The sequence below is a fragment of the Uranotaenia lowii genome, chromosome 1 (genome assembly GCF_029784155.1).
Source record: "Uranotaenia lowii strain MFRU-FL chromosome 1, ASM2978415v1, whole genome shotgun sequence".
In the NCBI taxonomy this organism is placed as follows: Eukaryota; Metazoa; Arthropoda; class Insecta; order Diptera; family Culicidae; genus Uranotaenia; species Uranotaenia lowii.
This window is the reverse complement of record NC_073691.1, coordinates 108,824,806-108,896,894: the sequence shown is the minus strand read 5'-3', so window position 1 is coordinate 108,896,894 and position 72,089 is coordinate 108,824,806. Positions and strand designations below refer to the sequence as shown.

Sequence of the window (72,089 nt, the reverse complement as noted above, 5' to 3'; positions counted from 1 at the left end):
CCTCTGAGGGAGCACAGAGTGACTGGCGCTCTCCGTGATTCTGGCTGTAGGAGTGGCGAGAAAGAGTTATTTTCAACTGCCAGGAGTTTGGGAGTTCCTCCTCTTTGAGTGGTACTGCTCTGCCTCTTTTGAGTCGCACCTCGGGATCCGTCCGAAGCCTGTTTATATTTGCGTATTTTTCAATTTCTGGAAGAGCATTCTCTAAAGCATGACTTCCATTTCTAACATCTTGATGCACTTGTGCAACTAGTGTTTTGTTATTATTCTTCATCATCATGAATTTGAACTTGTTGTCTACTACGGCTGTCGACAGTTTTATCATTTTTCTTGTTTCCGTAGGACTCTCTGTTTCGTATACTGAGAGGTGATCAATCCCTCTTTTTTCAATTTTATTTACTTTTTTCTTTTCTGTTGCTTGCTTTATTTTTCTAGTTATAGACCTAGTATTTACAAATAATATACTACATTTTTTTCAATTCTTCAGATGTAGTAACGATACGCGATAATGCGTCTGCAGCCACATTATCCTTACCTTTAATATAGACAATATCGAAATCAAAACCTTCAAGATCGACACGCATTCTTGTCAGTTTTGATGTTGGAATTTTTATATTAAACAGATAGACTAATGGTCTGTGATCTGTTCTTATAGTAAAACGTCTACCATACAAATACGATTCAAAATAATTGATCGCCCAATGTATGGCTGTTAGTTCTTTTAGTATAGTTGGTTTATTTTTTTCAGCTGGAGTAAAAGTTTTATTCGCAAATGCTACCGGTTGGTCTCCACTATTTGTAACCTGCGACAAAACTGCTCCACATCCAATATCGGAAGCGTCTGTCGTCAGTATAAACTGCTTTGTAAAGTCTGGGTATTGAAGTAATATTGGTGACATCAACTGATGTCTTAAAAAATCAAATGCGTACTGGCATTCTTCTGTCCATTTAAAAATTACGTTTTTCTTCATTAATTGGTTTAATGGATAAGCTATCTTAGCAAAATTTTCGACAAACCTACGATAATAATTGCAGAAAGCTACAAATCTTCGTACGTCGTCTGAGTTTTTCGGTATAGGATAGTTTTTGATAGCTTGAAATTTAGACTCATCTGGTAATATTCCTTTGTCAGTTATTTTATGACCGAGATAAGTTACCTCAGTCCTAAGAAATTTACATTTTGTTAAATTTAGTTTAAGATTATAATGTCTTAAACGTTCGAAAACAGTTTCCAAGTTTTCCAAGTGATGCTTCAAAGAACATCCGATGACTACAATATCATCTATATAAATAAATGCACGTTCTGGTGTTAAACCAGCCATCGAAATCGCCATCATCCTCTGAAAACTATTTGGACTGATATTTAATCCAAACGGTAATCTTTTGAATTGATAGTGACCCGTGTTGGTTGAAAAAGCTGTGTATTTTCTAGAATTTTCATCTAATGGTATTTGATGAAAACCTGACATCAAATCTAATGTGCTGAAGTATTTCGCTCTACCAAGTTGGTCTGATATACTTTCAATTCTTGGTGAAGGAAATTTATCAGGCATAATCTTCTTATTAAGTTGGCGAAAATCTACAACTAGTCGCCACTTTTCATCTTGATTCTCCGATTTTTTTGGAACTAGAAGAATCGGTGAATTATAAGATGAAATTGAAGGTTCAATTATCTCTTCACTTAACATCTTCTGAATTTGTCTTTCAATTTCTTCGCTCTGGGCGTGAATTGTTTTGTAATTTGGAATATACACAGGAACATTGTCAGTTAAACTAATGTTCTGTGTGTAAAAATTATTAATTGTTAAAATATCATCATCCATGCTAAAAATATCTTCGTATTTAGTAATTAATTTTTCCAAGCCCCTCTTAGCAGAGGGAGTCATTTGTTGAATATTAATCTGATTTAGTACACAGTATTAAATAATCATGTACACTTACATGTTTTAAGCTGCAAATAATTGGAACAAGTTATTCCTACTAAATTTACATGACTTATGACGTAATGTAAATTCCCGAAAAGAATAAAATGCCATTGTGAATTTACATGACAATAACAATGAAACCGTTCCGGCTTATCATTCCTTTCTAGTTATTGAATCATAATTTATCAACTGCTAGCCATCAGCCTTATAACAAAGCATTGATTAAATAGATATTCATAATGTTCATGTTTACTCGAAATCCGCAAGCTCCAGATTTGAAACAGCATTTTCTTTGCGCATCAAATCGAACTTGCTGCTTACCGGTCGGCCGTTCGGTGTTTGTTTGTGAAACGATCCTGCTACAGGGTGTATCTGAATTTTCGTTTTAGTTTCGTCAATACTTTTTGGATGGATGATGTTGAAAAAAAAATTGTCATTCCTTTTCAAAAATGGTCGCACTAAGTTTTTTTTTGTTATTTCAGACTTGTTATTTGTTCGTTGTATATTGAAATGTTTTTGCAAAATGATGGAATGTTAGAAAGGAAAGGGCTAATGAAACTTGCAGAGGTCGGCATTAAAACGCCATTGGCTAGTTAGTTTGCTACTTTTTTTTGGTATATTTATTTTTTAACTTTATTTTTGGATAACTTACGACTAAAAAACCTCCATAACCTTATGGAAAATAACATTTATCAGCATTACTGCTTGAATAATTTCACTTGGTGGAGTTTGTTTCTTCGTTATTTCACCAGAAATCCCGTAAGATTTCATTTCAACCTTATCGGTTAGAGTTTTTCTTATATTAAAAAATATTTAAAATTAGGGGCAAGAGGTGAACTGTATACCTTATAACAAAATATCTTTTCTATCCAATAATGTATAAACTTTAATCGAGTAATAAACTATTCTTAAGTTTTTTTTACAAAAACAACAAAAAATGTTTTTTATGAACAATTTTAAAAGGATGTTACTTTTTTACATTTATGAATATTTGCAAACAATAAGACACACCCTGTGCGCGACTGCAACGTGTTCGATTCCAAACATTGTTTCATGCAAAATTCATGTAAAATTACAACAAATTGATCCAAATGAGGAAACGCATGGTTTTTTTCAGGGCTGCGTTATAGTATACAACACATCTGACCGAATTTTACATGAAATAAAATTTTACATGAAATGTAAAGCTCAGTATTTTTTTCTGTGTATCTCTTTATTTCTTTTTGCTTTACTTTCAGAATAACCATTAGATGAGACCATATCAAAAAATTTTAATGGTTCCATTTTGGGCCTAAAGTTTGAATATGTTAATAACACTGACTGTTTAGTGGTGTTAATAAATTTAAATATTGGTTGTTTAGAAGATATTATGGTATTTCCACAAAAAACTCCAGATTGAATTTCCTGAGAACAAACAACCATATCTTCTTTCAAATCTTGCATTGGTATGTATCGAACTACTTCATGTCTTGGAGGTAGGAATATTGAGTTTCTGAAATTATCCTCTATGGGTATTGATATTTCGTTTTGATTTATTGTAAACGAAAGTATCCATGGTTCATAATTTATGTTGCATTTATATTTTGTTAAGAAGTCCCTACCTATGATTCCATCTGTCGGTATTGGGAACTCATTATTGACTATGTCAAATTTATGTTCGATTTGAGTGGTTTCAAATTTTATTTGTGTGAATGTACTACCTAAGGAATTAATGCCATCTTGACCAATTCCAGATATAATACATTTTTCGCCTGGATAATAAATTTGCGTCGCTTTAACTTTATTTGCCTTTACAATAGAAATATCAGATCCAGTATCTACTATAAAAGTACATTTTGAAGCCGATAAGTCTATATCTAAACATACATAGTTAGAGATGGACGCGTTTATTGTGTACGCGGTCCAAATTGGGATTCTAAAAAATTAGGGTTAATTGGCTGTTGTGAATTCATATTTTGTTGTTGTACATTAGCATTTTGACATTGTTGTACTGGTTGTATGTGCTGTTGCATCCCCGGTTGAGGTTGTGATTGTGCGAAATATGTCGCTTGTTGTTGTTGAGGATTATACATAGAAGGTCCATACCTTCCCCTTCCTCGATTTCCTTGGCCTCTTTGATGATAAAATCTGTATTGTTGTTGGTGTTGATAATTTGAGTTTTGTGATTGTTGATTATTTCGCCAATCATTGTACCGTCTGTAGTGAGAATTATTGTATGCTCTCCCACTGTTGAATCTACCACGTCCACGACCACGGCTACGCTGTGGGTGGTTGCCTCTAGCTACTAAAACTTGAGCTTGTGTGGTTTTAGTTTGATCACATTCCTGAACCTTTTGTGTTGCGTCGTTTATATTTTCGAACTTTCCGGCTCTAAGTATAATTTTTGTATCATTATTATTTAGACCGTTAATAAGTGTTTCAACACCTTGCCTCGTAGCCATTTGTTTTGCTTTATTGGCTGGGATGTCTTCGTTGATATATGCAGCTGCGAGGCGCAGAGTTAAATTCTCTACTTGATCGCAAAAATCGTCCAAAGACCCTTTTTGCTTAAAAGTTCCAAGCTTAGCTTTAATGTTATCTGAATTTATTTTGGAGGTACATTGCTCCTTGAGTTTATCCAAAATTTCATTCAGGGTTTGTGCTCCCGATATAGATTGGCGAGCATTTCCCGTTAGCCTAGTTTTAATAAATTTTAATGTTATTTCTGTTGCTGTTGCTTTTTCAGCTGGGGTTGCTGCATCAAATTCTTCCAAGACGGTGTCGTTAAAAAGAGCAACCGCGTCAAGAAATGAATTTAAGTTATCAGGGGTCCCATCGTACATCTGTACGAGGGTTGTCCCCAGTTTTATGTCCGCTTTCGGCATTGTGTTTTGTAAAGTTTTATGATTTTTGTGTTTACTAGATTTGTGCACTATGCATGAACTACTTGAAGTTGTTCTGATTATAACTTTTGGACTTTTTATCCCTGTTTTTCTATGTTTATTTTGATTATGTTTTAATTTTATAATTTCATTTATCTCAAAGTGCCAGAGTCTGGCTTGTTTACAAATTTTATTAAATTCTGGTGCTGCTAGCTGTTCACTATTTTCAGCTAGGAAATCTTCTAAGGATTTATGTAGTTGGTCATTAAGTTCTTGTTTTTTCAATAAAGTTTCCTCACTTATATTATTAAAATTATATAGCTTCTCGTTTTGGTTACACAACATGGGTTATTACTTGTTTGCAGACAACATAGTTTCTTAATATTCTTGAAAATACATATATATATATATATATATATATATATATATATATATATATATATATATATATATATATATATATATATATATATATATATATATATATATATATATATATATATATATATATATATATATATATATATATATATATATATATATATATATATATATATATATATATATATATATATATATATATATATATATATATATATATATATATATATATATATATATATATATATATATATATATATATATATATATATATATATATATATATATATATATATATATATATATATATATATATATATATATATATATATATATATATATATATATATATATATATATATATATATGTGTATATATTTTTTTAATTACCTTATATGGATATTTCTGGTTAGTATGCTATTCCGATTAATCGTCCTCCGATTCCTTGTTGCATGGCCTCGTGGTGGGTCATCAATCTCTTTTTCGTAGTAAGTATCACATGACCAGTGATGGAAGGTAACAACTTAGCTGCTACCGTTGTTAACTGCTTCTTACTGACGTTCGACAAGCCAATAATTGGGCTGAATCCTACTGCTTCCTTTGCTGGTTCCACTGTAATCTTTTTAGCATCGGTTTTTAACACCATCACCAGGTTTTCCTTTTTCAACAACTGAATTAATTTACACGTAGTTTTACTATAGGCAATTTTTATTTCACTGTTTTTTCTCTTTGGATTGCCTAATTTAAGTAGTGTATTTTTGAGACTTTCCATTTTCTCCGATATTTTTCAAGTTTGTACACTATCTGATAGTGTTTTTTTTCAAATTTCCATGCTTCTTCTCAAATTGTTTGTTTGTTCTCTTATCCAATACACTAATGTAATCAATTGCACACACACAAAAAAAAAAAGGAATAAGTCTTGCTATGAACAACATTGTCTCATTTTTATTCACATTTTGGGAAATTTAACTATTTCTTCCGGCATGTTGAAAACCTCACGCTTCGCGCACTTTTTTTTTCTTTTAGCCGATGCTTTTGATTTATTTTTCAGTTAGGACTGACGTCATTGACATTGATTGTTTAATAGCTTCTGTTGTTTTTAGCCGTTCGTATTTGATGATGGCACGTATAACAGCGTATGCTGTAACTACTATAATTGTCGCGATAACAACGTATGCCAATACCGTTGTTGCATTAGCAGTTTTGTCTAAATGTGCCGTTTGTTGCACATTAGAATTTATTATTTTAATAATGTCTTCATGACTTTGAGGTGGTTTGGGCGTAGTGTTCTGATTACCCATTTTGAACACTTTTACACTTAATTAGCAGACTAATTAGCTTTGGATTTGACTAAACACTTTGCTTTACTCTCTTCTGATAGAATACGATCCCATCTCTTTCGCTCTTCTTCACGAAAACGACGTTTTTGTGTTTTTGTTAATTTCGGTGGCACTTTTCTAATAATCTTCATGTTTTCCACTTGCGGAATATATGGTGGGTGATTGTAATCATCCCAACACTCTTCTTCCATTTTCATTCGAACATACAGATGTGTTCAGTATTTTCACTAATTTTCAGCAGTCCATTAATTTATCGCACAATAACACTTTTTCGAACATACAAATGTGTTCAGTATTTTCACTAATTTTCCAGCAGTCCATTAATTTATCGCACAATAACACTTTCTTCGAACATACAAATGTGTTCAGTATTTTCACTAATTTTCCAGCAGTCCATTAATTTATCGCACAATAACACTTTCTTCGAACATACAAATGTGTTCAGTATTTTCACTAATTTTCCAGCAGTCCATTAATTTATCGCACAATAACACTTTCTTCGAACATACAAATGTGTTCAGTATTTTCACTAATTTTCCAGCAGTCCATTAATTTATCGCACAATAACACTTTCTTCGAACATACAAATGTGTTCAGTATTTTCACTAATTTTCCAGCAGTCCATAAATTTATCGCACTTTTTTTTATTTTCCGTGCACTTTTTTCGAACATACAAATGTGTTCAGTATTTTCACTAATTTTCCAGCAGTCCATTAATTTATCGCACAATATCACTTTTTTCGAACATACAAATGTGTTCAGTATTTTCACTAATTTCCAGCAGTCCATTAATTTATCGCACAATAACACTTTCGCGATTCTCAATCTCGAAGATTGCAAATATAGTCACGGTCGCCATATAAATTGTCTGTTAATCTTCGCGCACTAGATTTTATATTAGACTGATAACGGTCCCATCAATGGGAATCGCACGGCGCGCAGAACATAAGGATGTGATATGGTAGCCAACTGGAAGCGAACCAGTTGGGCCAAGGAAAAGATATTCTTGTATCGTTAGAGTAGTCGGTGGTTCTGACTGAAGAGTTCCAGCAGAGTCGAGCTCTAAAACCAGAACTAATTGTTTTATTGATTCCTTCAGTTTATATAGTCTTCTTCAGTTTTACAAATTGTATGGTCATCAAAAATGAGTTTATAGTAAATCCCTTTGGAGGAGTGAAACGACTGGAGTGACAAAAGAGTTCATTCAGCAGCATCGATAATTTGTTTTGATCGATGCCGTTCGATTCTGCTCAACTGCGTGCGCGGGGAGATAAGGAAGATGAAAATAATGCGCTGTCGATCTAGTCACGAGTGGCTACTGTATGTGCCGTTACGATCATTGGCTATAAGATGCTTATGTTTATATTTTGATTAATTGGTAACACTAGTTTACAAAATTTAGAAAAAATCGTGAACTTGATTCACTGACCAACATTTTTAATGTAAAATCGGGCGCTGAATCCGAAAATGAAATTCAAAAAAATCTCAGTAGAAACGTTTTTGAGTTACGCTCCAAATATGAAATTTTGGAAAAATTAAAAAAGTTCTTGTACTTAGATTAAAATATCTCGGACGGTCCAACAGTAATTTGAAATCCCTCTTTTGCAAATTGAAGGTGAATAAATTTTCTATCGATCATCTCAACACTGTTTTTGAGTTTGACCAACAGTATTGTTGATATTAGTGACTTTATGAGAGAAAAACTTATAAAAACGCATTTTTTTAGAGAAAATTTTGTTTCAACAAAAGTTTTAGAGTCAATGGTAGCATTTAAAAAATCTAATTTTCCTTTGCCCTTAAATGTCAATTTAAAACAAATATTTCAAGTGGTTGTTTATCAAAATCGGTTGAAAATTATAGAAGTTATGGCTACTTTACCATAACTGTAATTTTTGTAGTTTTTCATAGTTTAACGAACCGCAGTACACTTATCATAGTATAGGAAGAATGAAACATGATAAATCTCACTCGCTCCAAGTCAAAACTATTTATTAGCTTACCAGAAGGTCACATGCCAAGTTTCAGGAAGATCTGACCATAGGAAGGGGTTGCTTGAGTCTCAAACGTGAATAAAATTTAAAGGTTTTCTGCCGGGGAGAAACACAAAATACTGGTTTTTCATCAATAACTTTTTTCATCACTAGCCGATTGTTTTTTATGGTTAATTTTTTTAAAGCCTAAGTTGAGACAAATATTTCACCTGAAGACTGCAACACGATTGGACTTGAAGTAAAAAAGTTATTGCAGTTTAAAGGCCGCAAATTATGTCCAACACGCAATGAGTACTTTTTACGCATTGCGTTTTATATATAGAATTTTCGACCAAAATACAATCTTTGAACCGCCATAACTTTTCTGTTTCAAATCCAATCGAGTTACAGTCTTCGGGTGAAATACTTGTCTTAACTTAGGCTTTAAGAAAACCTACCATGAAAAACAATCAACAAGTGATGAAAGATGTTATTGATGAAAAACCAGTATTTTTCGTTCCTCCCAGGCAAAATACCTAAAAATTTTATTCACGCTTGAGACTCAAGCAACCCCTCCCTATGGTCAGATCGTCCTGAAACTTGGCATGTGGCCTTCTGGTAAGCTAATAAATAATTTTGACTTGGAGCAAGTGAGATTTATCATGTTTCATTCTTCCTATACTATGATAAGTGTACTGCGGTTCGTTAAACTATGAAAAACTACAAAAATTACAGTTATGTTAAAGTAGCCATAACTTCTTCAATTTTCAACCGATTTTTATAAACAACCACTTGAAATATTTGTTTTAAATTGACATTCAAGGGCAACGGAAAATGAGATTTTTTAAATGCTACCATTGAGTCTAAAACTTTCGTTGAAACAAAATTTTCTCTAAAAAAATGCGTTTTTTATAACTTTTTCTCTCATAAAGTCACTAATATCAACAATACTGTTGGTCAAACTCAAAAACAGTGTTAAGATGATCGATAGAAAGTTTATTCACCTTCAATATGCAAAAAAGGGATTTCAAATTACTGTTGGACCGTCCGAGATATTTTAATCTAAGTACAAGAACTTTTTTAATTTTTCCAAAATTTCATATTTGGAGCATAACTCAAAAACGGTTCTACTGAGATTTTTTTGAATTTCATTTTCGGATTCAGCGCCCGATTTTACATTAGAAATGACCTTCAGTTTACTGAGTTCAAAAATGCTGTAAACTAGTGTAATTAGGGATGCTACAGAAGCACTACCGCAAACGTCAAACATGGAAACCGAACTTTGAAACTGAAATAAATCTTCAGAACACTTTCATGCGTTTTCACTAAGATAAACATCATGTTTCAGAATCAATCATGATTTTTCAGCAACATTTCAAACCATTTAAAATGATTACTGCACATGGTAACGTTCTGATTGAAACATTGAAACAAGTTGAGCACCACTGACTTTCAGTGTGTGCTGCACGGCTAACTACAACCCAAAACACAAACACTCAAAACCCAAAACTTGTAGCAATTATAATTATTTACTAATACACAACATTTTCAAAACTTATGCTAGCTTACATTATTACTACTCACGGGCCCGTTTTCCTACTCTAACATCAAACGCACAACAATCATATCACAGCTGCTTGGACGGCACAGGTATATCACAGCTTTAATTTTCCGTATCACAGTCGTATCCGGTTTACTGGCAACCCTGCCTGGCTGCACTGCTTCGACGGGCGTACCGCAGCTGCCCGGAACATCTCCAACGACTTCCGGCTCGATCCGGCTGGCTCTCACAACGTCCGCAGCTTGATTTCGCAAAAACGGGACTCGCAAAACCAAGATGGTGAGAATCGAGTCCCGAAAAGCGATTGGCTCAGCTCCCAAAAACGACCTGCCGATTGTTAATTTTGGCTTCACATAAACTCCTTTTCATCACAGTAATTTGGCTACTCACCCGCTAGGGGTCGCTTTCTTCCGGCACCTTAAATTCACAACGTTGGATGGATGAATCCCAGGGCAGCCGTTCCGTGTGTGCTCTGTAAAGTCGAAAGTGTCTCAACACCATTTGTGGGAGGGGGTTTTCAATTTGCTTCACTCACCCTACTACCTGGTTTGCGCTGCTTCAATATTCTTTCGCGCTCTACTTCCTTCTCTCCGCACAACGCTAACATCAACCTACGACAAGAGGCGAGTTTGTATACAAAAAACAAAATGAATCCATACTGGCCCTTATTCTGCGCCTCGAGTGACGTGACGATGGTAGAGTCACCCAAGTCACTCTATTCCAGCAGTCGGTTTAGGTGAGGAACGTCACTTCGGATGAACTTTGTGAGTTTTAACCCTATTCTCGTAGTCACCGTGGGTGAGAATCGTCGCATTCGGGTGACGATTTTAGGTGACAATTGTCGGTACCTTTTCAGGTGGTGACGAGATTAAAATGGAATGAAAAATTACAGAAAGCGGAGTTGTTAGTTGTTAAAATTCAATCAAAATATTTTACCTAGCATGATTTTAGCTTAAATTATTAATAACTTTGTAAACACAACGATGATTTCTTTTTACGAGAAGGGTTGGAGTTCAAAGGAGTTGGTTTTATTTAAGAAATTTTTGCTACCAAATCTTCCTTGGCATGCAATCTTAACTGTTGCCACTGAGGGCAGGAAGAGATGTACACGGTGCGAGTTTTCAGGTCCATCCGGGCCCGGATTAATTACAAAAAAGTAGGTACATTGAGATTAAAATTTTGAAAAATCTTTAGGGAAAAATAAATTTATTAGTTTTCATGATTTTGTATACAATTGATAAACTTTGAATAATTGAGATCGAAGTAGTCAGCGGTTGAGATATGACGTGTTTGCAGGAGCTCTGAAAAATAAAATTTTATTGCTCGAAAATTCAAAGTAATTGTAAAATTGTGAAGTTGAACCTTGTGAAATTGTGAAAATTATGAGACCTAATAGTGAAGTGACCTGTGCGCTGATATCGATGTGGAAAATTTCATGAAGACAGTAGTGCATTTAGTAGAATTTGTGTAGAATAAGTTGGGACAATCATCATCAGCATGCGTTTTTTTTTCGAGCTCCGTAAAATGTTTCATTAAATATGTTTTAAAAGTTACTTTTGAGTTTGTTTTCGGGCGAATTACTTTTGGTTGATAGGGAAGATAACCACGTTGGCGACCAATACATTTTATGATAGTGATATTGTTATAAGTGAAACGAGTTATTCCCCCAGCGTGGGTGATCTTGTGAATGAGCCATTTTCACTAGTGATTTACCCCCAAATCTGTCGCTGTTTTCTATGAAAAGTCCGCCAATACTTTGGCCAAAAAGAAAATTACTGCTATTTGATTTCGGGTGTGTACTTCCCTGGATTTCATCGAAAATGGTGCTTAAAATTAAAATTGTAACTTTTTTTTTAATTGACCCGCTGAGAAAAAGGAGCCTAGAGAAGGTACTTTAACGCGATTCATGAGAGCATTTCTTTTGAAACAGAAAAACGTTTGTGTCGGAGCTGGTGCAATGGTCTCCTGAAGAAGGATCTCTTTGAAAATGGAATCTTGTATGTACGATGATTAAATGGCAGTAATACACTCACCGCTAAAAAGGGAAGTATAAAAAGGTATAGAAACAATACCTATGTGTGGACATTTGTTTGTTCAAATATTAACCCCAGTAATCCAAAATTTGTGATGGCTTGGAAACAGTTGTTTTCCTTTTCTGTGCATGCGGCTTTCTAAATGTCGTCTAAATCACGGCTTACTGTGACCTGCACAGTAAACGAAAATTACCGAGTTCGGTAATTTTTTTTACAGAAACACTTCTGTAATTCGAATATTTTCGGTAATTGATCAACTTGACGTCTTGTTTTTAACGAGCCTCGTTAATCAGCTATCACCCTACCGAACTTCGTTCATTTATATGTAAACAAATCTCTTCGCAATTAGTTTTCGGTAAAAAAACACCGAAAACTGTAAAGTAAAACTGAAAACTGCCGCTGTCAAGACAAACGTCAAAATGCGTTTGTCCTTTTCTGGCATTTTTTTACATTTTCCTTCGCTCTCTTGCAGTCGTAATAAATGGCCTCAACTTTGATCGTGTGCTCGAGCGAGAAGCTGAAAAACTCGTAGCCATTTTTTAAAGTTTGGGTTTCGCGTGTGTGGTGTTGTAAAAAATTCAAACAAAACACATATTGCACCCCGTTTCCATTCGGAGCCTTATCTTGAGGTGGGGGATATTTGGCCAGTTTAGCGGCTCATTCCGGTCCACATTTTGTCAGCTGCGAAGGGGCAGCAGGTCCCAACAAGAAGACCTACGCCGATAGCTCGCCGAGCGACAGCAGCAGCAGCTCCGAGGAGTACGGCAATAAAGTCAAAGTCTTTAATATTTGTGGTTCCATTGGAGCAGCAGGAAAATACTGTTCCGCCGGTGGGGAAGTGGATTGCCAAGGAAGCTTCCGGAACACCGTTCCAAGGAATCAAATTCCTTTCTGAAGAAGGTAAAAGTTTAGTTACATTTGTTCCGTGTCGAAATTTTATTGTAACGATTTTCTCTTATTTCTACAGAGGCAATCCGAGCTCGATGACGATCAAAATGAAAATCCGAAGAGTTTTAAAAGGCAATAAAAAAAATGTTTTAAACTAACTCGGTTTTTCGCTCAAGGCGCCTTCTGGAAATTCCGGTAATATTTACCGAAAACTGTCAAATTTTTGGTAATTTCTTCCGAAAACCATAAAGCGTATGGTAATTTTAGGTAATGATGCGCTGTGTGCACACATAGCGGGATGATTCGATTCGAGCACAGTGTTTGCATCATAAGCTAATATTATCAAACGTTTTTTGGTTGCATGTATCATACACAGTAAACGAAAATTACCGAGTTCGGTAATTTTTTTACCGAAATCCAAACATGTGTTAATCGTTAAACTGTTCGGTAAAAAATAAACGAACATCGGTAAATGAAGAGTCTATTTACCGATGTTCGTTTATTTTTTACCGAAAAAATTACCGAACAGTTTAACGATTTACACATGTTAGGATTTCGGTAAAAAAATTACCAAACTCGGTAATTTTCGTTTACTGTGTAAGCTGAAAGTGCCGAACATTTTACGGGTATCGGTAAAAATTACCGAAAATTTTACAGTTTTCGTTAAATATTACCGGTATGTCGGTTAAAATTACTGAAATTTCGGTAAAAATTACGGGTTTTTCGGTAAAACTTACCGATTTTTCTGTAACTTTTACCGAAATTACCGAAATATTTACCGGCATTTCGGTAATAGTTACAGGTATTTCGGTAACTTATACCGGTCGTTCGGTAAATAATACCAAACATTTGCAGCTTTTCGGTAAAAAAATTACGGTATTTCGGTAATAGTTCTAGATAATTGGGTAAAAATTACAGGTATTTCGGTAATAATTTCAGGTTTTCGGTAATTTATTAAGGTATTACAGTAAATTCTACCAGTTGTTCGGTATATACAACCGAGCTTTTATTGTTTTCCTTTTAAACATTACCGACCTTTCGGTTATAATTACAGGCATTTTGGTTCAACAATACCGGTTGTTCGGTAATATAGCAAACTGTCACGTTGACAACTGTCATAATTTGACAGATGATCTTAGATATGATCAGCCGAGGTTCGGTAAAGTTTTACCGAAAAAGGTCTGTAATATTTGACAGCTGTCACTTCTCTGCCATGAGAAAAATTACCGAACGGTTTAACGAACTCCACATGTTAGGATTTCGGTAAAAAAATTACCGAACTCGGTAATTTTCGTTTACTGTGTGGAAATTAAAAGTTTGCAACAGAAAGATAAGTATCCGTGATAATTTCTTTTGTATTGATGGTGTGGTAAGTTTAAATTATGATCAACGATATAAATAACTACATGTTAAATAGCTTAACTCTATTATGGGGTTTTGTGGGGGGAATGGACAGGACATCAAACGATCGGAAAACTGATATACAATGGATTGTGGGTTCAAGCCAGCCGGAGTATCTCGGCAAATTTAAAATCATGATTAGGTTACTCAGGTACCTTTTCAAGATTCTTTATTTGTTTCGAACAGTTTGAAGGAAGTAAGATGAGTCAAACCTGTCCCAAGCCAGTGGTAACGGACCCCTTGGTTGTGCTGCAATTATTGTTGATGAGTTAAGCATGAACAATATTTGAATGTGCGATCGAGACTTCCCGGACCGCCTCGGGTCGAAAGACCTATCAGCCACTGGTGGGTTCTCATACATACATACATACATACAATTGATAAACTTTGAATAATTCGAAATTGTGAACACTTTCGAAAAGTCGATACCCCGCTTTTTAATCTTTTGATTTAGTAGCCGTAACTTTTTAACACGTATCTTAAAACTTTTTTGAATTTGGTGTAAAATAAAACAAAAATTTAGAAGAAACTGTAAATAGCTTCTCGAACACAAACGCCGATAGCAGATTTTGAATCGGCTCGAGGAACCGGACCGGCTTCAGCGACAGAAACGGATCCAGCAGGAATGTGTTCGGATCGGCGAGGGCCATCACGATACACTTCATGGCATCCTCCCGGGCGTAGCTGGTATTTTCGTCCGTGTACGTTCAGAGCAGCTCACTGTTTGTATCCTGGAGGACGTCGTGCAACAGACGGTACAGCTTGTAAATTAGGTAGGAAGCGGATAACGTCTAATAATTCACCTTTCTTTTCCAGGTTCAGTCGCAGGTAAGTGTAAAATTCTTCCCACACTGAACGAAATCGGGCTATGAACAATATCGGAAATTCTAGTGTTATTGCACTAATAGAAAATCTAATACTTTTTACGAGTTTGCTCATCGAATACAATTGCATGGTTTTAGTTTTTAATGAAATTTATCAGAAAATCCAATGAACGTTATAGAACGTCAAGTTTATAATAATTACAGTTCAAAATGATGGAATATAAATTGATGGGGTGTTGTGTTATGGTTTTACTTTTTATGATTTCTTTTCGTATTTTCTTTCCGAAAAAAGTGGGATACAGCTAACTTTTGTTTTTTTTTGAAAATTTTATTGTTTCTTTCATAGCCGCTATCAAATTTAGAATAATTAAACACTTCACTATGGCACAGGCAAGGTGTTTAGCACTGGTGTTAGAATGGTGATGATCCGAAGCCCGAACTTCCGGCTTGACGGGGTCCTCGGTTTAGAAAAGTTGGTAATAACAAAAATAAACCTGAAATCAAGAGGAATGATTTAATTTCAGATATTGAAAACAAAGTTTCACATCATCTCACCATTCTTCTCGTTAGCACAGACCCTTCTAAAGGGAATGCTGGATGCTTGGGCAGAGACTCGAAATTCCACGGCCAATATATGCCATTGATGGGTGAGTTGATGCCGTGAATTCCAATTTCCGGAAACGAAAAAACCATTTGGGGATCTAAGGCGTCCATTTTCATATTGGTACTGCTCGCTTTTAATTGTATATTCTGAAAAAAAGAAATTAGAAAATGTTACTTGAATAGAAACTGTTCTGATCATTAGAAAAATTCGCAGACATCTTTTAAAAATACACAAAATACATACCGTTCTATTTGTTGATCTTCACTTTTTTGTACGGATGGGCTGAAATTAATAAACTTCAATTTCAGTTGAACAGCGACACAAAAAACGATCAAAACCTCTGAGCAAACTTAAAATGTATTATTAATCGAAACTGTATAATTTATTAGATTTTCTTTTACATTCTACCGATCGAGTGTGGCTCGCAAGATTCATTGGATTTTCCTATAAATTTTAATAGGTCAATCTCTTTTAGGACCTAACTGTAAAATTTATTGTATTTCCCGGTCATTTTTAGTGAATAAATCGTTAGCTTGTATGCGGACCATAAATTATAACAAGTATTGTAATGACCCTATAAAATTAATCGCCCGATTTCGTTCAGTGCAGGTTCAATCACAAAGCTTCTTCTTTTCTTTTCAGGTTCAGTCACCACAGGTAAGTATTTCTTTTAGGTTTCACAGGTACAAGTCCAGGTAAGTATGCATTTATAACAACTTTATTCGCCGTTTCAAACTTATCAAATATTCACTTTATTTGTTTTAATCTTAATAATTCACTTTATTACTTAAAATTATAAACTTTTCTTCTCCATGCAAAATAACACGACGTAAACAAATCTGATGCGCTGTGTCTCGCTGGCCAATCAGAATAGAGAACACGCGCCTGTCAGAGTCTTCCTTTTATGTTCTCTTTGGCGGAAGTGCAGCAAGCTTTACAGAAATGGTTGAAATTTGCGTTTTCCCTTTTCGCTCGAAGCTCGATTGTTGACGGACGAGGGGTATGATAAATTGGCGATTTGCAGTTCAAAATGACTCGCAGAGGGCACTGCGATTGAAATGATGATGTTATCGACTCAAATGTCATAACGCATAGTATTTTTTTCAAAACACAAGAGAAATTTGAAGAATTTCGTTGTTTAAAGAAATATTAGCTGATAATGGATTAGTGAACAAGGTAAGAAAAAGTGATTTACGTAATCGTTCAATATTTTTAAGGCCAGTTTATTCTTCTTTCTTTGATAATTTTAAGATTTCTGGAAATTAACTGCGTTGTGCCAATTTAAACAACCCGAAGTTCCCGTGCAATCAAGTTTCCAGTACCACCTTCGGAATCGAGAATTGTTATGAATAGAGAAAGTTTTTTGAAGGTCTAGAAACCGTAATAACGAACTATTTCTTAGTATTTGAAAGATGACAATTTTATTGCAAGTAAGTTTTTCCATCCTTTTCAACATTGATCGGCTCTCTGAAAATTTATCAATATCTAAAACATACATAATATTTCAGATACTCGAAAGAAGAAGAAATCAATTCGGTCAAGAAAAAAAAACTGCCATCGCTAAAATTTCAGAACAGATTGCATAGTGAATGCTTGTTTGGAGAAAATCATTCTTCTGACTAAAAATCAAACATACATAAGAGAATTGAAATCAAGCGCGCAAAGGTGACCTCGTCGATCTACCTTATTATCTTAAACTTATTTGGCGTACATTATTTCAATAAACTTGAAATTTTCTCATTATTCTGTGTTTTGCATCATGCTTGATCAGCAACTGTCCCAGTCAAAATCTCTTTTCTTTGAAACCTTAAAAACAACTTTGTTTAGAAAACCATAGGCTCTAAAATCATCAAATCAAAACAAAATATTCAAAAATTGTGCTTAATGTTCCGAATTATTGAGATCCAAAGTTTGATTAATAGCTGACTACCTCCATTTTTATCATTTTTCTACGGTAACCGGTACAGCAACATATTTTGCTTCCGAGACTGAACCATTCTCGAATCATCCGGATAGAATCACCAACGAAGCCTTGCACATTCATCAAACTTTATTCTAACGGAATGGCCTGTTCTTGGTCGCAAAAAAAAAACAAAAATGAATTTGTTCAGAAAAATGTTCAAAAATCAAATTTACTCATACAAAAAGCATGTAAGCTACTGAATAGAAGATTTTCTAACTTGATTTAGCCGTTTTTATTGCTTGTTGTTAGAAAGGTTCTCTAAAAAACTTAATTTTCAAAACAATTTGTATACTCTCCCATGTTAGAAAACAGCTATCATCACCCTTTTGTTAGTACCATAAGTGAAAATCAGTTGGCGCTGCATGCCAAAAAGTTTTGCTGCAAACCGCCAATACTGCGATGAAGATATTCACACCCAGGTGGCGCGCTTTGTCGAGGTTTTCGTCGTAGCGAACATGCTGGCCCCTTCAGAAATTCCAATTTCTGACGAAATATCGATGAATCAGAAGAAACTAGCGGGCATTCCCTCGGCATTGTCGATGAAGTTGCGCTGTCAGTTGTCGGCCCTTGTCCATTAAGAAAAGATGCCTTGAAATGTATTTATTTCAGGGTGTTGCTGCTGGAACAATCGTCGGTGTTGCGGATCTCATCGCTGAAAGTGGAATTGGCTGGATTTTGGATGCAAAGTGTTGGTGTTTCGGCTGGAGTGTTTTTATCAGGCAGCAAACAGATTTTTGCCACCGGACGAGTGAAAGTCCCCGATGATGTGCGAAGTGTAACCACTCTAGTTACTCCATCGGTTCCAGGATGAAGATCAGAGATGTTAAAATCGCGAGTCTACATACTCGCACTTTGCCCTTCTTTGCAGAACGATTTTATTTCGTTAAACTCAATCTGCAATGATGCTATCTAAAGCGGGCCATAGACTACACAAATTGGCCTGTACAAATTCGATGATTCCGCGTCGATTGTTTGATCTATGCTCGCCCACACACTATACAAACATATTTCACGCGAACACAAATGATTGCTGGCGAAAACAGCAACAGCAATAAAAAAAACCATCTCCACCCCGGCTGGGAGAATGTTTTGTACAAAATATTTCGATCCCGACCGATTTTACTCCAACCGTTTGGGCGCTCATTCAAGCAGTGCCATACACTATGCAAATTGTGCTCACAGCGACAAAATTTCATCGAATTTCATCGCATTTGTACAAATGTTGTGTAGTCTATGGCCCGCTTAAAGTTCAACTCGGAAAGCATCAAGAAGTAAGCTTCGGGTAAACTCGGCAGGAGTAAACAGCAATCGGGGGGGAAACATCAGCGAAGCAAACGAACAGTTCTGCGAATTAAAAAAAAATCGTTTTCGTTCGGCAGCCGAACACATCAATCGGACAACGCATGGGGGCGTGGCTTAAATTGATAGATACAAGGGAACGGGAAACGAGCGAGAGAAGGGTGCGAGGAATGTTAACTCGGTCCGTCGGGCAACGATCGCTCGTGAGCATTCGTGTACGGTAAGCTTCGTTCTGTTGTTTCGTTGGTATGATTTTATTCCTACGAGGCATGGAAAACATCAATTCGGAAATGTTCTCTTCGTTTTGTGTGCAATCGCGTCATGATGGGAACGAAGATTAAATCAATCTGCACACAACAAGTTAAACTCGAAAAAAATCAGCGGAATGATTCTTTCTGAAGCGAGTCTACACACCGCTGATGAAGATCCGTAATTCTGGCTAGTTTCCAAGTCATCGGTGGAGCAGCGTCGTCCTTGAGGATTGCTAAGCGGCCCTTTTCGATGATGACGGGAGATTTTAACCACTTCGAACGGTGCTGTAGGGTGGAAACATACTCCAGATGCCAACGTTTCCAGATGTTTTGTAGCAGCTTTTGTGTTTGCTGCCAGAGCTTGAGCCGATTGGATGGAACCGTAGAAACATCAGTCTGTGGAACAGCTTTCAGGGCAGTCCCAGCGAGAAAGTGGCCGGGTGTTAAGGGGTCGTAGTCCGAAGGATCATCGCTCAACGGTGAGATTGGTCGTGAATTCAGGCAGCATTCGATTTGAACGAGTAGGGTTTCCATCTCATCGTATGGCAAAGTGTGGCTTCCGAGAACACGGGTGAAATGTTTTTGGGCGGAATAGATTGCGGCCTCCCAGAGACCGCCGAAGTGTGAAGCTTTCGGTGGATTGAAGTGCCACCTGATGCCGTTCGTTGTGCACTCTTCAGCCAATGCTTGTTTGTGGGCCTCGCTCCGAACTAGTTGTCGCAATTCATTTGCCGCCCCCACAAAATTTCTGCCATTGTCGCTGTAAATTTCGAAGCAAAGTCCACGGCGAGAAACGAAACGACGCAGGGCCTGGATAAACTTTGCTGTGGTGAGGTCGCAGACTAGTTCAAGGTGGACAGCTTTGGTGCAGAAGCACACAAAAACTGCCACGTAAGCCTTCTTCGGAGCGGCTCGACGGTGTGGTGGTTGAATCAGGACGGGTCCCCAGTAGTCGATGCCGGTTATTGAGAACGGACGGGCCATGTTGACGCGTGCTGCCGGCAATTCACCCATGAATTGCTCGAGATGTTTTGGCCGTGCTCTGAAGCAGATGACGCAGGAGTGTACGACCCTTTTTGCCAGATCCCTGGCCCCTAATACCCAATACCGGGTTCGAAGAATGCTGATTAGGAGTTGTGGAGCTGCGTGGAGATGTTTTCGGTGGTAATAGTCGACCAGTAGTTTGGTAAACCGATGCGTGCCAGGGAGGAGAACTTGATGTTTGGTGTTGTACGGCAGTTGCGCTTGATCGAGCCTGCCGCCGATGCGTATGATCTGGTCGTCGGATAAGAACGGATGGAACCATCTGATGCGAGACCTTGTCGGGACAGATTTCTTCTTTTGTAGGTTGATCCATTCGCTGCTGAAGGCTTGTTGTTGAACGAGCGAGATGAGTACGTGTTCCGCTTCTTCGATTTCCTCGCAAGTGAGAACTTTGCTGCTGGATGTTGTTGCTGTCTTGACCCTGCGGTTTCGAGTGACCCGTCTACAATAGGCAATGGTGTGAATCATCCGACGAAAGGAGGAGAATCGAGCGGTGAGTTCGTCGATGAATGATTCTGTAGATGCTGCGGTGATTACGATGACTGGTGTTTTTCTGATTTCTCGGAGAATGTCGGCGTTTTGAATCGGAGTAATTTGTTGCGATGGCCATTGATGAGCGTCGTGTTTCAGCCAGTCTGGCCCCTTCCACCACAGGTTGTCTTGAAGAAGAGCGTCGGCAGACATGCTCCGTGATATCAAATCAGCTGGGTTTTCTGATCCCGGGACGTGGTTCCATGAACAGGTTTCGGTTGCCAGTTGTATTTTCGACACTCGATTAGCGACGAATGTTACCCAAGTGGACGGTGGTGATTTGAGCCAGTGGATGACGGTAGTTGAGTCGACCCAGAAGAAGGTCTCAAGAGGACGTTGAAGCGATGTGATGATCTTTTGATACAACTCCGAAGCAATTTGGGCTCCACAGAGTTCGAGGCGAGGAATGCTTTGGCGGTTTAGAGGTGCTACCTTGGATCTTGCTGTTAGAAGTGCGACGTTGACACCAGATGAATTTGTTGAACGGATGTAGGCACATGCGCCGTAGGCACGCTCAGACGCGTCGGAAAAGATGTGCAGTTGCACTGTTGGGGGATTCGAGCATAGAATGCAGCGGTCTATACGAAGGTCGTTGAGCAGAACGAGCTGTGAATGGTATGTTTGCCAAAAGTCTATGGCCGTAGGTGGAAGTTGTTGGTCCCAGTCCCAGGATGTACCGTCGTCATTTTTTAATCCCCATAGAGCTTGCATAAAGAGCTTAGCGGAAGTAACAACCGGACCTAACAATCCTAGAGGGTCAAAGAGGCGAGCTATCTGCGAAAGAGCGATTCTTTTAGTTAACGGTTGGTCGGATGCAGATTCGGGGAGGTTGATTCGGTAGCGCAGGTGATCTGTTGCGGGCTCCCAGTGTAGTCCGAGAGTTTTCAGACATTGGTCTCTGTCAAGGTGTACTGTAATTTTCTTATTAATGGCTACATTTGGCTAGAGTGAAAGGGCTTCGAAGTCAACTCTGCACAATGAAAAAGGCTGGCCACAACTATATAATATAAACTTTTCAATTCGCATGTATTTAGTGTATGATAGCAAAGAGAAAACTCACATGTTCGGTCATCATTTGACGCACGCCGCACCAGATGTTCTGCTTCTTCTTGACGGTATCACTTCTTCCACGCCATTATCCTTCCACCGTCGGGTTGTTGGTTGTGATTGTATGTTGATGGTTACCAGCAGGCTCGGGCACCGAACATCCAAAACCTGCTGGTGTTGCACTGACTAGCGCAGGATGATTAGCGCCGCCTGACGCTGCGGTGCCTGCACGGCATCGTCATCATGACTGGCAAATCGACGATGGATGGTTGTCGCCTCGAAGCACACCACGCGAGTGTCCGAATACCGGACTTCCTTCTCCTTTGCGTTACTGAACGACTCGAAAATTCGCCCACGTGCCACGAATTGAGATCCTGAGTACACGAATTCCTTTTTATCTCCACCGTTTTGAACCGGTCTAATGTTATCGACGGCGTGCCTGCCGCGCCTGTACCACCAGTGGGAGGTGCTGGGAAAAGAAACCAAACCAGAAAAGCCCTGAGGAAGTAACCTCATTAGTAGCGAGTTCTCAATTAGCTTCTTGGACACTTTTGGCTTACCCGTTGCAGGGGCTTTTGTGCGCACGAAATCCTGCCTCTTCCAAGGCGTGACGCAGCAGATATTGGGAACCGCTTTTTGTTGCCGTTGCTCGCGCCCCGTAGGCGATGTTCGCTTGCTGCCGTTTTCCTCGCAAGTTGGATAGCGACGCGATAGGCTCTTGCCTCGATTCCGCGTACGATGAAAATCCAACCACGAAAAAACGCCAGTCACTTCACTTTTTTTTTTATCTTTTCTCTTCCACTGAACGAAGTGTCGTTCTCCTTTTTTGTGTTTCCCTTTTGACGTACGTCAGCCGAGGGGTTTCACGGAATGGAGTGAAAACGTTACACTGAGAGTAATCGTGGTGTATGTGGTTTTGTTGGTCGAAATTGCTAACTAAATACACGCATCATAATGAATAACTGTTACACAATCCTATCATGGGATCAGAGTTTTTTGTGAGGCTTAGAAGAACCTCACAAAAAACTCTCTGCTCATGCTCAGTCCTTCGAAGTGCAGAGACTATATTTTAGAGATCAGAGAATGTGGGTAGACCCCACGCGTAGCTTGACTACGATAGGCGGCTGAACCGCAAAATGATGACTTATATGCAACAATACTAAGTGGCAGCTGAACTGCAGAATGCGGCAACTATGTGTGCCTAGACGATGATCTCAACGCCAACTCATGGTGGCCAAATGTCTCTTGAAGTTGCATCTCTGATCGATCCCATGAAACATTTAATTAAAATCTTAATAGTTTACTTATCAGAAACTAGACGATTTAACAATTAACGACTAAGGTGTTTGGCAATTAAACTAATTCACAAAATGACTTAAGCAAGGTAATAGGAAAGGGAGTATTTAGTTCCCAAGTCGTCAGGAGTCCAGAATAGAGGTTATAAACCGCGCCCCTAGATCGCGTTGCTTTTGATGCTTTGTCCTGACGACCCCCAAACCGTACTTAATATTAGACTTGACCCAATGGATAATGTTTAAGACTGAGTTGGATTAAATTGCGTTGTTAAGGCTTAAATTCTTCATCATTAATTCTTAGCAAGTGGGTTTTGTATCCAAATTGAACAGCTGTACCATAGATGAGGTTTATTTAGTAGTTCGTTGCCTCCAATCTTGGTTAGAGCTTGTTTTAGCGGCATGTTGCTCGTTGTCGTCAGTGTTTGTGCTGCGTACATAGCTGGATACACGAATGGATGAGTGCCTTGGAAGTTTCACAGCCTACACTGAAGTCGATATGGTGGTAGCGGCCGTCATGATGTCTACCCCTCACAACTTGCAGTGCAGTGCTGTATTCGATGGAATGTCGTTTCCGGGATGTGCCTGCGTCGCTTCGCTTTTGTGGTGGTGACTTTGCTTCGCCGGTTCCTTTCTGGGATAGCGAAGTGACGGGTTCCTATCTTGACGTATTCGGGTATTGTCGAATTCGGTGTGTCGTTACCTTCGGTGTTGCGTCATATTCGAGGGTTTGTAGGGTGCGTATGCTGGCTGCACTTGTTGTTCGATGACGAGTTTCCTCCGTGGTTTCTCTTCGGTTGTTCGATGACTTCGGAGGCTCCTCATGATGCTACCTGGAATTTACAACAATGACTGTTTCTCCGAAAAGTATGAGCGGCGAGGTTTCCAGAGTAGATGTTGTTCCGTCAGCCATCATCATTTCGTATTTAGGTGGCGTCTAAAGCTCGTAGTCTACAACATGAAGTCTGCTTACATAGCTTGAATGTGTTACTGCTGGTCGTTTTGTGGTTTTTGGTGTCCTGACAATCGTTTCAATTGCAGCGACGTGGTATGTAGCGCCTAGCTACGGTGACTCACCAGTGCTACTATCCCCAGCGCGATAACGCTGCTGTGAATGACAGGATTGCTTTCAGGACACTGAGCGGCGGCAATCCCACGCAAGGTTGCCGGCCCTCCCCAAATTCTGACGAACTGCATGGCCGAGTTCTCAGAGTCCGTACAGCTGACGCTGGTCCCACGCAAGGCCGTTGTCTCCTTCATGAACGCCTACTTCTTCGTGTTCGTCGGTGTACTAGCGACGAAATGGCATCAGCTGTGTTCTGTTCAAATGGTAGAATTCTGCATAATTTGCTCCGAATTGTTGGGGGCGAGGTTTCAAAGATGATGTTGGTCCTTCAGTCTTCTTTATTTCGTGTTTTCTGCTCCAAGTGAGCTCGTGGTCAGCGTTAATGCTTACATAGCTATAAAAACTTCGACTAGTCCGCCTTGATGTCTTTCGTGTGGTATCGACCTCGTTTTCCGCTTGCGACGTCTTCTAGGGTGTAGAGATTGGTCCCAAGGACTTCTTTCACCACTGCTGGCACGAATTTTGGATCCAGTTTGCGTGTAATGTGGTCTACCTTCGATGATAGTGTAAACGATCTGCGCCATACCAAGTCTCCTACCTTGAACTCTACTGCTCTCTTGCGTAAGTCGTACCGGATTTTTGACTTAGCATGGTTGCTACGGATGCGCTTTACAACAAATTCTTGGATGCGCTTCATTGATGATAGACGGAGGTCTAAGGCGACTTTCGGATCTTCGTTTGTGTTCAAATCTTCTTGGACGTAGAGATCGGTGTGTAGGATCAATTCTTTTCCGAAGTTCGCAACGTGTGGACTGACTCCTGTTATTTCATGCTGAGCACTATTTATTGCGGCACAGATTGATGGTAGATGCTCATCCCAGCTTCTATGATCTTCGTCAATCAATGCCCTTATGCATGTGATGAGTACCCGATTCACTCGTTCAGCGTTGTTGACCATCGGACAGTAAAAAGCCGTCAGCATGTGCTCTATCCGGTACTTGTTCAGCAGAGTTTTGAACACCGACGAAGTAAACTGCTTGCCATTGTCCGAGAGTATTATTCTGGGCCGGGAAAATTTCAGGAATACGTGATTCTCCAGGAATTCCACCATTTTCGTAGAGTCTGCGGATTTCATGGGGTGAACGACGATGTATTTTGTGATCCAATCTACTACAACCAACATCACTGTATTGCCGGAACGCGAACGCGTCAGAGGACCTACGAAGTCTACCGATATAAGCTCCCAAGGAATGCGAGCTGGTTTCAGTTTTCCCATGGTCGGCATCATTTTTGAGTTCGGTGCTTTGCTGGCTTTACATGTGCTGCAACGTCTGACGTACTTCGCTATGTCTTCCCTCATTTTGGGCCAGTAAAAGTGCGCTTGAACCCTTTGGAATGTTTTTTGGAATCCCAGATGAGCGGCTGAAGGAGCGTCATGGTTTTTCTGCATTATTTCCTCGCGGCTTGCCTTAGGTACAGCTTTTTTCCACCGATGTGAGGTTAATCCCGATTCATCCTTGTAGGAGCAATTCTTGTACAGTTCTCCTTGGATGATCTGGTAGTCCGCGAAACGGTCTGGATTTTCTCTGACGCCTTTCATCACCGCTTCGTACCACTCATCTACGCTGTCTGCCCCTAATAAGGTCACCGTGTCCACAATCCTTGACAGCGCATCAGGAACGACGTTTACCGAACCCTTTCTGTAGCGTATCTCGAAGTCAAAAGCGTTTAACCGGATAAGCCATCTGCACATCAGCGCTGTTGGATTTTTCATCGTCTTGAGGTAGCTAAGCGCGGAATGGTCACAGTACACGATGAAATGAACGCCTTCTACGTATCCTCAGAATTTCTCGATAGCTCTGATCACTGCCAGACACTCCCGCTGCGTCACCGAATATTTCCGCTCTGCTGTCGATAATTTTTGTGAGAAGTAGCATATTGGATGCTCTTGACCATCAGTTTCTTGCGTGAGTACTGCTCCAATCGCTACATCACTCGCATCGCAAGCGATCGCGAACTGCTTCGTGTAATCCGGTGGCGCGAGAATCGGTGTAGATACTAAGGCTGATTTGAGTCGTAGAAAGGCTTCTTCTGCTTCAACCGTCCAACGAAACTTGTGCTTTACCTTGGTAAGCTCCGTGAGAGGCGCCGCTATCTCCGAGAAGTCTGCTACAAACCGACGATACCAGTTGCACATGCCGATGAAGCGCTGCACCTCTTTCCTGGTTGTTGGAATCGGAAAATTAACTACACAGCTTGTTTTCTCTGGATCTACCATCCAACCATCTTGGTTTAACACATATCCCAGGTATTTTATCTCCTTCCTACAGAAACAGGATTTTTCAGCAGAAATTGTCAGATTAGCTGCACGAAGTCTCTTGGCCACTTCTTCAAGTAACTTTATATGCTCTTCAAAGGTCTCCGAACACACAATAATGTCGTCAAGGTAGTGGAAGACCTTTGGTTCCATATCCGCGAAGATGGTCACCATCACTCTCTCCAGTCCTTGGCTAGCGGTGCACAACCCGAAAGGAACCACCTTAAATTGAAAGTGGCCACGCTGAGGTACCGTAAATGCCGTGAGTTGCCTTGAAGCTGTTTCAAGAGGTATTTGCCAGAATGCGTCCTTCAAGTCTATCGATGAAATGAACTTCACCCAAAATAATCCGCACGTAGGGGGTACGTGAAAAACTACATAATTTTTATCCAATTGATTTTCACGTAGATGCTACGAAGTCGATATGCGAAAGCGTCCCTATAAGAATTTGTGCTTCATGAGCCGCACGTACATTCTACGTGAATTTTTTGTCAGTTCAACGCGGTTTGTTGATGGAAGCCATGAGGAATGTTTTTAATATCCGAATGAATGTAAGGGTGTTTTTTTCTTCCTGTTTTTGTTATTTATAATAATGATTTTAAAAAAACTAATTTTTGTTGTGAATAAACTTTATTTTCACTATCTTTGCACATCTTAACACTACACTTTTTAAGTATAAAAACACTTATCTTTGGACATCCTGCAAAGCAGCTTTCTTTTTGAAATCCTGTAAAAATTGTAAAGTATACATTAATAAAAAAAAATATTTTTGAAGGAAAAATATTTTACCTTGTCTGTTGTTCCGTTGAACATCTTATTCGGACAGTCCCACTAAAGGACAAGAGGTTATCAACAGTTCCAACGGAATAGCACTTGTATTCAGAGCCATTGCTATCAGAAAATGAAAAAACAAAAATTAGCTGATTACAATCAAAAATTTTTATCACTTACCAAAACAACAAATCCCAAACAGATGAATATCCAATCATGATGACAACGGCTGACGGATGACATAACGGCTTCGAAAAATTTCACAACATGGAACAAATTAAGCTAAAGAATCACAATTCCATATTCTAATTTGAATTTGCCACCACACGCTGGAGAAAAATGCACAAAACAGATTTGAAATCATCCACTTAGACTTTACGTGAAATTCACGGGTCAGTTATGTGGAAGTAAAGTAGTTGCTACCGGGACGTCCTTGCTACACTGGGGTCACTACAAAATTCACGTAGAATCGATACGATGCATCAAAATCTTAGTTTACGTGAAAAATACCGTAGAAATAATTTCTAAATTATTTTGGGTGTTGCAGCCGCTGAGGTTGTTCATAATTGCTGCAATCTGTGGGATGGGATAACCTTCATTGATCATGATGGAGTTTAGGTGGCGAGCATCCAGACACACTCTATATTGGCCCGTCTTCTTCTTCACGGCTACCAGCGGGTTGTTCCACGGCGAAAAGCGAGCTTCTTCAATAACGTCTAGCTTTATCATTCGGTCCACTTCCTTGTTTACCCGTCCAAAACGTATTTTGACATGACATAGTAACGCTGCTTCTTCGGCTGAGTATCCCCGATTTCAATGCGATGGGTGTATAGATGTGTAGGACCCAGACGACCGTCTGTTGCTGTTGGGAAGTTCGCTACTGTTGCTTCTAGCACGACTGATTGTTCCGGTGACAACTGCTTCTGTTGATGCCTCTTAATCGTCACATCGTTGTCGACGATACTGCTGACCTCCTCTTCATCGTCGCCCTGAACTTCGTCTTGTAACTTCATGCTACAGCATATTGCCTTGACCCCGAATTCATTCCAAAAGTTCATCCCCAGAATCACGCAATCCGGCAGTGTCGGCAACAGCAACACTGGGATGACTCGAGTCTTTCCATTGTAAGCGATGGGTAAACGGACAAACGTTTGGAAGTGATGTTCCGTTCCATCTGCAGTCCTTATTCCTCCAGCCAACGATCCTTTCCGCAATTTTAGCTGCTCTACTAGCCGTACAAAGCTTCCTCCGAGTAGCGAGCAGTTCGCCCCGCTGTCTAATAGACCGGTGATGCTTTTTCCCAGGACTTCGATTACTGCATGCGGCCGATTGTCGTTGTTGAGATTGATAACTAAAGAGTTGATGTTGTTGAAATCCGATATCTGGGAAGGATCATCAAAAGATGGCGAGGAATTCGGTCCCTCCGTTACTAGTTCCCCGCCGGGGCATTTCCCGAGCGATGACGGCAACTTGGGCAGCTCCGCAAAGAAAATCCTTTTTGCCCACAGCGATAGCAGAACAGAATCGCTTGTGGTTTGGAACAATCCATAAAGCGATGTCCCTCTTCATCGCAATTCCAGCATATCATTGGTGGTCTAGTGTTCACGTTGGTTGGTTCTGGGTGCTCCTGAACAGACATTGCTGGCCGCGATTGATTTTCCCGCGTGTTTGAAGTGTTTTGCTCTCGTCGTTCGAATCTCACCCTCAATGCATCGACCTGATGAATCAGTTCCTCCAAACGTTCCTCCACCTTGTTGTTACTGTTGATCATCGACGAACCACCGTACGAACTCACTGCTTCTTCATTTCTGCGTCTGTTCATTTCTTCTAACACGTTGACCCTTCCGAAGCGCTGATTAGGCGGAGCATTGCGATTGGCGCGTTGTGCTGCCACTGGTGTAGCGAGCGATGGTTCTAGAAGCGATGCTGCCGGAAGTAGCATTCGACGCTGAAGCTGTTGAAGCTTTCGCAGTTCATCAAATTCCTTACAGGCTTCTACTAGCTGTTCAACCGATGCTGCTTGCTGTGCTGCCGCAACCGGAGCATACGTGGAATTCATATTTTTCTTGATGATGAACAATTTCTCTCTATCCGTTGCAGGGGGATTTGCGTAACTAAATAGTGTCGAAATATCTGCGAAGAAGTCGCTAAAGGATTCTTGCTCTCCCTGGAGCCGATGATATGCCTCGGCCCTCAAGATGTATGCGTAGCTGCTTGGCAAGAACTCGCCCCGGATCAACCGTTTGAAATCTCCCCAAGACCTTAAGTCGCCTCTCAAAAACGCTCTAGCATACCACTTCAAAGCGTCACCCTTCAGTAAGTGTTTGATGTTCTGCAACAGCACCTGCTCCGGAACTTCCTCGGACAATGCGAACACCTCCACGCTTTGAATGAACTCATTCAATGATGCACCATCTCTTTCACCTTTGTAGAAGATCTGCCAGTTGTGAATTGCCTTGCTTGAAGAACGTCGGTCTTCCCAACGCTGCTGTTGATAGGCCTCCTGTTCCCGACGCATGAAGCGCTCCAGTAACTCATCCCTTAGTCGGCTGTATTCATTCCTCGATGCTGCTTCTTCCGCTTGTTCTCTAAAAGCGTATGGTGGAGGAGCCGATTCATCTACCGGATACCCAGGCTTCTCGTTGGTCCTAGATGCACGCTGATGACCGAACTGCTGACCAAACTGCGGACCGAAATTGCTCTCTTCAGCCTCGCGCAGCTATGCTGATGTCTGCTGTGGTTCATATGCGTTGCGCTCTCGGTCCGAAAGCCGTCGCCTCTGCTGTTGTCTTCTTGAAGCGGGTTCTTCAACAGCGGCAGCACCGCTCACCCATGGTGAATTCCCTAAGTACGTGCTGTCGCGTTCTGAACTGAAGGAGTTGGCTTCCGAGAGCGACGTCCTGCGAACTGACTTCTCCTTCCCGACGTCGACTGACTGATTCAAGTTGGTTGAGGTCATGTTCCTGGAAGGCTTTGGTATAGTTCCTGTTCTGCTCGAGTCGGCCCGAGACACGTTCAGATCCACTGCTCCTGCACCATAATCCTCGCTAGCACTCTGCACTTGTCCACTTGCTTTTTTACGCGGGTTGTTTAACACATCTTCAATGTCCTCTAACGAACATTGAATAAGAAGAGTAAGTGTTGCGTACGTATCGTTAAGTTTTGCCGGCGGTTCTACTATTGCTAAACGTTCACGATAATGAATCAGACGCGACGTTGCTTGACGCATGAATTGGTAGTCCGCGGATTTAAAAGCTACTTTTAATCGTTCCAGTAAGTTATCTACGCGCTCTTGACATGTGCGGATGTTTTGTTCCGCGTCCATAATGTGTGAAGAATTGTCGTAAATTTTATTGTTTCTAATATCTTCTAGCATAATTTGCCGAAGCCTCAACGCTTTCGCTCTTCTCGGAAGAGAGCTTAAATTTGCTACGTGAAGTAGCGCCAGCACAGAGAACAGACGTACAAGCTATTTCACGAAACTTGTGTAAAATTTCCAACGAACATTTTAACCAATTTTTCCTTTTTAGCTTAGTCACCAGATGTGTCCAAATACACCAGAGAGAACTGTGAAAATTTGATTTGTAACTTTTGAACGGCGCAATAGATGGCACTGTTTCAAGTCAATTTTCAACGTATTTTTTGGGTGTCAGCATTTGAAATTTTACACACTTTTTTAAAGATTTTTTGTTTGAGCTTGTACGTCTGTTCTCTGTGGCGCCAGCTCATAGCTCACCTCGTCTTCGGAAAGACAAGCTGGATCCATATCCATTTTGAAAAAGGGTCTTATAATCTTAAACACAAATTGCCAAACTTTTAAACTTCAAGATATGCTGCATAAACTAAACAACAACACATCAAACACCACCAGAATAATCTAAAATGTGGGTTAATTATAGTTGGGCGCCAATGTTCTGTAATTTTCTTATTAATGGCTACATTTGGCTAGAGTGAAAGGGCTTCGAAGTCAACTCTGCACAATGAAAAAGGCTGGCCACAACTATATAATATAAACTTTTCAATTCGCATGTATTTAGTGTATGATAGCAAAGAGAAAACTCACATGTTCGGTCATCATTTGACGCACGCCGCACCAGATGTTCTGCTTCTTCTTGACGGTATCACTTCTTCCACGCCATTATCCTTTCACCGTCGGGTTGTTGGTTGTGATTGTATGTTGATAGTTACCAGCAGGCTCGGGCACCGAACATCCAAAACCTGCTGGTGTTGCACTGACTAGCGCAGGATGATTAGCGCCGCCTGACGCTGCGGTGCCTGCACGGCATCGTCATCATGACTGGCAAATCGACGATGGATGGTTGTCGCCTCGAAGCACACCACGCGAGTGTCCGAATACCGGACTTCCTTCTCCTTTGCGTTACTGAACGACTCGAAAATTCGCCCACGTGCCACGAATTGAGATCCTGAGTACACGAATTCCTTTTTATCTCCACCGTTTTGAACCGGTCTAATGTTATCGACGGCGTGCCTGCCGCGCCTGTACCACCAGTGGGAGGTGCTGGGAAAAGAAACCAAACCAGAAAAGCCCTGAGGAAGTAACCTCATTAGTAGCGAGTTCTCAATTAGCTTCTTGGACACTTTTGGCTTACCCGTTGCAGGGGCTTTTGTGCGCACGAAATCCTGCCTCTTCCAAGGCGTGACGCAGCAGATATTGGGAACCGCTTTTTGTTGCCGTTGCTCGCGCCCCGTAGGCGATGTTCGCTTGCTGCCGTTTTCCTCGCAAGTTGGATAGCGACGCGATAGGCTCTTGCCTCGATTCCTCGAGCTTTCGATTTGCACACGGCGGAGCAACCTGACAAAGGTGCCGAAACATGTTAACACGTGTTAGAAAAAGTATTCTGTTGATGACTCACCAGCAGCCACTGTGGCACGGTTATTGGGTATCTCAGAGAATCCAGTGCCGTCCCAGCAATATGTGCTGTACCTGGCGAACTGGTTGACCCCGCTGTTCCGAATTTGGTCCCTGGTTCCGGTTTCTGGTACCACCGATCCACTGTTCCGCGTACGATGAAAATCCAACCACGAAAAAACGCCAGTCACTTCACTTTTTTTTTTATCTTTTCTCTTCCACTGAACGAAGTGTCGTTCTCCTTTTTTGTGTTTCCCTTTTGACGTACGTCAGCCGAGGGGTTTCACGGAATGGAGTGAAAACGTTACACTGAGAGTAATCGTGGTGTATGTGGTTTTGTTGGTCGAAATTGCTAACTAAATACACGCATCATAATGAATAACTGTTACAAAGGTCCACTGATGCTTGAAGAGCACGATTGTCTGGTGTTACGTCTTCGAGTACTGCTGGCATGTTCGATGCCCATTTCCGGAGTTCAAAGCCACCCTTGATCAGCAGCGCATGGAGTTGCTTTCGAAGATAAACGGCTTCGTCGACGGAATCAGCTCCAGAAAAAAGGTCGTCGACGTAGAAATCCCGTTTGAGTACTCTCGCTGCCTCTGGAAACTGGTCGCACTCGTCGTCTGCTAGCTGTTGTAATACTCTAGTCGCCAAGTACGGGGCACTAGCGGTGCCATACGTGACGGTCTTAAGCTCGTAGGTCCACATCGGTGCGTCGGGTGAGGCTCGCCAAACGATTCGCTGCAGGGGAGTGTCATCTTCATGAACAAGAATCTGTCTGTACATCTGCTTGATGTCGGCTATCACCATCACTGGTCGAAGTCTGGAACGCATGATGATGGAACGTAGATCTTCCTGAACGATGGGTCCGATCATCAGGGCGCTGTTTAAGGAAGGACCGTTGGGCGTCTTGCATGACGCGTCGAAAACTACGCGGACCTTCGTTGTGGTGCTCTCTTCTCGAACTACAGCATGGTGAGGTAGGTGATAGCATGGAGTGGGTGGTTGGTCTGGGTCGAGTACCTTCTGCATGTGGCCAAGCGATTCATATTCGTCCATGAAGCTGTCGTACTGCTGTTTGAGGTTCTGGTTCCGGTTGAGTTTACTTTCAAGCATGTGAAAGCGTCGAAGTGCGGTTCGTCGGTTGTCGGTCAGTTTGTCCAGGATGTCCCTTTTGGTCGGTAGGCGGACACAGTAGCGGCCCTCAGGTGTGCGAGAAACGTGTTGCAGGAAATGATTTTCGCAAGCTGCTTCTTCAACGGAGTAGTTGGGTGATGAGTTGTCGTTTTCAAGAGACCAAAATCGTTCCATTAGCTGGTTGAGATCGCTGGTGCTAGCCAAGTTAGCCACGACAGGACGAATTGAAGTGCGAGGTTCCTCATTTTTACCGGTAACGATCCAACCGAGAACGGAGTTGACTAATGTTGGAAGGCCATCACCGAGCGGGATTCTTTCCGATGTTTTGATTAAGTCGAAAAAGATTTCGGCACCCAGAATGAGATCAATTCGACTTGATTTGTAGAACGATGGATCGGCAAGCTCGATGCCAGATGGAATGCTCCAAGATGAGGTGTTTACGGACGTTGAAGGGAGGTCAATAGTGATCTTCGGCAAGACGAGGAATTCTAACGTGGCGGAGTACTGACACACACGTGAGCGGATGGTAGATCGAACCTTGAAACGAGCTTGAGTGATGGACTGACCGATTCCGACGATAGGACAGTTGAGTTTCTGGCGGTGAACTTTGATGAGTTGGGAAAACGATTGAGAGATGAAGCATGATTCACTGCCAGAGTCGAGAAGTGCTCGCGCAGAATGTTCTGTGCCGTTTTCGTCGATAAGAATGATTACCGCTGTCGCCAGAAGGACATTTTTACGAATTCCTTTACTGCCGCTCATAGCAAGTCCGTCCCATTTGCGTTTTCATCATTTTTCAGTTTATCGCTGGAAACACTTTAGTTTCATCTGTAGTTTCAAGAGAAAACTTTTGTTTTAGTACTTTGTTCTTATGAACATCGAAAAAAACCTCAAGAAATTTTGTCCCATTGAGCAAATGATCGCAAGTCGGTCCCATATGGCATAAATCATCGCAAGTCGGTCCCACAGCCATAAGGGCCCAGCAAATGATTTTCAACAGAATCAAAACAAAAAAATAATCCTTATAAAGCGAAAATCTTTCATTGGCCGTAGCAGTGACAGATTCTGTTGATTACTTTGATAAAAAACGCATACAAGTGCCGAATTAGCGTTGGACTTTTTACGATTTTTCAATGCCATTTTTCTCACTTCAACAAAAACGCAAATGGGACGGACTTGCTATGAGCGGCAGTTTAGCTGCAGCGAGACATGGAGTGTCCTTGAGAGCGGCAGGTAACGATACAGAGGGCTGTTCGTTCGTGGGCTTTGATGGTTGTCGTGGCTTGATTGGGTTGCAGTCTCCGGAGGTACCATTGGTGCAGATCTGAGAGTGATGACGACCTCGGCAGTACCGACAGGTGCTAGTAGATGAGCAGTCCTTCACGTGATGACCTTTACGTAGACAGTTTCTGCATAGCTGATGTTGCCGTACTTCCTTCTCCTTCTCTTCAAGGCTCAGTTTCGAAAAAACAGGACACAAATACAAGGGATGATGCTTAGAGCAGGATATGCATTTGCGAAAGCTGGGTTGGTTGGCTCCGTGGCTGGTGACTGCTCGCTGCAAAGGTTTTTTGTTGATGACGTTGCTCGGCATCTGTTCGACGTTCTTTCCTATGGTTTCAAGAACGCTTGCACGCCGCTGGATAAAGCCGGTAAGATCGGGGAAAGAAATTGAAGGCAGAGTCGAAGAATATTCCTCCCAATCGCGTCTCGTTGTAGGGTCTAGTCTGATGCTGAGCATTCGGATGAGAAGTATATCCCAAAATTCGGTTTTTTCGCCAAGTTGTTTGAGAACCTTTACGTTCGCCTCAAATCTCTCGACGAGATTGCGCAACTCCGTAGCAGATTCGCGTTTCAGGGATGGAAATTCGAAGAGTGAGTCCACGTAAGTCTGCTTCAATCTTGCTGGTTTTTGGTAGTGGTCAACCAACAAGGTCCAAGCCACAAGATAGTTGTTTGCGCTAATTGAGATGGTTTGAATAAGTTTCAAAGCTTCTCCGGATAGAGAAGAACGAAGATAGTAGAACTTCTGGATGTTAGATAGTTCGTGAGAGCAGTAGACCAGCGAGACAAACAAGTCGTGGAAGTTCAACCAACTGTCGATATTGCCATTAAATACCGGAAGTTTGACGTCAGGTAAACGTACGTGCGATGACCAAGCAGGGGCGTGTGGCGTAGAATGAGAAGAGGAAGGAGTGGGCGGCGAAGGAGAGCTTTTATTTTTAGAGAGCAGGAAGCCTTTCACTTCGAAGAATGACGACTCAAATTCAATTCGTTGCTTTAGGTGATTGTCGACTTCTGCTTCGTCCAGAGTCTCGAGCTCCGCCTGGACCGCATTGAAGTCGTTCCATAGAGTAACCAGGTGTTCGAGTCGACCGGCTACCTGGCATTCATGCTGCACTTCGTCGTAGGCCTCCACGAAGGCCTTGATGTTGAAGAACGATGCAAGCAGGCTCTTCTGCCGGGTTTTCAGGTTCTTCAGCCAACGTTCGTTGGACATGGTGGTCTGCAAAAGCGACCAGGTAGCACAAAACGGATAAAAGTAAGAATATTGGAATATTACTAACCTTTTGCAAGGCTTTTCAATGCCTTGTATTTATTAATTCCAACAGGATCTTGCTCAGGATGCGGATAGCGACCGACGTGCAACAGGTAAGTATCGCTTTGGTTGAAGTGTTCCGGACACGTGATTCCCTTTCCGGAAAAGATGAAGGCTTCAGAAGTGTTCTAGGATGCGCGGAGTTCGACGCACATCCGGCTCGAAGGACCAGATGTCGATAGCAGCGGTAGGAAGCGGATAACGTCTAATAATTCACCTTTCTTTTCCAGGTTCAGTCGCAGGTAAGTGTAAAATTCTTCCCAGGTTCAATCACAAAGCTTCTTCTTTTCTTTTCAGGTTCAATCACCACAGGTAAGTATTTCTTTTAGGTTTCACAGGTACAAGTCCAGGTAAGTATGCATTTATAACAACTTTATTCGCCGTTTCAAACTTATCAAATATTCACTTTATTTGTTTTAATCTTAATAATTCACTTTATTACTTAAAATTATAAACTTTTCTTCTCCATGCAAAATAACACGATGTAAACAAATCTGATGCGCTGTGTCTCGCTGGCCAATCAGAATAGAGAACATGCGCCTGTCAGAGTCTTCCTTTTATGTTCTCTTTGGCGGAAGTGCAGCAAGCTTTACAGAAATGGTTGAAATTTGCGTTTTCCCTTTTCGCTCGAAGCTCGATTGTTGACGGACGAGGGGTATGATAAATACTGCGATGAAGATATTCACACCCAGGTGCCGCGCTTTGTCGAGGTTTTCGTCGTAGCGAACATTAGCATTTAGCTGATCGACTCCGCGGAAGACTTCCTTTACCTGGTCGCATTGCTTCGCCCCGTTCCAGCGGATTGGAAACGATAATCGACACCACCGACTCTAGGACCACGCCAATTTATTCCATCAGCCCTTGTCCTCGCTGATTTTCGCCCCAAGCTGGCCGCAACACCTAAACCTAAAATAGGTAGACAGAAGTTAGAAATGGTGAGATTAAAAGAAGTAACTTATTTTTCCAACCTGAAATAGCAGCTAAGGTTGTCGCAGATACTCGGAAGCCTTTTTGCGCACCGCGGTTTTTTAAAACAGCAGTCGCCCCTGGCATGTTCGAGTTTTTGTTGCTCCAGTTTGATGCTGTATCTGAAATCCGGGCTGGGCTGAAATTTCCTCTTTGGTAGCCAAATTCGTCCTTTTTTCCAATTGACCAGCTTGCTAACACCGTACAATCCGATAATTGTCCACGACGGGGCACAATTTTCACTCGTTTATTTTAAATTCAATTTTCAAAACCCGAATCGTAAACACCGGCACAACACGATCAGAGCAAATTTCTCCATTTTTCTAGATGGGTTCATCCAGTCACTCAGCTCGGAATGAGTATCTGCCACTTGCTCTCACCTTGCTGTCACCTCACCTCAACCGACTGTCGGAATAAGGTGACAAGAGTCGAGTGACGGTGGGGTGACTCGCCAACTGTCACGTCACTCGCGGCGCAGAATAAGGGCCACTGCTTTACCGTTGCTTCCGCACAGGTTGAATCTTGTCGGTGCTGGCTCGGTCGATGCTGCTACGTGTTACCCACAATCAGTTGTCTGGGAGCTGGAGGAATCTAAATTGGTTCATCTGATCCGATAAAAGTGATCGTGCTGTCTCACCTTTTCACTGAGCAAATCCGGGATATCGTCCTTGATCGGCTTCGGTTCCGGTATACCAATGATAGCAGGCACTTTTTATTCACCGCGATGGCGAATCTAACCGCTTAACCGTGTTCTTGTTCTGGTTGCTTGTTGATGATTGTTGTTGATCGTTGCTCTTTGTTTATGTTGTTTTCTCCACGTGCGCGTTTGACGGCTACACTCTTATTTCTATACACTCATTCTTTGATATGTTTTTCACTCACATGGTAGGACTACACGCTCAAAATAAAATTGCTACACAAACTTAATTATAATGCTACATACACTACCGCAACGGAAGAATTTTTCATGAATCGGAGACAAACGATTCATGAAAAATTCAAAAACCTCTACATCTAGGCAACGATCAGAGACATCGGTCTGGCCACCCTAAGGCATCCTCGAAACTTTGCAAGCCACAGCAATGCTTGCCAGATCAAATCTTAAAGGCCCAAATCGAAAATACTACTCCAGCGACTTCTGGAAGACTTGACCGAACGCCAACGAGTCTTGGCAAATCGTCTCTGACCGTTCCTCTACCAGCTTTCAAATTCTTGCCTCCGCTACGGTTACAAGCACAAAACAGTAGCTTAAAGGTTACAAATTTGCTCAAAAACATAAAACATTGAACAAATATAAAAATTAAAAAGAGGTTAAAAATATGGTGATTGCAAAGGAGGGAAAAGCAGCAAATCCGTGGAAAGGGAGAATTTAGTTCCCTGATCGCCAAGAGCCCGAATGGAGGTTATACCGCGCCTCCAGATCGCGTTGCTTTTGAATGGAGGGTTTTCTTGACGACCCCGTTTATGCTACTTCCCCTAAAATTAGGACTACACACAACGAAAAAAATCTGTAAAATCACATCACATGTGATGTAAATAAAAAGAAGCATCATATATGACGGAATTTTCATTGCTAATTGGAAATTACACGCCAGTAAAATTTTGCAACGTGTAAAATAAAAGTGATGTAAAATTTTGCAACGTGTAAAATAAAAATGATGTAAATTATAAAATCACTGAATACTGGAATAAAAACTTTCCAATTGGAATTTGTGTTATTTAATTTATCGCTAATATGATTCGATAATGGAATTTTCTCATTTCCTAATAAAAAATAAAATCTTTCTATAATTAATATAATTCATTTTATTAAACGGCAAAATTTTTTATCTCACAAATTTTGTTTGTCTTTAGGAGTTACATCCATAATTTTCTTTTCTTCCCCGAAGTACCGGATCCTAAATTTAATAACGTGGAGCCACTTCCAGATCCGCATCAAAGATCTCCAGCAGCAAGATCGATAAACTCACTCGTGGGAAAACTGCTTTAATAAAATATTATAAAATATTATATATAGTGCACAACTTGACTTAACACTTTGTTGACATTTGTGTGTGCCTGTTTTTAACAGTCTGTATTTTTACATGACATTAACGCGTTCAGTGTTTTAAAATATTCAATGAAAATCAATTCAATGTCCTATAACATTCCATGTCGTGTAATTTTAAGAAATTTCTATCTCAGTGCTGTTAAGAATTCTGTGTGACCAGAAAAAAGTTGTAAAACTACATCACATATGATGTAAATAAAAAAACATCACATATGACGGAATTTTCAGTGCGAGTTGAATATTACACGCCTGTAAACATCTACAGGCGTGTGAAATTTGAAAGACATGTAAAATATCAAAGACGTGTAATATTCAATCCGCACTGAAAATTCCATCATATGTGATGCTTCTTTTTATTTACATCATATGTGATGTAAATTTCCATCAAATAATCGCGTTCCGTGTCAAGTAATATTTGTGCCAATAGAATTCAGTGCTGTTAAGGATTCAATCTTGTTTTAGTCTGTAAATTTACATTAATAAATCGCGTTCTATGTCATGTAACATTAAAGATTTCCAATTTCAGTGTTGTTAAGAATTCAGATTTTTTTTCTGTGTAGTTCAGCATGTGGTTCGAACACTGGATTCATCTCGTATGTGGTGACACCATTCCAGATTAATACGGTTTGTTGTTTTGTTCTAAGAATGTATTTTGGTGGAGTATACTCTATTCGTAGCTGGTGTAGCTCATAGCTGGTTTAATGGTGCTGTTGTCCAGATGTTGCTCTCCGCGGCTCGATTTGTCCCGATCGGCAAACGGTCTGTCTGTCCGGATTTTTGTGCAGTGGTCATCCGTTGTTGGCAGTCGTGTTTCTGCTTGCATAGCTGGATTTGCTGGTTTGTCACGTTCCAGTAACGACGTGACAGCGCGAGGCAGGTAAACGGTCAGTTTCTCTCGCCCTGACTAACGGATCGCGCTCTAGAGAGCTTTTTGCTGGTTTGTCACGTTCCAGAAACGGCGTGTTTGCGTTTAGCATGAACACGGTCAGTTTCTCTCGCCCTGACTAACGGCTAGCCCGCGGGAGGCCTTGCGGGTGTAATGGTGACGTCTTTCGGTGTCGTATTGGAGAACCTGGCCTGGCGTTCCAATACTGTCTCCTTACGAGACTCTCTGCGAACTGCGTCCAGCCCACAGAGTACGATTTTTCTCGGTTCGTGAACGGAAAGCGCCTTGGCACTTATGAGTCATTTCCGGGTATTCTCGGTCTGCATGGTCCTGTTTGTGACCTCCATTTACTGAGGAGCCTGTCCAGGCGATACCTGCACACTCCGTACTGCGTACTAGCTCTGCGAAGTAGTTCCACCTCCTCGTGGTGCAGAGTGGAAACGTGTCTACTTTACGCAGATGTACGGCCGAGAGAACTACAACCCCACCCCCACTTATGAAGACCTATGCAACGACCACGGAAAACAAAAATGGAAAAACTATTGGAAACCGACTCCATTTGGTGAAGGTGTTATGCTGAACCGTGCCGATGTACCTGGAAGGCTGGCGGGTCGCTAAATCACGCCAGTCTCTAACGGTAGCCTGTGGGGCACCGGGACACACCCCACAGTATCCCAGTCCTTGCTGCGCTAAGCAGGTCACTGGCGCAGTGGACCGTATACTTACCTTGCGACTCGTAGAACACGTAGTGTTCAGCTGTCCAAGGTGCGAGGAGGTACGTGCTAACATGCTTGCCGCCTGCGGACCAGACACGACAACCGACAACATCGTGCAGAGGATGTGCGAGGACGCCAACACTTGGCGCGTGGTCAGCGATGGGTTCACCCGGATCATGACTGCCCTGCAGAGGAGTTGGAACCAGCACCAGTCCGCGATCGGTGTAGGGTGACTCCTTCGTCGGGGAACACCTGAGTAGTGTGCGTCCGACCCTGGCAGTAAAGCATACAAAGATAAGACTTTACTTTCTGCGTATGCCGAGCTGCCAGGTACGTCGCGCGTACCTGTGTGTAGGATACCTCCATCGTTATCGTCGCGGAGTATCCGAGTCGAACGCGCCCTCTGCGACGGAGGCTGTGGGGATAAGACAAGACCTTCTCCGCAGTCGAACTCGTAGGGGGAAGAGTATTCACGTCGCGGAGTACTCTCGGGTAGAGTGGTCTCACGTCGCCGTCGAATGAGCCACTCGAGTCGGGTAGGATGACATCACCGTCGGGATTCATCTGAGTCGCAAGCGTCTAAGACCCGTACGTGTGCTGTGACAGGCGCGAGTCTAGGATAAGCTGCTCTCGATTCGGCACACGGCGGGCAAAAATCCTAGGGTTGCCAGCCAAAAAGGGAGGAGGAAGACCGGACCACGGTCGGAGTAGGATGTCCTTTCGGCGGGGGGCATTCGAGTAGTGTGCGTCCGATCCTAGCAGTAAAGCAAACAAAGATAAGACTTTACCTTCTACGTATGCCGAGCTGTTTAGGTACGTCGCGATCGTTGTGTAGGATACCTCTACCGCCGCGGAGTATCTGAGTAGAACGCGCTCCCTACGAGGAAGGCTGCGGGGATAAGACTAGACCTTCTTCGTAGTCGAACTCGTAGGGGGAAGAGTATTTACGCCGCGAAATACTCTCGGGTAGGGTGACTTCACGTTGTCGGCGGGTGAGTCACCTGAGTCGGTGTAGGATGAATTCTTCGCCGGGAATCATCCGAGTAGTTTTTCGTAAAGCCCCGGACGTGTGCTGTGACAGGCGCGTGTCCAGGATAAGCTGCTCTCGATCGGCACACGGACGGGCAAAGAGGAGAGGGCCTCGAGCCAAGCCAGGCGGAGCATAGACCTCAAGTCGTTAGAGGAGAGGTCATTGGTCTCTTGCTGTGGTCTCGAACAGAGGCGGAGCGCACGTTTTTCGTGGGAACCAAGCTAGTCTCGATTTGCGAGCAAAGGCCGGATCTCAAGTCGTTAGAGGCGAGGTCCTTAGTCTTGAATCGTAACAAGAGGCAGGGTATATATGCTGGAGTTTGACTCGAACTGGAGTTTGCCGAAGAGCGCTTAAGCGCGGACCTGGTCTCCCATCTTGGGTACAGCCTTCGTTGCAGGTCCGGATGGGAATTATGGCCAGAGGCCCCAGGTGGACTTTATGGCGTAGGGGTACATAGTATCATGAGTCGTCCAATTGCACCCATGGACCCAGAGTAGCATACTGGGGGGACTCGGTCGCTCGCCGTGCCTTGGAATGCAATCCGTAAAAAGGGGTGATCAACTAATAAAAAAAAAACTCCATACTGCTTCAGTATGCGTTGTCTAGTTGAGGAAATTACTGCTATCGCTCGAGGAGCAGGTTTGCAGCGTGAGTTACGCACTGTCGCTGCGGATGAGCTCAATCCGCCTGCGATGGCGTTAACGAGTGCTCTAGTCGGGCATACTGTCACGTTCGGTGTAGTGTGGTGATTGATGCTGTGCGTATTTGTTGAGTCGATGAAGATCTCTTTGTTGATCACCCTTGATGATGGACGTAGCTGTATAGTCGTCAAGCGAGGAGGTAGTGAAAGGTGTTGTTGCTCGCTGCGCTTGACGATGGCTCGATTTGTCCCGATCGGCAACGCTGTTTTCGGCGGTAACGCAGTCGTTCACAGGCCTAGCCTGTCGTCATAGCTGTGATGATTCGAGGAGATAGCGAGCGATGATCCTGCTAACTGCCCTCGATGGTGGCACGATTTCTCCCGATCGGCTAACGGTGTTTTGAGTGCATTGAGCGTAGTGGTTCACAGATGGTGGTTGGTCTGCGTCATAGCTGGAACATGGCGGTATCGGTAGTTTGCGGCAGAGAGTCGATATGGTAGTAGCGGCCGTCATGATGTCTACTCCGCACAACTTCTGCGCAAAACTGTAATCCGCGGGGTTCTTGATGTTGTCCTGACAATCCCTTTGACTGCAGCGACGTGGTGTTTGGAGCTACTGTACTTTCCAGGATTTCCAGCATTCCAATATCCCAAGCGCAATTCAACGCTAATTCGGCGTCAGGAACGTGTTGTTGTGGTCCGATGGGATTGGAGGCGTGTTTTGTGTGTGTGTTGTCAGCAACTGCTTACATAGCTTGAATCTCTCTAGTCGGCTTTCATGTCCTTGGCATGATACCGACCCTGCTTTCCTGACTGGACATCTTCCAATTCGTATAGGTTGGTGCCCAGTATTTTCCTAACGATTGCCGGTACAAACTTGGGATCCAGTTTCCGGTTGATGTGATCTGCCTTCGATGAGAGAGTAAAGTTGCGACACCATACTAGATCTCCTACATTGAAAGGAGCCGGTTTTTTGTTGACGTCATACCGCTGTTTCGATTTCAAGTGATTGTTTTTGATTCGTTGTTGGATGAATTCGTGTATGCGCCGAATAGTTGATAAACGCACCTCCTGTGCCACTTGGGGTCCTTTGGTGTGTTAATGTGTTGCTGCGTATACAGATCAGTATGAAGCAGCAGATCTCTTCCAAAGTTAGCGCAATGCGGACTTATGCCGGTAACTTCGTGTTTGGCACTGTTTATAGCTGCCGTAATAGCTGATAGGTTGGCGTCCCAGTCTCGGTGGTCTTCTTCAATTAACGCCCTGATACAAGTTATAAGCACCCTGTTAACTCACTCGGCGTTGTTCACCATTGGACAGTAGTAAGCTGTAGCCATGTGTGTGATCCGGTGTCTCGCTAAAAGACCTTTAAACGCTGTCGACAGGAATTGCTTACCGTTGTCTGATAGGATTATACGTGGTTTCGAGAATTTCTGAAACACCTCTTTTTCCAGAAAGTCTACAATTTTAACGGAGTCTGCAGCGCGCATGGGATGAACTATAATGTACTCTACTATAACCAACATGACTGTGTTTCCCGCCTTCGATTTTGTTAACGGAGCAACAAAATCAACCGAGATCAGTTCCCATGGTAATCGTGCCGGTTTCGCTGCCCGCATGCTAAAAAACAATAGCTTAAACAGTCTTAACGATACATCTACGGCTTCATAAATAGTGACTGTCTCTGTAAACGCAGCTGTTCTATTAAACTTAACTTCGACATTGATAAGAACGAAACATAAACGTTCCTGTGGAAAAGTGATGATATCAGTAAAGGTGATACGGAAAGGTTTTACGGCCACCAAGGGGTTGTTCCATGGTGAGAATCGTGCCTCCTCGATCACGTCCAGCTCTAACATGCTGTCTATCTCTTTGTTTATTTCGTTGAGAACATATGGCGACATTGTGTAGTAACGTTGCTTTTTTGGAACTGCCTTTCCCACATCAATGCGGTGTTCGTACAAGCTCGTCCTTCCTAGGCTGTTTTTTGTTGCTACTGGAAAGCTATCGACGACTGCGTCCAATTGGAGTTTTTGTTCTGCTGATAGAAGTTTCATTGGTTCCTTTTCCTGTTCGTCGTTTATCTGATCGGCCATACAGCAAATGGCCTTCACTCCAAACTTTTCCCAAAAGTTCATGCCCAAAATTATGCAATCAGGGATGCTGGGGATAACCAAAAGTGGTAGAGTGTCCTTTCGGTTGTTGTACTCTATTGGCAATCTGACGAAACCTTCGACTGCGTGTTTTGTAACATCTGCTGTCCTTATACCTCCTTTTATAGGTTCTTCCACCAAGTTGAGTTCATGCACAATTCCTGTCATCTTGCCTCCCAATAAAGAGCAAGCAGCTCCACTATCTAAGAGTGCGGTTAACTCCCTGTTCCGAATCTTAATTTGCGCATGTGGTCGATTATCTGTTCCGGTTTTGATGACGATTGAATGCAGATAATCCACTCGGCTCCCATTTTAGCCAACGACGAAGACGAGATCTTAAACCTCAGCCGATTGATTTGCGACGATTCTCCAAATATTGGAGGAAAAGCCAGCGATGCTTGGGTTTCATCACTGGGACGCAACGAACTTGGCACTTGGGAGGCCTCAAAGCCCCTCGACTCAGCCGCGCAGTTTCCAGCCAGCGTCTTCAGCCGTCCCAGCCCTGAGTTCGATAGTGGCAATGAGGTCCTCCAGCCTACTTTTCCAGGCAAGTACTCATATTCTTCTGGAACACTTTCCCTGTGTGATGAAATTTCAAACAATCCCAGATTCAACAATGGCCAGCAACACTCTTGGGTTTCTACATGGGCTTCAACACCAGGACGCATCGATTTGAGCTCTTTGGAGACCCCGGAGCCCTTCGACTCAGTCGCGCTGTTTCCAGCCAGCGTCATCAGTCGTCCTGGCCCTGAGTTCGTTGGAGGCGAGGGGGTTCTCCAGATCACTTTTCCAGGCAAGTACCCCATTACGACCAAACCATCCTGCTCGCGTTCCCAGTTTCCGCTTTACCACAGATCCAACTCGCAAAATCATCCGTACGACGCTCCTGCTACTATATCTACCGGGTTTCCAGCTCCGGGGCGCAACGAATCAGGAATTACGGAGACCCCTGAGCCCTTCGACTCAGTCGCGCTGTTTCCTGCCTGCGTCATCAGTCGTCCCGGCCCTGAGTTCGTCTGTGGCGAAGGGGTTCTCCAGCCTGCACTTTCAGGCAAGTATGCTGTCATTGACCGTTCTTCTCCGCGTGATAGATTCTGTTTTTCCAGTAATCGTCGTTCCCGTCTTGCACCCGAATCGTCTGACTCCATCAGTTGCTTCTATCAGAATGTCGGTGGTGTAAATTAGTGTGTTGTCGATTACCTACTTGCTACATCGTGCTCCAGCTATGACATCATCGCCTTCACTGAAACATGGCTGAACGACCGCACGCTTTCCAGTCAGATTATCAGTCCGGACTATGCAGTCTTCCGATGCGACCGTAGTCCATTAAACAGCAAAAAATCAATCGGAGGTGGAGTGTTACTTGCTGTGAAATCTGAACTCCCATCTATGCTAATCGAAGACAACTCCTGGGAAGATTTGGAACTTTTATGGACCCGCATCGACCTCGGCGACCGGAAACTTTACTTGTGCGTAGTGTACGTGCCTCCCGATCGCTCCGGAGATCAGGTGTTAGCTGAATCTTTCTCGCGCTGCCTCACCAAAGTTAGCTCTATGTGCTCCCCTGAAGATGACATACTCGTTATCGGTGATTTCAACTTGCCCGGTTTGAAATGGTGTACTTCGCGTAGTGGCTTTCTGTTTTCCCATACGTTCTTCGTTTTCGGCATCCTCCAACATCTTTTTAGATAGTTTAAGTACAGCGACTCTGCGTCAAATCAACAATATCGAAAACGAAAACGGTCGTTTGCTCGACCTTTGCTTTGTCAACGAAGGGTTTAGAAATCCAACAATCGATTTAGCTCCCGCTCCCCTTGTTAAGCCTGTCCCACATCACCCCGCCTTAGTGATCTCAATCGATGTTGCCAGGATATTTGCTCCCGCAGAGAAAACAAGATCCTTGTATCATGATTTCAAGAATGCCGACTTTGTAGCAATCTCCCTCGTTCTGGATTCTATCAATTGGGAAGATGAACTAGATTTTTCTGATCCTGACGCAGCTGCCGAAAAATTTTCAAATATTCTCAACTACACTATCGATCGCCATGTGCCAAAACGCAGCGTTGATGGTGATCTACGAACTCCCTGGGTTACTAGTGAACTACGGCGACAGAAAACTGCTAAAAAGTGCGCTCTCCGAAACTACAATAAGCACAAGTGCCTCAACACGAAAGATGAATACCGAAAACTGAACTCTGCTTATAAGAAAGCCAGCAAACGTTGCTACCTAGCATATCTGAACCGGTTACAACGAAATTTCAAGAGCAGTCCGAAGTCGTTCTGGAAGTATGTCAAAAGCCAGCGAAAAGAATCCGGACTTCCGTCCCACATGTACCTGGACGGCGATATTGTTAGCACTGACCCCGGAATCTGTAATCTGTTTGCTGAAAAATTTTCGAGCATTTTCACAAGCGGGTCCATTTCTGCAGAACAACTGACCAGGGCTGTGAGTAATGTCTCACCTCTAAGCTTTTCATTAAATGGTATTCTTGTCGACGATGCAGCTATCTTAAAAGCAACCGCCAAACTCAAAAACTCTACTTCTAAGGGCCCGGATGGAATCCCAGCTACTTTTTTGAAACGGTTTATGCCTCATCTGCTAACACCTATCAGGCATATCTTTCAAGCATCACTGGACGGCGCTATCTTCCCCGCTTTGTGGAAAGAAGCATATATGTTTCCTGTTTACAAAAAAGGAGATAAGAAAGATATTAACAATTACCGTGGTATCTCAGCTCTGTGTGCTATTGCAAAACTGTTTGAGCTGGTTGTGTTGGATCCCATTTTTTCATTCTGCAAGCACCACTTTTCAAACGATCAGCACGGTTTCATTCCTAAACGATCAACTACCACAAATTTACTGACGTTCACATCTTTCGTACAAGAAAGCTTTGCCATGAAGACCCAAACCGATGCTATTTATACAGATTTGTCTGCTGCATTTGATAAAGTGAACCACGAGATTGCTCTCGCAAAGCTAGGTCGCTTGGGCTTCTGTGGATCTTTACTGGAGTGGTTTCGGAGTTACTTAACGGGACGAAAATTGTCCGTTCACACTGGAGAATCCTTCTTGAGACAGTTTCTCGGCTCTTCCGGAGTGCCACAAGGAAGCCATTTAGGACCGATAATTTTCGTCATCTATTTTAATGATGTTCTCTCGCTTCTCGATGGTCCAAAACTCGCTTATGCCGATGATCTGAAACTATATCACACCATCAATGGTAAAGACGACATCGATTTCCTGCAACGGCAGTTCAACATTTTTGCTGACTGGTGCGACAACAACTGCCTGCCGCTAAATCGCAGTAAATGCTCGATCATAACTTTTTCTCGCAAGCGACACCCTCTTTATGCTGAGTACATTCTCGGGGATGAAATAATCTCCCGAGTTGACCAAATCAATGATCTGGGTATACCTTCAACCGTTTTTCGGAGTACTTTGACTTTGGCGTTCCCAGAAATGTTTTCCGTAGAAACATATTGAACAAATCAAGAGAAATGTAGATTTACGTTAATTTTAATATGTAACCTATAATTAAGATATCATTAGGATCTAAATTTGATCCGTTGATTTTTATACAATAAACAATAATGAAAGTCAAATACGTTTGAGGGATTATTGAAGAACGGAGAACTGTTTCCCTCTATTGCCGATTCTCCGCAGGCGGGTTTCCCGAATCTGTACGACAAGTGAAACAGCTGCTAAGTGAATAGCCTTTTCTGTCACATCGATAGCAAAACAGTATAGCCTGTGGTCTCGAACAGTCCATGAAACGATGACCTTCCTCGTCGCAGTTTCAGCAAACCTTCAACAAAGGTCCTGTAGGTTGTTGTTGTGATAGAGATTCAGCAACGTTTTGTCGATTCTCTTGTTGTGTTGGTAACTGCGAGAACCTTCCCGGAAATTGTCTCTGTTGGTATGTGACCGGCTCGTTGGATTGTGTTCGATAAGTTGCGACCTCTGAAGGCTGCGCTGCGAAATGTTGATATCCGGTTTCTTGTCTACGCTGATGAATAAATTGGTGTTCTTGCTGTCGTTGGAAAGGTCTTGTTTGTTGCGGTGCTCTCGCCCCCATTGATGGTCCTTCTCGACGTTGCTTATTTAACTGCATCTTAAACGCACACACTTGTTGTTCGAGCTCCTCTATTTTTGCTTGCAGGTCTTCGTTTTCTGGTTGCTGTGCCGCCTCGGCAACACTTCTGCTGTCATCTTCTTCTACTGCGTTGACTCGACTGTATCGCTGATTGGTCGACGCTATACCTGTTCGCTGCTGTAGTGGCGGGGTGGCAAAACTCGGTTCCAACAAGCTGTTGTGCGGGAATGGGATTTTTCTTTGACAGTTCAGAAGTCTACGTGTGTCGTCATAACTAGAGCATATTTTAACGAGCTAAGCTACGGATGTTGGATTTGCTGCTGCTACAATGATGGCATAATATTTATATGCTAGATTAATGGCATTGCGGTGAACATTAGATGATAAATTCTTGATAGAAGAATTGAAGATCGGAAAGAAATGACGGATAGATAAAGCAGACGCTTAGTAGAAGAAAATTTACAGGTGTTGAAATTGAGCCAAGAGCATTTTTAATGGAAAGTTTCAAAGGTGCGTTCTAGACCCTTTGTCCCACATCAGTTGAATGGCTGAGAGAAGTAACAGCGAGAGGCGCAATTACGTTCACCCATACATCCAACCCGATGGATTGGTAAAGCACGTGCTTCCCAATCGGACCGTCCGATTGGGAAGCACGTGCTTTACCAATCCATCGGGTTGGATGTATGGGTGAACGTAATTGCGCCTCTCGCTGTTACTTCCCTCAGCCATTCAACTGATGTGGGACAAAGGGTCTAGAACGCACCTTTGAAACTTTCCATTAAAAATGCTCTTGGCTCAATTTCAACACCTGTAAATTTTCTTCTACTAAGCGTCTGCTTTATCTATCCGTCATTTCTTTCCGATCTTCAATTCTTCTATCAAGAATTTATCATCTAATGTTCACCGTGATAAATATTTTGGTAGACAACTCTATTGCGTTTATTAGATTGTTCTAGAAGGTTGAAACGCTAAGTAGTTTAGTAGTAGTAGATTAGTATTTCCGGTAAGATGTAGTATATAAGAAACGCTCAACATTGTATAGTTCTCTTTCTCCATCAATAAGTCGTGCAATAAAGGTCGTTGGTAAAGTATAAGTACCTATTTATCAGTGGCGACGAGTAAAATCGCGAAGTGAAGGCGAGGTTAAGCACGTGGTAACCATGCTTGAAAATAAAGCTGGTGGTTCGGGCACCAAGGCCCAAGCTGCATCGAAATTAATTGGATCATTGGATAATTTCGTGCCTGGTGACGATTTCGACGAATATATGGAACGTGCCGAGAATTTCTTCGAACTAAACGGAGTCGAAGACAACGTTTTCAAGCGGAGACTGATCGTCCACTTTATTGGTCTCCCAGCCTTGAAAAAGCTGCAACAGTTGCTGTACCCGAATACGCACAAGGAAGCAACGTATGAGGAGGTTGTAGCGAAACTCAAGTCGTACTTCAGCCCGAAGCGTACGAAAATCGCCGAGTCCGTGGAATTTTTCACGCGGAAACAGAGGGACTTCGAGAAGGTTGCCGATTACGCCGTAGAGCTGCAAGCGTTGTCAAAGCATTGCCAGTTCGGTTCATATCTGGACACCGGATTGCGCAATAAATTCATCGCTGGTATCGAGAATAAGAAGATCAAGGGTGAATTAATGAACAGCGCAGACGAGATGACGTTCGACCAAGCCGTGGCCAAGGCGAAGGTACTGGAGCAGATCGAAGAGGACATGGTGAGGATGCAGGCGAAAGGGGAAGCGGTTAATTTCGTGAACCGCAGAAACCGAATGCAGCGAGACGGAAAACGAACACGTGGTCGGAGCGGAAATTCGTTCCGCAATGCGGTGCGATCCAAAAGCCGAGGGTTTCGGAAATTCCAACACGAAGGTCAACCGAAGCAGGAGAAGCGTGACAACCCGAAGATACGCTGTTTTGCGTGTGGAGGTGAAGGCCATGTCGCAAGACTCTGTCGGTTCGGGCGGAACCGGCCGAATCTGAACGCGAGTATCGAGCGTGAGACGGCGAGCAGCGAGTCGGAGGAAGATCGACCACATGGTGTCAATCACGTGGCATCGGTAGCTTTGTTTCACGAGTTGAGTCTAAATGGTAAGTGCATATGTTTCGAAGTTGATTCAGGAGCGACCTACACGATCATGTCCGAAAAAGATTTCCGTCTAAATTTTGCGAGATGTGTTCTTCGAAATTGTGATGTGCAATTGGTGGTTACCACAGGGGAGAAATTGCAGATTAAAGGGGTTTCCAAATTCGAAGTGCAGAAGCGTTGTGATTATAAAGTGTATGTGTTGGATCTGTTGGTTGTCAGTTCGAAAAGGGATTTTCTGCCGTTGTTGGGTAGAAACTGGCTAGATGTTCTTTACCCTAGGTGGAGGGATCGATTTCTAAACAGTGTGTCTAATGAAGCCGAATGCCGCGAGCTTGATCGCGAGCGAAATGTGTTAGTGTCTCTTTTGAAAAGCCGTTATGCAGATGTCTTAACGAAGAATTTGGAAGAATCAATTGAGGGGTTTGAAGCAGAGATCCATTTGTGTGATGACTCACGACCAGTTTTCTTTCGGGCCAGAGATGTGCCTTTTGCGTTAAAAGAAAAAGTGAGTGATGAACTGGATCGTTTGGTGAGGGAAAATGTGATCAAACCCACATTGAGGAGCGACTGGGCGTCTCCATTAGTAGTTGTGCCAAAAAGTGATGGGAGTGTGAGACTTTGTGTGGATTGCAAAGTAACCATCAACAAGGTGATAAGTAACGAACACTATCCACTACCAAATATAAGTGATATTTTTGCAAAATTGAGTGGTTACCGGTTTTTCGCAAAAATTGATTTGTCTGGGGCATACATGCAAATTAAGGTGGCAGAAAGTTCTCAGAAATATCTGACGGTGAATACGCATAAAGGACTGTTTACGTATCTTCGTTTGCCGTTTGGAATATCTAGTGCAGCCTCGACTTTTCAAAGAGTTTTAGAGGAAATTCTAAAAGATTTGGAAGGTGTTCAGTGTTTTCTGGATGATATTTTGTTGGGAGGCGAAACGATAAAGGTGGTGGTTAATCGTGTGATATCTGTTTTCGAAAGATTAAAGCAATATAAGGTGAAGGTGAATCTCGATAAATGTGAATTTTTGTGTGATAAAATTTCTTACTTGGGACATGAAATCAGCGAGAATGGCTTGAGGCCGAATGCCGAAAAAGTGAAAGCCATTTTGGAAGTCCCAAGGCCAGAAGATGTTTCCCAGTTAAAATCGTACCTGGGAATGATTAATTACTACTCAAAATTTGTGCCTAATCTGTCGATAAAACTATCTCCTTTGTATGAGTTGATCAAGAAAAATAGAAGGTATAATTGGTCCGCTGAATGTGAAACGGTGTTTCAAGATTCCAAAAAGTTGTTGGTTGATAATTCTGTTCTCTATTTGTACGATCCTAAACTGCCAATTGTTGTTATATGTGACGCGAGTGCGGTAGGTGTTGGTGCGGTTTTGTGTCATGTGATCGATAACGTAGAAAAACCGGTATTTTATGTTTCGAGCACATTATCGAAAGCCGAACGGAACTATCCAAATCTCCACAGAGAAGCGTTAGCAATTGTGTTTGGGTTGAAGAAATTCTTCAAGTACATTTACGGGAAGAAGATTACTGTTGTGACGGACAATAAACCACTCGTGTCTATTTTTGATCAGAAGACGGGAATCCCTGCATTAGCAGCCGCTAGACTGCAGAAGTATGCATACGCAATTTCGATTTTTGATTTCGATATTGTGTATCGAAAGGGGAAGAAGATTCCAGATGCAGACGCACTGTCAAGGTTACCCGTGAAGGGTGAGACAGGCGTGGATTCCGATGTGTCGATCTGTAGTGTGTACGCAGACGTAGGTATCGATACGCGAGAGATCGGTCGCGCTACGCAAGCCGATGAGTTTTACCGAAGACTGTTCAAGTGTGTAAGAGACGGTTGGTCCGAGCACGCGGTGCCGGACGATTTGAAATTCTACCACGATAAAGTGAGTTCGTTATCGATAGCTGGTGAGTGTTTGTTGTATTGTGAACGCGTCATCATTCCTAGTTCTTGTCGAGAACGTGTTCTTGAGCTTTTGCATGGCTGTCATCTGGGTATGATTCGGATGAAGCAGATGGCTCGTAAATATGTGTATTGGCGAGGCATGGATGACGATATCGAACGCTTTGTGAGAGAGTGTAAAACTTGTAGTATGACTGGTAGATCTGTGTCTAAAGAGTATTCGAAATGGCCGAATACTGGTAAACCTTTTGAACGGTTACACATCGACTTTTTCTATGTTTCGGGAAAAACGTTGTTTGTGGTGATTGATTCTTATTCAAAGTGGATGGATGTGAGAATAATGAGAAATACCGATGCTAACTCTGTAATTAAGGTGTTGGGTTCTATGTTTTTGATTTTTGGTTATTGTAAAACTATTGTGTCCGATAATGGTCCACCTTTTGGAAGTGAGGTTTTTAGAAATTGGGCAAATTCGTTGAACATTACTCTGTTGAAAAGTCCTCCATAATCCCCTGAATCAAATAATCGGGCAGTGCAAACATCCAAAAGATCGTTAAGGAAGCTAATGAATGACCCGAAACATATGTGTAAGCCATTGGAAAGTTTAGTTGATATTTTCCTGATGAGTTACCGAAATAGCTATAGCCAAGCGATAGGTTGTACTCCAGCAAAAATGATGTTTTCTTTTGAACCTAGAATAGAATTGGATTGGAAATTGAAATTGGATTCTAGAGATGGCAAATCGAAGCCAATAGATAAAAAGAAAGTTAGTTTTAGCAAAAATGTTGATTATATAAAAGATAAAAGTGATTGTAATCAATATGTTCCAAAGAGAAAACGTTTCAAAGTTAATGATCCTGTTTGGTACAAAAGTGAATACGGAGCATTTAGAAATTGGCTTGAAGGCAAAATTGTGAGAATTAATAGTCCGAACACTTATTATGTTGATGTAGATGGATCAGTCAAATTAGCTAGTAAAAATCAGCTCAAAGAAAGAATTGTCAAACGAAATGATTACATAATGCCAAAATTATTTCATTATACATCTAGAAGTTCAAAACGAAGAAGAAAAAAAGATGTAATTGAATTTTCTAGGCCATTAAAAATTAGAAGGAGTACAAGAACTAAACGCAAACCAGAATATTGGCAGTATAGTTCTCTAAAATAAAAATTATAAATAATTTTTGTTGAAGAAGGGAGATGATAAATATTTTGGTAGACAACTCTATTGCGTTTATTAGATTGTTCTAGAAGGTTGAAACGCTAAGTAGTTTAGTAGTAGTAGATTAGTATTTCCGGTAAGATGTAGTATATAAGAAACGCTCAACATTGTATAGTTCTCTTTCTCCATCAATAAGTCGTGCAATAAAGGTCGTTGGTAAAGTATAAGTACCTATTTATCACACCGCAATGCCATTAATCTAGCATATAAATAATTTACCAACGGTGACTATTCGTTAAAAAGAAAAAAAAATGATGGCATAATCCACACACATGTTCTTCTTCATTATAAAGATTTTGTCTTCTTCCGAGATAGGCGGAGTGATGAAGCGAAACAGCATGGAAATATCACGATGAAAATCCGCAAATGATTCGTTTTGCCCTTGGAAACGATAAGACGCTTCCAGACGAAGAATTTGCGAGTAACTGCTTGGTAGAAACTCCTTGCGTATCTCCCGTTTGAATTCTTCCCACGACGTCAGTCGCCCTTCGACGAATGCACGGGTGTTCCAATCCTGAGCGGTTTTTTCAACCAGATGCTTTATATTCGCGAGGAAAGTTTCTTGGTCTAAATTTTCAGAGGAAGCAGAGGCCTCAACTCTATCAAGAAAAACGTTCAAAGATGTTGTATCCTGCTGTCCACGAAATTTGAACGGCCAGTTGTGGATTCCCTTTGGAATGCGGCGAACGGGTTCCTCATGATATGGTGCCTGCTGTTGTTGTTGAATTGTTTGTCTTTGAAGTTGTTGGTTCGCTTGCTCCAAAATCTTGTTGTTGTTGAGCTGCCGATATAGGTGGTTGTGTGGCTTGAGCCATTCTGAATCGATTGATTTCTTGTTGCTGTAACTTCAAATTCTCGTGCTTTTTAAGCTCCATATGAATCTGCTCTCGCTGCTGATCCAATAGCGTCTGCAATTGCTTCGCCTGGAATAATTCACCGGAAACTTGCGGCTGTATTTGCTGTTGGGATTCACCTGGATGTTGCTGGATCGCCTCACTGTAGTGAAACCCTGGTGGAGTAGGCGTCTGACCCGATCCTGCTGACAACGCTGCAGAAAAGCCACCTTCAGCTTCATTCAAGCGAGTATCCTCCACTCAGAAAAATACTATTATGTATGCCATAAGATTCTCTTATGAAGTGGCGCCATAAGAAAAATTAATGAAATTCATAAGATTGTCTTATGACGCGAATGAATTCTGAAGATGAACGCCTACTTCAATGAGAGGTTGTTGCTTTTCATAAGAGATTCTTATGGAAACAGTAAATCACTTTCTAATAAGAAAAATTCTCGATATATCGTGCTGAAAACATTCACTTTATTGTTTGCCAAATTCGTTTAAAATTAAATCCTGCATTGTCACCATCAGCAGCGCATCAACAGACGGCTCCATCAAAGTTTTTTTTGCCGCATCTAAATCTTCCACCTTTCGTTTTTTACCGATCAGCTTGCTGAAAAGTAAACAAATAATGTATTTTAGTTTACTAATATATTCAACGTTCACACCAAAAACATCAAATCGAACTTACCATTCCGGAGATAACAATAACATTTTACATTAAAGGAAAACTATAATAACTATGAACTGGCGATTGCTTCGTACTGTTAGATGATGAAAAAAAAACTGATGCTATGAATGAATGTGTTCATCATTTTTTCACAATGCCGTTTCTTCTATTTTTCATAAGAACATCGTATGAAAATTGAAAGAATTTCATAAGACTCTTATGAAAAATTAGTTTGGACGCAAAAAAAGGGGTTCATAAGATGTATCTTATGAAATTTATAATAAGATTTCCTCTGAGTGTCCAACTCTGTGTTCACTGCACTTGTTTGTACCGGCAAAACTGGATTAAGCACATGATTGAGATCCTTCAATAAATAATTCACTAGCATGCTAAGTGCTGATAAGGCTTCCGCTAAGAAATCTGGCGGAACAATGATTGACAAACGAGATTTGTAATGCAACAGACGCGAGTATAAGGCTTTTAGTATCTCTGTGTTAGCCGTCGATTTTGCCGAATCAATTTGTCGTTGAATACTGTCAATATTACGCTGGCGATTTTCCAGATTATTTGTTGGAGTCATGACATGATTGGAATCTAAGTGTCTTACATTTCTTGAATTATCCTCTTGCACTACAGATTTTCATTTGAGCACTTTTGCTCTATGCGTCGTGAGCCCAACATTGACTACATGACGCAAGGCAAGCTCATAGGAGATTTCCTCATCTGCTAAATGAGTGAAATCCACGCTGAACTTAAAATAATTATGCTTTTTTTTATAAATTCGTTTATTTGAGACGGCTCGAACCTTTTAGTTTAACGGAGCCAAGGTTCCGAATTTTTAACGATACATTAATTGCTTATGTCTAGTTTACATTGTTTTTTTTTTCACATGTTTTGAACATTTCAACAGTCAGGTTATTGAATTAAAGGAGCTTGGTTTTTGTATTTACAGTTCATTATCAGAATTAATATAGTTAGAGTAATAGTAAAAGAAAAAAAGAACCAAAAAGAGGAAAGAAATACTTAAACGCGTAGATCGATAGATTTAAGATAAAGGTATATTTCGAACATATAGTCAAGGTCTATCGCAGCCAACACATCCCTCACTGGAACATTAGGTGGTCTACCTCGGGCCCGAAGGGAGTCTATTAAATTCGCTCTGGCGATAAGATGGTCCTCACACGACCAAACAATATGCTCGACGTCATGGTAACCTTGGCCGCAATTACACAAATTGCTAGTAGCGAGATTCACACGAAAGAGTAACGCGTTCAAGGAACAATGATTGGACATGAGACGGGAAAATGTTCGAATAAAATCCCGACTCAGGTCCAATCTATTGAACCAGGGTTTAAGGCTTACCCTTGGGATAATCGAGTGAAGCCACCGACCCAAATCATCTTCGTTCCATTTGCGCTGCCAGTTGACAAGAGCGTTTCTTCGGACTAAAAAGTAAAATTCGCTGAAGGCGATTTGACGCTGATAAATTTCACCTTCAACCGCGCCCACCTTTGCAAGTGAGTCTGCCTTCTCATTGCCCACTATTGAGCAATGTGATGGCACCCAAACAAAGGTGATAGAGTAGCAGTGTCTAGATAAAGCACTCAATGTTACCCGTATTTTCTCAAGGAAGTACGGCGAGTGCTTTCCGGGCCTTATTGAGCGAATAGCCTGAACAGAGCTTAGGCTATCCGTTACAATGATGTAGTGTTCAACGGATCGTGCTGCTATACTATCCAGTGCCCAATGAATAGCTGCTAATTCCGCAGTATACACTGAGCACGGAGATTGAAGACTGTAAGAGGCACTTTAAATTTGGTTGAACACTCCAAACCCGGCTGGTAAACTGTGGATAATGTGCATAATGTGGATAATGCTAATTCCGCAGTATACACTGAGCACGGAGATTGAAGACTGTAAGAGGCACTATAAATTTGGTTGAACACTCCAAACCCGGCTGGTAAACGGTGGATAATGTGCAACACGAGACCCCATAGTGGTCATATCACCTCTTATTCACAACTCCTATCTCTACCTCCCCGCGGTGCCGGCTGGGGTGCGAGTAACCTAAGCGGAGATCGGGTACCCAACCCCGGTGGATGCTTTGGTCGCATGCAGACTGAGAAGGTGGCCGCACGCGTCTGTTCCCCAGGTCAGGGGCGGCGTGCAACAACAACCGAGCGTCTGTTCTCCAGGTCAGGGGCGGCTCAAACAGCGTCTGTCTTGCAGCAAGCGGCTGAATTTATGAAATGCGGCTCCCGCCAGCTAAGTCCAAGATGGCAGCCCCATCGCGGGATAGGGACTTTAGGCTAACAACCTACTGCTCCTGATACCTTATATTGTTACAGAAACTGAGAGAAGAAATAACCGAATTGGAACTTTGGCAACGACTTTTAGCATGAAAACACGGACTAGAATTGGAACTTGGAATGTTTTGACCCTTGCCCAGCCAGGAAAGCTGGCTCAACTTGCTAGAGAAGCTAGCCGCCTCAAGCTAGAGATATTGGGACTGAGCGAAGTCCGTTGGCCTAACACTGGAGAACACAAGACACAGTCCGGGCAAGTACTGCTTTACTCTGGCATACGAGGAGAACATGCTACTCGGGAACGAGGAGTTGGTTTCCTGTTAAGCCCGCAGGCCCATGCGGCCCTCATAAGATGGGAACCGATAAACGAAAGAATAATCGTAGCCAGATTTAGAACACGGGTTAGAAACCTTACAATGGTCCAGTGTTATGCGCCAACTGACGTTGCCGATTTGCAGGAGAAAGAGCAGTTTTACAGTCAATTGAACAGCGTGGTTGAGAGAATTCCAAAGGGTGACATACAAATCCACTTAGGCGACTTCAACGCAAAGATTGGCTCCGATAATCAGGACTTTGAGCGCATCATGGGGCGCCATGGTCTAGGACAGATGAGCGAAAACGGAGAGCTGTTTGTAGAATTTTGTGGCAACAACAACATGGTGATCGGTGGATCGCTCTTCTCCCATCGACCAGCACATAAGGTCACTTGGCTATCCCGAGATGGCCGAACAGAAAATCAAATTGACCACATCTGCATCAGCCGAAAATGGAGAAGGAGCCTTCTTGATGTCCACAACAAACGAAGCGCAGACATTGCATCCGACCATCACCTCGTCCTTGGCGAGATACGACTGAGGGTTGCGCGTGTCCAACGGCGCGAGGAGAAAGTCGGGTGTCGATACGACGTCCGCCGGTTGGAGAATCCAGAGGTGAAAAGGGCATACGTTGAACAGCTAGAATCCCAAGCCTCGGAACTGCCGACAGACGGAACAGTCGAAGAACAGTGGTGTGGAATCAAGAATGCCTTTATCACGACGAGCCATGGTACTCTGGGTAAAGTTTGTGGAAGACGAAGTGAATGGATGTTGGATGAAACCTGGAGGATGATCGATGATCGGAGAAAGGCGAAAGTCGGAATTGAGCAGGCATGTACCGGGTCAGCCAAAGCAGCCGCCCGCTTACGATATGCGGAGCTGGAAAAGGCAGTTAAACGAGCTTGTAGACGAGACCAGAGAGCCTGGACAAACTCCCTAGCCGAAGAGGGAGAAAGAGCCGCCGCCATTGGAGATATCCGATTATTATATGATATTTCTCGCCGCCTTAGTGGTGCAAGGACTAATGCAAGAATGCCGCTGAAAAACCGAGCAGGTCAGCTGCTGACAGATCGAACAGATCAGCTCAAGCGTTGGACTGAGCATTTTGATCAACTTTTCCGAGTTACAAATAGCAATGGTCAACAGAACCCGCAGCTCGAGGCGCCCACAGTAAGTCGCATTAATGGCGTCAACTCGGAAGCGCCCACGCTGGCTGAAATAGAAGCGGCAATCAAGGACATGAAATCCAACAAAGCGCCTGGAATCGATTGCATTCCTGCTGAAATGCTCAAAGCCGACCCTGCCTTGTCAGCACAAATGTTGCACCGTCTTTTCGCTGACATTTGGGATACTGCAACATTCCCGGCCGACTGGATGCAGGGTATCCTCGTAAAGGTCCCAAAGAAAGGAGACCTAACAGAGTGCGGTAACTGGCGTGGCATAACTTTGATCTGTACAACCCTTAAAGTACTCTGCAAAGTGATCCTGAACAGGATCCAGGAGAAAATCGACGCTACACTCCGACGGCAACAAGCTGGATTCCGATCCGGACGATCATGTGTGGACCACATCACAACTCTACGAATAATACTGGAACAAATCAACGAATTCCAGGACTCTCTTCTGCTGGTGTTCGTTGATTTCGAAAAAGCATTTGACCGACTGAACCACGAAAACATCTGGGCTGCTCTTAGACGACGAGGGGTCCCAGAGAAACTAGTCCATCTCATCGAAGCACAGTACGAGGCATTTTCGTGCAAGGTCTTGCACGACGGTGTCTTGTCCGAACCAATCCCGGTAACTGCTTTTTCTCATCGTAATGGATGAGATCTTGACTGGATCGATTGACTGTAGACCAAACCGAGGATTGCCGTGGAATCCTTCAACCATGGAGCAACTGAACGACCTTGACCTGGCAGACGATATTGTTTTGCTCACCCAAACACAAGACATGCAGAGCAAACTCGACGACCTCACCGAAAGCTCCAAGGCAGCAGGTCTCAAAATCAATGTCGGAAAGACCAAGTCGATGGAAATCAATACAGAAAATCGTTCCAATTTCGTGGTAGCTGGACAACAGGTTGAGACAGTGGAGTGCTTCCAGTATCTTGGTAGCCAGATTACGCCTGATGGTGGTACCAAGAAGGACATCGAAACCCGGATCAGAAAAGCCCGATTTGCGTTTGCGAGTCTCCGAAACATCTGGCGGTCACGCCAGATCTCTCTACGAACTAAGATCCGAATCTTCAACTCAAACGTCAAATCCGTATTGCTGTACGGGTGTGAAACTTGGTGCACATATGCGGTGACGACGCGAAAACTGCAAGTTTTCGTAAATCGCTGCCTGCGGAACATCATCCGCGCTTGGTGGCCTGGCAACTGGATCTCAAACGTTGAACTTCATCGCCGGTGTCATCAAAAGGCGCTAGAAATCGAGATTCGGGAACGTAAGTGGAGATAGATTGGGCACACGCTGCGAAGAGATGAAAACGAGATTTGCAGAGAGGCGCTTGACTGGAATCCAGATGGGCATCGAAGAAGAGGCAGGCCCAAAAGCTCGTGGCGGCGAAGTCTAGCCGCTGAAATCCGCATAGTTGACGAGAACCTTGGCTGGCAGCAAGTGAAGACGCTGGCTCCGGATCGCCAGCAGTGGAGATCTTTTATCTCAGCCCTATGCGCCGGTCAATCGGCGCTGGACCCTTAGGTAGGTAGGTAGGTACTCCAAACCCGGCACACTCGTCTATAAGTGATCCATCTGTAAAGTACATTTTATCAGCATTGACGTGTCCATACTTTGTATTAAAAACCCTAGGAACAAAAAGGGGACGATGTTGTTCCGGTATTCCACGGATGTCCTGCTGCATGGACAAATCAAACTGGACAGAGGAAGTGTCGTAGTCAGAGTGAAAAACACGAACGGGAGAGAACGATGAAGGATTAATCTGCATAGACATGAATTCATGATATATAGTCATATACCTTGTTTGAAGATTAAGCTCCAGTAGCCTTTCAAAATTTGCAATCACCAATGGGTTCATGACCTCGCACCTGATGAGGAGCCGGAGCGATAATGAGTAAAATCGATCTCTCAGTGGAAGTACGCCTGCCAAAACTTCGAGACTCATGGTGTGTGTTGAGGGCATACAACCCAGTGCTATTCGGAGACAACGATATTGAATACGCTCGAGTTTAATGAGGTGTGTTTTGGCTGCAGATTGAAAACAAAAACTGCCGTACTCCATAACTGAGAGAATAGTTGTTCTATAAAGTTTTATGAGATCTTCCGGATGGGCTCCCCACCAGGTGCCGGTAATTGTTCGGAGAAAATTAATTCTTTGCTGACATTTTCCTTTCAGATACTCAATGTGAGCTCGCCAGGTGCACTTGGAATCAAACCAAACCCCAAGATACTTAAAACACCTCGATCTAGTGATCGTTCTACCTAGGAGTTGAAGCTTAGGTTGAGCAGGTCTATGTTTCTTAGAGAAAACAACCATCTCCGTTTTCTGAGGAGAAAACTCAATCCCAAGCCCCAATGCTCAGGAAGACAATCTGTCTAAGGTATCTTGTAAAGGCCTGTGCAGATTGGACTCTGTAGATCCTGTTACAGATACTACGCTGTCGTCTGCAAGTTGTCTCAGCGTGCAGCCTTCAGAGATACAACTGTCGATGTCACTAACGTAGAAGTTATACAAAAGAGGACTCAAACATGATCCCTGAGGTAGACCCATGTATGAAGTCCTTCTTACTGCAATATCTCCTTGCGCAAAGTTAAGGTGTTTCTCACAAAGCAAACTGTATAAGATGTTGTTCAATAAAGGAGGCAGACCCCGGGAGTGCAATTTTTCTGACAAAACCTCTATTGAGACTGCATCAAAAGCTCCCTTTATGTCTAGAAATACTGAAGCCATTTGCTCACGTTTTGCATACGCCATTTGTATCTCTGAAGACAGCAAAGCAAGACAATCGTTCGTCCCTTTGCCCCTACGAAACCCAAATTGAGTATCTGAAAGGAGGCCATTTGTTTCCACCCATTTATCCAATCATCATCCTACAAAATCATTTTCTCCATCAATTTCCGTATACAAGACAACATCGCTATTGGGCGATACGAATTAAAATCGAACGCAGGTTTACCAGGCTTCTGGATTGCAATAACTCTCACTTGTCTCCAATCTTCAGGAACAATGTTATGTTCCAAGAATTGATTAAATAAATTTAACAAGCGAAATTTTGCAATGTACGGGAGATTTTTCAACAAGTTAAACTTAATTTGATCAATTCCCGGAGCCGAATTGTTACAGGAGAGAAGAGCAATTGAGAATTCTACCATAGAAAAGTTAGAGTCCAGTTCACTCCTTCCTGGAGGCACATTTCGAATGATTTTTTGCACAGGTGTGGAATCTAGACAAATTTTTCGTGCAAAGTTGAAGATCCAACTATGGCTGTATTCTTCGCTTTCATTAGTTGAAGTACGGTTACGCATTCGTCGTGCAACTTTCCACAATGTACTTAAAGACGTTTCTCGTGACAATTCTCCAACAAAATTACGCCAATATGCCTGTTTTTCTTCCTTTGATCAACTTTTTGAATTGATTTTCTAGGGAAAAATATAATTGGAAATTGTCAAGTGTACCATGCTTTCGGAAGGCTTTAAATGCTTTCGACTTTTCAGTATGCAGTTTGGAACACTGGCTGTCCCACCATGCATTGGGAGGTGTTCGACGAATCGATGGGTCTGGGATGGGTTTCGTTTGAGATTGAACCGCACTTTCATGAATCAAGCGAGCAAGGAATTCATATTCCTCCATGGGTGATAAGCCATTTACAGCATCTAGGGCTGTAGTAATCGCATCCGCATATTGTAGTATCGTACTAAAAAGGTGTTTTTTCAAAAAGATGTTCTGAACAAATTTGAAAGCTGTGGTGACACTGCTCGAAGATGATGGAAGGAAGGATTTGTTGTAACGTTATGATGAGTGAGCAAGTCGACGGTTGTTGATAAACCACCGAGGTTGTAAGGAGGTGTGTGTGAGTATATTTTGATGGTTGTGTCTCAAGTTAAACTGGATGACGTTGCTTTGAATTGTTCCTAATGCGTTCCGTCTTAGAGATGCGATTTTGGCAAGAAGTTGAAGATGCATGAGAAGATGGCATGTGTGTCTGCGTGTGACGATAGGTCTTATGGTAGTTTTGATTGAAGCTAGGGTTTTTGGAGAGTTTACTGCTGAGAAAAGAGTTTGTGTTGGATGAGGCAGTGGAGCCAAGATCAGGTAAAGTCAGAAGAATTAGTTTGAAGTGGAAAAATGTTGTTTTAAAGAATCATAAAATGTTCTGATCGAAGATGCTGTTTTGTGATAGAATGGACTTGCTTGAGATGAATCACTGCCAGTGGAAAAGTGTAGTTGCCGTGGATATTTGAGTATTGAGTTTGGATGGCTTGTAGTTCTGTGGTCGGCTTGAGAGCATCGTCCAGGGCCAGTAAACAAATGTTGGTAAATGGTTAGTGCAAACGACTTAACAAGGATATGGAGTTTTTTTGACGTTTGGAAAAAAAGTAGCATCAATGATAGGGGCAGGTGTGTTGTTATTGATTGGGAATCTGAATGAAATTTTAAAGGCAGAAGCTAGTTCGTTTTAGCGAAGGGAGCGCTCTCAACTTTTTTGACCGCATGTGGTTGGAATTATTACGTCCGAGTTTTGAAGACTTTTGTGTAATGTATACTGAACGGCTATTTTTTAATCGTTTTATGTTCTGTAATCGAGTTTGGATCGATTTAGTTTAAGCGAATGTTCATGAGAACGAAACAAATGGCAAGATTGGTCGGATGAAGGGGTTCTTACGAGCTCTGAAGTATAAGTGGTATGAGAAATTGATGAAGGATGTTAGGGTATAACATTACAAAAAAACTAGTTAAAATTTACATTTGGTTTGGACATTGATCAGGTCTGCAAATGGATTTCTCTAGTTGTGATGATACTTAAATAGTATTTCTGAAAAATCCTTAAAATAAAAAAAAATACTGGTGTATAGAAGATTTATAAATAATACAAAATGAGTAGGAATTCAATGAGGTTTGTAGTTTCCAATCTGATTACAAGGGAATTAATAACAGCCGTTTAAGGAAAATCATTACTTATTTGAAGTTAATATATCGAGTGAAATACCGAAACGAGTGGAAGTCTAGGTCCATTGCGTTTGGGTGTTACGATGCCAAGTTTAGTAATATGCGATTGAGAATTTCGTAGGTCATAGGTTCAGAAGCTATGGTTGACCTGTGATTCTGTGATTATGTTGGAAGATTAAACCAAACAAAAATTTATTAAAAAAGAAAAGTAAATGTAGTATCGTACTAAAAAGGTGACGAAGCATTTTATACTCCATTGCCCCTAGTCTAATTATTGATGCGTGTGTATGTGTTTGTACATGCTTGCTTTGCAAAGAGTGTAGCGAAGCACGATGGGATATTCGGTGCTGGACAACCAGCGAGAGTAGGCGACCTGTGCGTTAGCTCCGTGTACAACACTATACATATTTCTTCCAGTCGATGTGTCTTGTAAGGTCAAATGTCATATTTATTGTGTTTGAAGAGTTGACCCCATTGGTGATTGTAATTTCTATGGGCAAGTGATCACTACCATTGGGATCATGGACCACCTTCCACTGGCAATCTAATGATAGTGAATTTGAGCAGAGTGAGAGGTCAATTGCACTTGGTCTTGCAGAAGGTTTAGGTACCCGTGTTTTTCACCCGTGTTCAAAATTGTTAAATTGAAACTGTCACAAATGTCATAAATAAGAGTAGAACGACAATCGTCAGTTTGTTCTCCCCAGACAGTTCCATGTGAATTGAAGTCAACCAGGATCAACCTTGGCTCAGGAAGCACTGAGCACAGGTCCTCTAGGTGATTTTGATCCACTGCAACTCTATGAGGCCAGTACAAACTGACAACGCATAAGTCCTTACCTCTCATAGTTGTATGACAAGCAACAGCTTCAATTCCGCCTGATAAAGGAAGGTCTATTCTATAAAAGGAGTGGCGCTTATTGATCCCCAAAAGCACCCCTCCATAAGAATCTTCACGATCCAGACGGATAATATTAAAATCGTGGAATGAGATGTTAGATTGAGAAGAGAGCCATGTCTCGGACAACGCAAAAATATCGCAATTAGTTTTGTGAAGTAAATAATTGAACGCATCCATTTTAGGAACAAGACTACGACAATTCCACTGTAAAACAGTGATATTTCTGACCTCTCTTACTAAATTAGCCATCGAGAGAAATAAACACTGAAAGAAGGGGCCAAGTTTGCATCAACTGCTGAAAAAATGTCTTTACAATGGGTAACAAAGAAGTTACAATGCTTCTGACAGAGTCGGACACATTGAACGATGAAAATATTCCGTTAATAATGTCAGATAATTTAAAAATACCCGATTGACTAGTTGATGCTGATAAAACTGCATTTGGTGCTGATGTTTTGGATGTTCCCGGAACTGTTGGGTCACTTGGAGATGACATTTTCCCACGGAATCCAGGAGGAATGACTCCTTGTTGATCTTTTGTAGATGATTTATTGCAAAAACTGAATGCAGGGGGAACTGGGGGTGGTATTTTTCTCCGGATTTTTGCAGAAGACACCTTGGTGCGCTTCCTAGAGCTACCTGACAAAATGAATGGAAGCCCTTCATCTGCCGAATCTAGGTCCACAACGTCAACCGGCAGTGCAGCGAAAATGTTTTTAGATTGAGGTTGGGCCGGGGGAGAAGCGCTCTTCAAAATGGCGGCGTAAGAACGATTAGATCGTTCTTTCAAAGAGCGCCTCTCCTTATCCCAGCGACTCTTAAATGCCTCGCACAGGGAGATATCATGAGGTGAGCCCCCGCAATAGACACATTTCTGTTCTATTGCTGAGCACGCTCCTTCCTCATGATTCTCCCCGCAACGAGCGCAGCGTGCCTTGTTGCAGCAATGGGACTCAGTGTGTCCCATTTTTATGCACCTTTTGCAGCTCATTGGGCGAGGCACAAAGAGTCGCACGGGAAGCCTTAAAATGCCATCTACCAAAACGTAGTGAGGGAGAGCGGTACCCTCGAATGTTACTCGGAATGAGTCAAAACCTTAGTTGAGGGGAAAATAAAGGAAATTTACCAATTTCAGGATTTTAAAATAAAGTGATATTTTCTTTTGTAAACAATTCTCTTATCACTTAAATTGATACGAATCACAAAGAAGTTAATCAACTCTTTAAAACCTACAGCCAATTTTTGTCATGCCCTTGCCAATTGAGTGGGCTATCATACATTTCGAGGTGCAAAGATGCCAGATAGCTGGGTAAATAAATTTTGTTTGTTTGAGCGGTTTTCGGGAGTAGGAGTTTCGTTTTTTTTATTTGAAAAAGTTATTCCGTCGGAATGTCCGGTATCAAAGTTTGAACGCCGCCTTTAATGGTCCATCATCTTTAGAAAACGGAACCCTCACTGTTAATTCGTCGAGTGTCAATCATATCAAACGCAAGTTATTTTATAATTAAACCCCATATTCCAAATTTTAGGTTGTGCTGCCGGAATGCACCAAATTTGGCTTCCGGTGGGTTGGATCACTGATCCCTTTGTTGAAACACGGTCAGGAACGGTTCTGATATCGGAACGTTCCACAGGTGGGACCTGGTTGGATTTTCAGAGAAGGAACAAGAAATGAAACGGTCGACCAATATAAGTTTGTATTAAAAGTTACCAAACAAAAACACTTAATTTAAATTATATGTAAAACCTTTAAATTCGAAGAGTCCATCAAAGACCAAATTCACTTTTGTAAAAACAGCGAAAACCTCTCGAAGTTCGTTTATCACGACTCGACTGAAAATATTTATTGTAAGTTTGATGGAATAATGTTTTGTAATTTTTGTAAGTTTGATGATGGAGCTGTTACTTACAAATTAGTTTTCTGCTTGTAGAGACAAGACTGGTGAGTTTGGAGAACAACTTAATAATGATGTTTATTCTGACATAGTAAACTAACGACTACTGAGATACTACAACCACTCCCTTTTTCTATTTTCTTTAACTGTTTCATTTATTCCGTTCTTTGTCGCTTACTCCTTGATGATACAATGCTTCTTGTCGAGTTATCGTTTTGAGAATGTGTTGGTAAGTTAATCAGTAGAGGATTATTACTTTTAATGCGTTTTGTGTGATTTATGTGTCAATTTGTTATCTTCCCTGTTTCCATGTTTTTTAGTTTTAAACGAGTTCCTTCTCTACTTAGGACGGTATGTTCGACTGGGGGTTGTAGATAGTCTTGAAGATCTGCTTGCCAATCTCTTCTAGAAGCAACGCTTATTTTGATTGTTTTCAGAAGACTCCGATTTTGCCTCTCGTCGACCAATCCGTTTTGAAAAGCAGCATATGGAACCGTGTGTTTAATAGTCACGCCATAAATATAGCAAAATTTCCTAAACTCGCAAACGGCTGAGCATTGTCATATACAATAATGCTGGGATATCCAAATCTAGCAAACACATCTTGCATTTTTTTTTTTGTGATTGAGCTGTCATTGAGCTTTGAATCACTACTTATAAGTATCTAGAAAGAAAAAAAAACATAAATGAAACCAAAATAATCTATTGATTTCAAAATAAACGGGCTTGTGATATAGCTCAGTTGGCAAGTCTGTTGTCTCCTGAACCGATGTCCGCGAGTTCGAGCCCAAGAGTAAACATCGAACACATTGTACCGGATAAGTTTTTCAATAACGATCCGCCAACTGTAACGTTGATAAAGTCGCGAATGCCATAAAGATGGTAAAACGACTATAATCGAAACAAAAAAAAAATTTTCAAAATAAAAGTTTATTGATTCAACCCAGTGAAATAATCAATTAGTACTAGTAAATGATGTGATTCTGGAATTTCAGTGAAATCAACTGCGATTTTATACCAAGGATAATCAGGCATTTCTGTTCTTTTAATTGGCTGTCTGTTGGGATTTGAAACAAGAACACAGCCTGAGCAATTTTGAACGAAATGTTCTACCATTTCGTTCATTTTAGTTCACCACACTTTTGTTCTAAGTAGACGTTTCATCGATGACATTCCTAAATGGGGTTCATTAGCTAACTGAAGGATACGGTTTTGTAATGCACGTGGAATAACAAGTTTCCTATTTCATTGTTTCCATTCATTGATGTTTCCATTCATTGATAAGCTTCCAGAGATTTTTTTTTTATACATTGATAAGGTTTTCGTCCAACGTTTCGGAGGGTATGGCGAAAATGAGAAAGGGAATCTGCTATTTTGGTTTCTGTAGAACGATAAATGAGTTATAAGACGATAAATATAGTCATAAGACATGAGACGAAGTTTCCATCGTTCGATACGAGGTGATGGTATTAATCTATCATCAAAAACGGCTACCAACGGTTTATGGTCAGTGACTAACCAAAATTTCAAACCATAGATGTAGTCGTGGAATTTCTCACATGCCCACACTATACCCTGCGCTTCTTTTCCCGTTTGAGCGTACTTCTTCTCTATTTCAGTAAGTTTCTTAGAAGCATAACTTATTATTCGTTCACCTGACTCATTAGATTTTTTACTAGTACAGCACCTAATCCGACCGGACTGGCATCGGCAATAACAAATATTTCGTCATTTTAATTGTGAAATCCCAGCGTTTCACGTTTCAAAAGGATAATCTTTATTTTATCAAATGCTTCTTGTTGTTCCGGCCCCCACACAAAGTTCATTTCTTTCCTGGTCAGTTTGTTCAATGGATAAGTCAATGTGGCCATATCTGGGATGTATCTGTGCACAAAATTTACAAGACCAAGAAAGCTTCGAGTCTCGGCACAAGGTCGAGGTGGTTCAAATTTTTAAGGAGGGAGGGGGGGGGGGGGGTAGGGTCTAACGGTTATAAAAAAACACAATTTTCACGATTTTTTTCTAGAGCTATCGTTCAAACAAATGTATTCAAATTTTTTTGCATTATACAAAGCATTGTTGAAAGAACATTTAGTAATTTTTTCGTAGAAAAATATTGAAAAATGAGCCGGTGACGGAGCACTTTCGAGGATGCCTTTTAGAAAACAGGATTTGCGGTGGACACTGTATCTCAGCACAGAATCATCTGAAATCAAAAAATCAGAGCAAAATATTTTTAATAGATGTTTTTCTGGACCCCAACGTTTTTATTTAACTTAAAATTTTTTTTAATGAAATTTTTGTGGCTGTTTGAAGTAAAAACTACGATTTTTCACGAAAAAATCCGCCATTTTTCACCTGTAAAATCTCCCCAAAGTAAAAAAAAAAAAACAAAAAATAAAAACGTTGGGGTCTGGTATTTTATATGTAGAAAATATGTTCCAAATTTGAAAAGAATCGGATAAGTAGTTTTCAAATGACGATGTCCACGGTCTTTAAAAATGTGCTTTCGAGAAAAACGCGTTTGAAGTTTCTGCTCTTGCTTTCTTGCAGTATTAGATAGGAGGAGATAAAGGCCTATAATTTCTATAGTTTTGCTTCAATTCACTTGAAAATTTGACACAACATTCTTGAAATGTTTTACAATAAGAAAATAAGAGAATAAAAAAATCGATTTTTTTAAAGTGTTAGACCCTAACCCCCCCCCCCCCCCCCCCCCCTTAATAGCGTCGAGTTTATCTTGTGATACTGATATGCCTTGGCCAGTTATCGTGTAACCAAGAAAATCAATTTTCGTAACATTCAATTTTACTGGATCTTTATTATCCTCTTTCTCTCTCTCTACAACAAATTCAAAAGAAAATATAATACTCATTTCAATTTCTTTTAAAAATTTCCTTCACAATCAGGCTTTACACTCGACTGCATGGTACAAATTACCATACTTTGGGTAGTGTTCCAAGCAACGAAAGGAATGTAGACACTGTCGTACTTTTTATAACATTTTCGGACACTACTTATTCTTTATCTGTATTCACTACAGACACTACTTCTGATAGCAGTTTTTACGACAGCTTCAAGCTGCAATTTATTAGGTATAATTAGTAAATTTTCATATTTCAGCTTTGAGATTCTAGTTTAGGGCTTACAAATTTAGTGTGGATGTTCACAAAGATTCCTAACGTCTACCGGAACGGATTCAACCGAACTGTCCAGCTTCTGTTGTTCAGCTCACAAAATTATACTGGAGCAGTCCCGGAAGAATGTTCTTTGCATGCACTATAGCACTTTGGTACAAGTTTAATGAAATTTTAATTGTTAGTAGGAACAAATTTTAGGATTTAATAAATTGGTTTTTCTCTCCTTCGCTTAACGCTTCGTAATTGGTCAAAGCCGGATGTAGAATGCCAGGGTTGAGACGTCAAATATACCGGCGTCACGACGATGAGAAATTCCCACCACCGATGAAGCGCCGCTGCCAATCCCGCAGTGCAGCCAGTTTCCAACAGGTAGCTAAAAGCTCCCACATTTCGAGAACCTAATCAGCCTCCAGCCTAGGATTTATTCCCGGCTGCATGGAAACATCGAATGTTTCCACACTTTGGGCAACTGTTCGAGAATTTTCCGTTTTATCGGGTCTCGGAAACAGTTCCCACAATTCGAGAACCCTGCACTGTGTCTGAGGCACCTCCAGCCAGGATTTACTCTCGTCTGCATGAAAACACAAATGTTTCCACACTTTGGGCAACTGTTCCGAGAATTCCCGTTTTATTGGGTCTTGGCAACAGTTCCCACATTTCGAGAACCTTAAGCTGTGTCTGAGGTATTCCGCCGGCATCACAAGCTGGCACACACAACTTCAGATTTATGAAATTGTTTGAGAGAGACATTCCTAAAATCTTGATTTCCAGTTGCTTGTGGATAAATTTGGATCCCGGATAAGTCTTGGAAAATCTCCGAAGGGCGTTGATCCTGGATGAGTCTTGGAAAATCTCCGGGGGGGTTGATTCTGGATAAGTCTTGGAGAATCTCCGAGGGGCTTTTGAAAAAAATTTCCGCTCGTCGCCAATTTGTAGAGACAAGACTGGTGAGTTTGGAGAACAACTTAATAATGATGTTTATTCTGACATAGTAAACTAACGACTACTGAGATACTACACTGCTTATCTAACCTCTCTTCTGTATGTATGTATCAAATCACGAGGCTCAAGAACCGAAGTATAATTGCCAGAATAGGCGGACCTAACAAATTAGAATCAAAAGGTAAGTATACAATTCAAAATATGGAATAACTCGAACATACCGAGTGCAAATAATCAAATTCACTTTCTTTAAAGTTTAGGAATATTTCAGCCAAATTTCAACGTGTTCTAATCGTCCTAACAAAGATCTTCGCCAGCTATCTTCCAACTCACAGATATAATTGTCAACCCTCGATCGGATATTGAAGCGACGCTGCAGAATGTCGTTGACCACGGTTGCCAGAAGTGCCAACACCCCAACCCGTAATACCTAGTTACTGGGTCATACATTCCTCTCCGACGTCTAAAAGTGCAACCTTGATTGCTGGTCGCTGAAAAATACCATCCGCAGTCTTGACATCCACTTTGTGGACCACACCATCGATTCCTGGATAGACTCGTTCCACCATCCCACGTAGCCATCCATTACGCACTGATTCGTCAACAATCACAACCAGGTCGCCGATCTGTAGAGGACGCACATCCGAGAACCACTTTGTTCGTCGAGCAATTGTTGGGAGGTATCTTTTTATCCAGCATTTCCAGAATTGGTTCGTAAGATGCTGCATCAATTTCCAATTAGTACGCAGATTGACCACGGCATCGGTGGGAATTCTAGGGGGCTGATCTACCTCCGATGAGCTCGACCATAGGAAGCTGTTAGGTGTTATAATATTGTCTTGTGGGTTGGTACATTTAATTTTTTATGTTACATTTAAGATACGATATGAGCGCATCAGCAAACATTTTTATTTTAAACCCATTCCCTCATAAATGATTTACAGCGTGCGTACACGAAATAAGCAAATAATTTATATTTGCAATCATCAAAACGTTAAAACACTGGAAAAAATAATAACGGAACAATCTGTTCGCCATGGAACAACCTGGTCTTGAAAAAGTCAATGACAAATTGGCACCGAAAAATTGGCAGCATTGTTTTACTTGTCAACACGACAAAAAGTATTTCCGGAGAACCGCACCAAAAGTGCAAAGTTCGCGAGTGCAATCGTTCGTGCGCCATTGCGGTGAACGTCGCTGCCCGAAAAAA

General features: G+C 41.8%; 4 protein-coding genes and 1 long non-coding RNA gene across 5 annotated transcripts; 2 read left to right on the top strand and 3 right to left on the bottom strand.

Moving 5' to 3' along the window:
* Positions 1-19,424: 19,424 nt before the first annotated feature.
* LOC129737792 (uncharacterized) lies at positions 19,425-21,945 on the bottom strand. The gene is made up of 2 exons (XM_055728956.1): positions 21,934-21,945; positions 19,425-21,647 (listed from the first exon to the last, which is right to left on the bottom strand). Exons 1-2 carry the CDS (start codon positions 21,943-21,945, stop codon positions 19,425-19,427), a joined length of 2,235 nt encoding a protein of 744 aa, XP_055584931.1.
* A 9,637-nt stretch (positions 21,946-31,582) lies between these two features.
* LOC129737791 (uncharacterized) lies at positions 31,583-35,873 on the bottom strand. The gene is made up of 5 exons (XM_055728955.1): positions 34,550-35,873; positions 32,626-33,978; positions 32,241-32,492; positions 31,977-32,179; positions 31,583-31,914 (listed from the first exon to the last, which is right to left on the bottom strand). The coding sequence occupies exons 1-5, from the start codon at positions 35,871-35,873 to the stop codon at positions 31,603-31,605; spliced, it is 3,444 nt and encodes a 1,147-aa protein (XP_055584930.1). The 3' UTR covers positions 31,583-31,602.
* Positions 35,874-36,357: 484 nt separating this feature from the next.
* On the bottom strand, positions 36,358-37,765 carry LOC129757176 (uncharacterized). Its single transcript, XR_008739637.1, has 3 exons — positions 37,576-37,765; positions 36,941-37,519; positions 36,358-36,878 (listed from the first exon to the last, which is right to left on the bottom strand). It is a non-coding gene; the product is annotated as an uncharacterized LOC129757176 (long non-coding RNA).
* Positions 37,766-45,578: 7,813 nt separating this feature from the next.
* Positions 45,579-48,107, top strand: LOC129737790 (uncharacterized). Its single transcript, XM_055728954.1, has 4 exons — positions 45,579-45,589; positions 45,637-46,031; positions 46,102-46,859; positions 48,078-48,107. Exons 1-4 carry the CDS (start codon positions 45,579-45,581, stop codon positions 48,105-48,107), a joined length of 1,194 nt encoding a protein of 397 aa, XP_055584929.1.
* Positions 48,108-49,667: 1,560 nt separating this feature from the next.
* Positions 49,668-53,033, top strand: LOC129737789 (uncharacterized protein K02A2.6-like). Its single transcript, XM_055728953.1, has one exon. It carries the CDS (start codon positions 49,668-49,670, stop codon positions 53,031-53,033), a length of 3,366 nt encoding a protein of 1,121 aa, XP_055584928.1.
* Positions 53,034-72,089: the final 19,056 nt, after the last annotated feature.

Coding starts and splice junctions, on each gene's coding strand:
- LOC129737791 (XM_055728955.1), bottom strand. CDS start 35,873: ATGTCCAACGAACGTTGGCTGAAGAACCTGAAAACCCGGCAGAAGAGC. Junction 32,493..32,625: donor TCAAGCATCAGTGGACCTTT/GTAACAGTTATT, acceptor GTACGTCAAAAG/GGAAACACAAAAAAGGAGAA. Junction 32,180..32,240: donor CCGTGCCACAGTGGCTGCTG/GTGAGTCATCAA, acceptor CACCTTTGTCAG/GTTGCTCCGCCGTGTGCAAA.
- LOC129737790 (XM_055728954.1), top strand. Junction 46,032..46,101: donor CTTGCCCGGTTTGAAATGGT/GTACTTCGCGTA, acceptor ACATCTTTTTAG/ATAGTTTAAGTACAGCGACT. Junction 46,860..48,077: donor CAGAACAACTGACCAGGGCT/GTGAGTAATGTC, acceptor GATTCTCCGCAG/GCGGGTTTCCCGAATCTGTA.
- LOC129737789 (XM_055728953.1), top strand. CDS start 49,668: ATGCTTGAAAATAAAGCTGGTGGTTCGGGCACCAAGGCCCAAGCTGCA.